General features: G+C 33.9%; 3 protein-coding genes across 3 annotated transcripts; all 3 read left to right on the forward strand.

The window, feature by feature from the left end:
* Positions 1-12,743: 12,743 nt before the first annotated feature.
* On the forward strand, positions 12,744-13,733 carry LOC141509748 (olfactory receptor 2AJ1-like). Its single transcript, XM_074219520.1, has one exon. It carries the CDS (start codon positions 12,744-12,746, stop codon positions 13,731-13,733), a length of 990 nt encoding a protein of 329 aa, XP_074075621.1.
* A 16,165-nt stretch (positions 13,734-29,898) lies between these two features.
* LOC141509757 (olfactory receptor 2AJ1-like) lies at positions 29,899-30,888 on the forward strand. Its single transcript, XM_074219530.1, has one exon. The coding sequence runs from the start codon at positions 29,899-29,901 to the stop codon at positions 30,886-30,888; it is 990 nt and encodes a 329-aa protein (XP_074075631.1).
* A 17,416-nt stretch (positions 30,889-48,304) lies between these two features.
* Positions 48,305-49,183, forward strand: LOC141509765 (olfactory receptor 2AJ1-like). The gene has a single exon (XM_074219544.1). The coding sequence runs from the start codon at positions 48,305-48,307 to the stop codon at positions 49,181-49,183; it is 879 nt and encodes a 292-aa protein (XP_074075645.1).
* Positions 49,184-72,089: the final 22,906 nt, after the last annotated feature.

Consider the following 72,089-nt stretch of genomic DNA (forward strand, 5'->3'; position numbering starts at 1 on the left):
AGGCACCTAGGCAAAGTAATCCCTATTATAAAGCAGTAACTTCTCAGGTTTTATAATTTGCTTTTTATTTTGTAGTCCTAAAAAAATCAAATAAGGTTGCACCAAAAACTCTGTTAACAATTTCACAATTATCAAAGCTGTCCAATATTTTTGTCGATTTCCTTCAATTACAGACTTCACAGAGTTGCAGCACATGGTTAATCCATACCTGACCAATTAGATTAATTAGTTGCCAATCAAGTGAGTTGAATTTTGTTAAATGTCCATTCAGAAAATTACCTCAAAAAACGCAGGATTTACTAATAAAAAATCATGTTGAAGTATGAAGAAATTGAATATCATTAAAGGAGCAACAATAAGGATATAAGTCTTATAGGAAGTGTTACCTTATGCCTAGTGATCTTCATTAAGACCAGGGGAATGATTCCTCTTATTTCTTTTTTCCAAATTTGAAAATTTTACTGAAAAGGATTTAAAAAATCAACAATTTTCTGAATATAGTCAAAATACTAAATGGTATTTAACCTAAGACCAAATTAAATTTTGTTTCAATTTCCCAGATGCTACAGCAATCCAATTTACAATTTTGATTAGGTAGTATTATTTCACTGATGATAGCAATGGAAACTTTAAAATTTGGTGACTTTTTTTCTGATTCATTAAAACGTTAATATCTTGTCTCCAAATGAGACTTGCTATTTTGATTCTTTAAAATACTCCTTTACTTTAACTATCTTTTTTATGTATATTTTCCAATATTCTTTACTCCAAAATAAATTGAGATTCTTATAAAGTTTTCATTTCCACAAAACAATGGAAGAAATCCACAATCTACTTTTATAGGCGATGTACTGGGTCACATAAATTCTGAATTACTACAGGGGAGGCACTGTTATGTGCCTGTCAATGACGCAGCATAATATTTGTCACACGGCAAAGACTTCTTGAATCAATGTCAATGTATATTGAAATCTGTGATTTCACTAAGTTCTGAGATATACTTCTTTCTCATAAAGACATCATTATCCAAATATTCAGTCCAAAATTTGAGTCCATTCTCTCCAAGAACCCAGGTTATCTTCGGAAGAGACCCAAGTGTGAAGAAGTGTGTCTTCAAGTGTTTATACTTCTATCCTTATTGCATTTTGTCACTTAAAATGTATCTAAGGATGGATCCTTTAAACCATTTATAAACACAGGGATGATGAAAATGGAGTTTTTCCATGACAATGGTCCTTACTTTCCTCTCTAACTATTAATCTGACCTTGTTGGGAATGAATTTAGTTACAAAGAAAATAAAAGCATGTATTTAAGCAATCCTTTGGATATACCAACTATCTGTTACACAATTGTCACTTTTCCTAACTTGTCCCATAAAGGGCATGCTTTTTAGATCATCTACTGCTAGGTTTGGTGATGAGTTCCAGATTACATTGCAAACATTGTGCTTGTAGACCACTAATCAATAAAAGCATTTCCTATCTAAGCACAGTGGATCACTATTCACAACATCTGGAGGACTCATCTTCATGAGGTGAAATCTAACCTCAGATAGCTAATGGCTCTGAAACATTGGATAAATAATGTAAACCTTCATTCCTCAATTCTTCAGTTACGAAGTGAAGTGGAGAAGGAAATATCATTTCAGTATGCTCACTATGAAAAACAAAAATTGGATAGAAAAGAAACAAACTTGACTGAAACAAAATCCAGAAGGGCTTGGGAAAATCAATTGAATTTATATTTGTATATATATATATGATTTATATAAATGTTATAGTGTAAAGGAATGAACATTTGAGTTGCCCTGCATCCCAGTTCCATTGGGCAGACCTAACATGGACTGAACACAAGGTCCTTGACCATTTTCTTTGTCTTCTAGTCATTCTCTACAAAGGTATTTAGTGAATTATTCATCCATGGATCTGCAGAAAATATCCAATTTGTCCAGAAAATCAGAAGGGGACAGCCAGGAAAAATGGATTTAATGAAGGCCCATAATAAATCCCAAATGGGACTTTTTCCACTAATTAGGAGTAACAAAGAAATGGCAACTGCTACAGTAGCACTTTATGTCACACACATCCTTAGGCTTTATATTTCTGGTTGAAAGCAATAAAGAATCAGAGCCACCACGCATTTTCTTCATTCTTAGCTTGCTATTCTCCCAGACCATTTGGATCAGGCAAGTTCCTGAAATCGTTGGTTGAGACTATAAATTTTTATTTAATTGTGTAAGTTTTTTTTCTTAGTTGAGTTAATCTCATGTGAACAAGAATTTCTTAGATTACAGGGGGATCTCTGGGTGGACTGTCGTCTATACGGATGCTTGTAAGGAAGAGGGCATCTTAGCAGTTAGGATAATAGTTTGGCCAATATCTGGGTTCCATTCTAGCATTTTCATAAAAGTTGAATCACAGAGTAAAAATTAATTTTAGCAGCAACAATAACAGGCATTTCATTAGTGCCTTACAATTTGCAATGCTTTCAATAACGGATATTTAATGTCATTGGAAAAATAATGTTTCTTTAGTGACTGGTTACATTCCTATCTGAATTTATCGCCACAGCAAATGTTGAGTAGTTATATTATTATGCCTATTTTAAAGATGAAAACAATGGAACTTAGAGAGCTTAAGTGGCTCACAGAATCAGGGAGCTCCTTTAACCTGACTTGAACCTTGGTCTTCAAGATTCTCATTCCCATATACCATGATGTTTCCTACTAAATCCAAGGATCATTGGTTTGGAGATGGGTTGGATCTTAGAATTCACCTACCCCAACTGAACCTTTGTTTTTATATACAAAGAAATTAAGTCACTGCAAAGTAAGTTTAATTGCTGAAGTTCATGGAAGTAGTAAATAGCAGGAGAATTAGAACTCAGATACTCATTCTAAATCCAACACTGTTTATATTATAGTCTTCTAATTATACTGTTATAATTTAAGGGGAAGGCACCTATTACATAAACAATATGAAAATGAAGGTGATGTCTAAAACTATTTGGAATGAAGCTAAGTGATTGGGGATCTAATTAAGCAAACAATTCATCTTCCTTGGTTGTTGAATGCTTCATGTTAGTTAATCTGGAATCCCCCAGGTAAGAATTGAGACAGACCTTTGGGGTCAACTGGTTCAACTCTAACAATACCAGGAGACGATTTGGTATATTTTCTCTTTTTGGAGCCAGAAAACTCTCTATTCTCAATCAGCAATTATTCCACAGGTATTTCGTTTGACAGTTCTTCAATCATTTATTTTTTTTTTTATTTCTTAGGGTTTTTTTGCAAGGCAAATGGGGTTAAGTGGCTTGCCCAAGGCCACACATCTAGGTAATTATTAAGTGTCTGAGACAGGATTTGAACCCAGGTACTCCTGACTCCAGGGCTTGTGCTTTATCCACTGTGCCACCTAGCTGCCCCGACATTTCTTCATTCTTTTAAATGAATATTCTTTCCCTAAAATGTTTATGATTCACTCTAGCACCATCTCTAATTTCTAGTACACCAAAGTTGGGAAGAATGCTATAGAGTCCCTTAAAGTAATGTTTCACATGGATTATATGTTTACAAACTTTAGATTCTGTTTTGTGAAAGGGTCAGAGATAGGTGTGCAGAAGAACATATAGATCAAGAGATGAGTGATGAATGGTAAAATAAGGGCACATTTATATATTACCTTCTCATGGCTTCTGAGCCAGGAGACAGCAAAATAAATGCATGCTCCTTCTGGCAGATCTCCATCAGCTTGAATGATTTTCTTCGTTATTCGTTTCCTCTTCAATTAATTCTTTTTATTGATGATGGAGGGAATGGTTTCTTTATCCCTGTTAGAGGTCATATACTATTTCATGCAGAAAAAAATAATTAAGCCTCAGTGTTGATGAATATCTTTCATTTTGGACCAAGTACCATTGGAGACTGAGGATAGAGTCTATTTTCCAGTAAAGTCAGTAAGATAACACTGCTGATTGCATTTGGATTAACATCTTCATGGCATAGGATGTTCTGGAAATGGGAAATGGGGAAATGAAGTGGAAAGTTATTCTTCTTTGGTTCTGACCAACTGGAGCCAGGCTGTGCTATACCCACCATAATTGACTCAATGAGCACCATCAGCGAATAATGAAATTCCACATACTTGCAATACGTGCATTTTCTAAGTGAGACTTCATGCTCACAGGTGGGTGAGGGTAGACTCTCAGCTGTATTTCTTCATGTTCCCACTGCTTAGTACAACACATTACATTTATAATGTATGCATCTTGATTGGATATTGCATTTATCAATGTAATAAAAATATAAGGAACTTTCTCTTAAATGTGGGTAACAAAATATGCAGCTAGGTGTGTAGAATGTGAGCAAAGCAGAAGAAATATCTAGGCAGGGTGCTAATAGTTGTTATTTGACAGATGTAAAGAATTTCCAATTACAGAGAATCAGCATTGAATGGTCTCTGAATTCATGCACAGAGAGGGGGGAAAGGAAATCCATGGTCACCAGGCGAGGTTCACTTTGTCCATTTTCTGCATATCCCTTTTCAAAGTTCAGTATATTGCATAATTCAAACTTTTAAGAAATACTTCAAGATTTGATCATTGTGATAATGTAGAGGGCATTGAGAAGAGTGAAATGAGACTGTGTTAAGAAATTAGAAACCCAGTGTTAGTGACCTTAAATGCCCCACCAAGAAGTCTCTGTTTTATTCTATCAACTCTGGAAAATCACAGGTCTTGAATTTGGTGAAATAATAAAACTAGAAATAATTTACTGCTTAATTCTATCAACTGATCAAGTCAATTATCTATTTTAGAATTCTTTAGATCCAACCAAATCGATCTAAACTATTGTCAAATGGCAATAAGCAGAAATGGACTTACCAGGATGAATTAGGAGAAAAAGCTGTTATGTCAATCAACCAAGTCCTTTGAGCACATACTCATTCTACTCAGATGCAGGCCAGCTCAATGTAAGGGATGAACTCAAGCTCATCTTCATAGAGTACTTAGAACCCAGGAATATTTCTGGCAGTTCTGGGTACTAAAATTGTCTATTCTGAATTAAACATTTTGGAATTTATAGCCATTTCCACAGGATGAAATTTTAACTTGACATTAGATCCAGGTAAAAATTTAAAGTGCATGCTTGTATATATGTGAGTATTATGTATTATGTACAGACGTATGAATTTGTGTCTGTAGGTGTATATGGATTCCTAAACGAACATCTAGAAAAGAAAGCAAAAATCACAAATAACCAGCATGACACTATCCCAAATTCTAGAACAACATTTTGGTATCATTACTTTGCTATCTTCGTTTAATGCTTTCATTAGATAGATCAAACAAACACTGTAAATACAATTGATCATCATTATTGACCAGTTTGTCAAAACCCACTATGAACTCCCCTCATTTCTTTACCTTCATTTTATTATTCATTATTGCCTGTCATTCAAAGGTGGCAAATATAACAAAGGGGACATATCTTAAATTAAAATATCACTCACTAATTATTCAATAAACAGAACTCCGAAACCATATTATTATTTATAAACCAGAGAAAACTTTTCTAATCATATCCAACTCACCCTTCTCTCTTTATGTATCTATGAATTTGTATCTGTTTCTATGTTTGTCTGTGTGTGTTTGCGTGTTAATGTTGCTAAATATATCTACTGACCATTTCAAGAAAACTGTCTAGGGAGATCTTATGTCCAAAAATGAGAAGTTACCAATTATGGATATAAGGAGGGTGGATGTAGGTTATTATATAAGTAAACTATTTCACCATTTATACTTTGATAATAATAATTTATGTCTGCTTCATTAATTTTACACTATTTATATATGTACACTAGGCTATCTAAAACCTGGGATTTCAAGAAGTCTAGGAGTTTTGGGAGCCTGAGAATTCTATGGATCTATCTATCTATCTATCTATCTATCTATCTATCTATCTATCTATTAATGTCTCTCTACTATCTATCTATCTCTATGAAATGGGTGGATTCAGAGAAAGGTTGAATGAATTCAATTCACTGTTAGAAAGTATTGAGTCTAAATATGGGAAATATGTATAGATGACTAGGACATTGTAAGAACAATTTTGAAAAGCTTAAAAACCATAATCAATACTATAAACTAATCTACAGTAAATATTTATCAAGTACCTGTCATATATCACAGATATTCCTAAGTGCTTCGAATCCAATGTAGGGCAAAATAAACACCTAACCCTCAAGGAGTTTACAGACTAGTTGGGGGAGCTAACACGGAAATGATAGGGACTAGTCAGCCAGGGAAAGCATTAAAATAAAATAATAGAAAATGTTTCCTGTAGAAGATAGGGTTTCTTTTGACATTTGAAGGCAGACAAGGAAATGAAGAGTCAGAGAAAAGAGAATTTTCAGATATGGCACACAATGCCAGAGTTGGCAGATGGAGTTTCTACTTTGATGAATAGTGATGGTGGTCAGCATCCCTGGAACAGAGTCCATTGTAGAGAAGTGGCATATAAAAATTCAGTTCTCTTTAAGAAGGTTTTTTAAAACACTTGCTTTGTTAACAAGAACTGATGTATGGAACCCTTCTTTCATGGATTTTGCCATATAGAAAAGATAAAAAATATCAGGGTAGAGAGGGAGTTTATGAAAAGCTTCAGATGTTAAACATGCAATTTCAATTTGTCATTGGAAGTGATAGGGAATTAGTTGAATTTCTTGTTGACATTGACAACACCTAATCTTTAAGAAAATCACTCAGGCAACTCCTTAGAGAGTGCTCAGAGCTTAGAAAAATGTCATAAGGCAGAGACACCAACCATCAGGAAATTTACATAGTCCACTCATTAAATGATGACAGTCTTCCCCAATGTAGTGGCAATAGCAGACTTGAAAAGAGGGACAGAATCAAAAGGTGCTGTGAAGTTTAGGGTTTGGGCTGAGAGAGAATGAAAATGACACCTAGTTTCTCAGCGTGGAAGTCAGCAATCTGAAAATAAAGTACCATATACTGTAATACTCTGCCCATTCCATGCAAAAGTAAATATGTGAGAATACATTAAAAATAGAGAATAAATTTTCAGGAAATATGGTTAATGAAAAAAGAATAAGAAGGTCAAAGAACTGTTGATTGGGTCAAAAGACTATGCCAATATTCCATGAATAATTCAAATGAGAAGAGAATTGGTAGATGTAAGATATGTTGGATAACAAATTGATTTACCAAAACAAAATGAAAAGAGCTATAGGCAGAATGGTTTAAATGAGTGACTATCAAATGAATATTTATTTCCTTTTAATTATTTATTCATCTATATTCACATGAAGATTTTTTTAAGTTACAAAATTTCTTCCCTCCCTCCATCCCTATTTTGATAAATATGTTTAGACTTAATTTTTGGTGTGAGGAAATAGAATTAAAGGAAAGAAATATATAAGAGATACATGTTATAAAGTGTTCCAGATTCTGAAGGGTTCTTTTTGTTTTGTTTTGTTCTGCTTTTCTTCCTCTGAATGGGGATAACATTGTTCATAGTCATTCTAATATGGTTGTCATAGCTCTTTGCACTGCTGAGAGGAGCTGCTTCCATCAAGATTGTTCACCTAGCAATGTTGTCATTAATGTGGACATTGTTGTCTTGGTTCTGCTCCCTTCTCTCAGTATCAGATTGTATAAATTATTCCATACTTCTCTAGAGACCAAACATTTATGATATCTTCTAGAAAAATATTATTCTGTAGTATTTATGTACCATTACTGTTTTTAGTCATTTGACAATTTACAGGCATCCATACAATTTCCAATTGTTTGCCACTACAAAAAGTGCTGCTATGAGTATTTTGGAACATGTAAGAATTTTCCCACTTTTTATAATTGCTTCTGGATGCAGACCTAGAATTGGATTTATTTGGCCAATGTGTATGAACAGATTTATTGCTCTTTGGTCATAGTTTGATATTGCTCTCCAGAATGGTTGGATCTGATCACAATTCTACCAGCAATGCATCAATGTCCCAATCCTCCCACAACCTCGTAACATTGATCATTTTCCTTTTCTCTCATCTTGACCAATCTTATAGGTGTGAGATAGTCCCACATTGTTGTTTTAATTTCCATGTCTTTAATCAATAATGATTTGGAGTGGCGTCTAGATGGTGTAATGGATAGAGCAGAAGCCCTACTCAAGAGTCTGTGAGTTCAAATCCAAATTCAGACACTTTATAATTATCTACCTGTGTGGCCTTGGACAAGTCATTTAACCCCATTGCCTTGAAAAATCTAAAAAATGGAAAAAAATGATTTTGAGCATTTTTTCATATGATTATAGAGATCTTAAATTTCTTCATCTGAAAACTATTCATATCCTTTAAAAATTTATCAATTAGGGAATGTCTTATAACCTTGTAAATTTGATGTGATTCTCTATATATATTAGAAATGAGACTTTATTACGAATTCCTAGTTGTGAAGATTGTTTCTCTTTCTGCTTTCCTTCTAATTTTGGCAGCACTGATTTATTAGTACAAAATCTTTTTAATTTAACATGATCAAAAATCATTCATTATTTGATCATAAATTTAATCCACTTTACATATGTCTGATAGATAATTTCTTGGTCTATTAATTTAACTATGGATTCAACCTTTATATCTTAATCTCATACCCATTGCCTTATTTGGGTATAGTATTTGAGAGTTGGGTCTATGCCGACTTTTGCCATATTATTTTCCATTTTTCTGAACAACTTTTGTCAAATGGTGAGTTCTTCTCTCAGTTGCTGATGTCTTTGGTTTTGTCAGAAAGTAGATTGCTGCAGTCATTTAATGAGGGTTCTTTTCCCTTTTTTATTTAAAGGAATAGGATTAAGAGCAACTGTCCCAAGGTCACACATTTAGTCAATCACCAGGTGGCTAAGGCTGGATTTGAACTCAGGTCCTCCTGAATCCAGGGTCAGTACTCTATCCACTGCACGACCTAGTTGTGCCCCTAATGCAGCTTCTTTTTAACCTATTCTAATTCACTGATCCATTACTCTATTAGCTACTTAGTACCAGGCAATTTTGATGACTGTGGCTTCATACTATACTTTTAGATCTGATAAAGCTAGGCCACCTTCCTTTACATCTTTGTCATCAGTTCTCCTGCTATTCATGACCTTTTCTTGCTCCAGATGAATCTTTTACTATTTTTTTTTCCTAGCTCAGAAAAGTGGTTCTATGGTAGTTTGATTAGTATGCACTGAATAAGTAATTTAATTTGGGAAGAATTGTCATTTTTGTTATATTAGCTAGACCTAACAGGATTAATAGCTCTTTTTCCAATTATTTAGATCAGATTTTATTTGCATTAGAAGTGTTATATAGGGGTGATTACTCTACACATTGGAAAGAGCATCTACCCTGGAGTCAGGAATTCCTGAGTTTAAATCCAACCACAGTCACTTAAGAATTACCTAGATGTGTGGCCTGGGGCAAGCCACTTAAATTCATTTGCCTTGCAAAAACCTTAAAAAGGAAGCATTATATAATTGTGTTTATACAGTTTCTGGGTTTGTCTAGGGAGGTAGATTCCCAAGCATTTAATGTTATCTATTGTTATTTTAAATAGAATTTTTCTTTCTATCTCTTTCTCTTGGACTTTCTTCTTCATATACAGAAATGCTGTTGATACATGTGGGTTTATTTTATATCCTTCTACTTTGCTGGATTTGTTAAGTGTTTCCAGGAGTGTTTTAAATGATTTTCTCAGCTTCTCTAAGCATACCATTGGATCATTTGCAAAGAGTCAATACTTTGCTTCCTCATTGTCTATTTTAATTCCTTCAATTTCTGTTTCTTCTCATTGCTACAGCTGTCATTTCTAATGGTAAATTGAATGGTAATGGTGGTAATGGGTATCCTTGTTTCATCCCTGAATTTACTGGAAATGCTCTGAGTTTATTGCAATTGCATATAATATTTCTTGATGTCATAGATTCTATTTATTACTTTAAGGAAAACTCCCATTATTCCTAACCTTTCTAGTCGTTTTAATAGGAATGGATGCTGTCATTTTATCAAAGGCTTTTTCAGCATCTATTGAGATAATCATATGATTTCAGTTGGCTCTGCTATTAATATGTTCAATTTTGTTGAGTGGTTACCTAATATTGAACCATCCCTTCTTATCTAGCATAAATCCCTCCCGATCATGGTGTGTTATTCTAGTAATAGCTTCCTATAGTCTCATTGCTAAAATTTTATTTAACAGTTTTGGCTTATGGAAGATTCATTTTCTTTTCTTTCTTTTTAGGTTTTTGCAAGGCAAATAGGGTTAAGTGGCTTGCCCAAGGCCACACAGCTAGATAATTATTAAGTGTCTGAGACTGAATTTGAACTCAGGTCCTTCTGACTCCAGGGCACGTCCTCTATCCACTGCATCACCTAGTGGCCCAGGAAGATTCATTTTCAAAAGGACTTGTAGAAGAAAGAATTAGAATGAAAATAAATATCCAATGCAAATAACACTTAATAAGGTGAATTTCAGAAGAGGGGCCAGAAAAGACTAAAGACATTTGGGAGCAAATTTTTTCCCAAGGTGCTAATAGCAAAACAGGTGTGATTTCTTAATAGAAAGAAGCCAAATGAGAAGAAATTTCCACTGCAAATATCACTCAATATGTTGAATTTGTGAAAAGATGTCAGAAAAGACTAATGACATCTTGGGAGCAAAAATGGCGATGCAGCATTGTCCTTTTTGATTTCCTTTTAATCTTGAAGCATAATTATGGCCCTTACAATAAGATGGTTAAGGGTTGTAATAGATAGGGGTAGGCCTAGAATCAAGATGATGTGTCTTCAAATCCAGCCGCAGATATATACATATATACATATATATATATAAATATATATATAAATATATATATATATATATATATATATATATATATATATATATATATATATATGTTAGCTGTGTGAACCTAAACAGTTCATTCAGACTCTGTCTTCTTTAGTTTTTCTCATGTTTAAATTGAGGGTAATAGTAATCCTCCCTCTAAGAATTATTGTGAGGATGAAGAGATTATAACTGTACATCAATTAGCTCAGCTCCCAGAAAAGATTTGAGGAATTTGGAGATTAGAGGAATAGAATTGGGGAGGGACTTTTTGGAGGGTTGTAGAGATCAGAATTAGGAGGGCGAGTGGAGGATGGGCACCATATTATTAGAGGGTGAATGGATAAAGGAGTGAGAGGACTGGGAGCAAAAAAGAAATTGAGAGGGAGAGGGTAAAAAGACACTGAGAAAGGAAATAGTGAGCAAAATGAAGGTAGAGGACAATTCAATAATATTTATAGCTTTAAATGTGAATGGGATGTTTATAACTGCCCTCTATCTTGGTAAAGAAATGGAAATTGCTGTGATCTACATCAGTTAGGGAATGGCTTCAAAATCTATGCTCTACATTTGTGTAGGAATACTAAGTTTCTGTAAGAAATGATGAGCTCATTGATGTTAAAAAAAGCATGGAAGATATGCACAAAAAAGAAGAAAGAGAGAAATGCCGTATGACGTTATAGCAATATTGTTTTAAGATTGACTTTGTGTGATTATTATTTTGAATTTTATGAATACATAGATTAAAAATAGATATATGAGCAAAGAATCATCCTGATTCCAAGAACTAAAAAAGAAGTTTGTATAAAATAATTTTGCATGTCTATGTGTGTGTACAAACATTTATTTTAGATAGAAAAACATACATTTTGTATATATGTATAAAATAATATGTATATGAAAATATATATGTATAAGCATAAACCATTTATGTATCTGTGCATCCTCTATCAGGCTTATTCAGTGCAAATCTTGACTGTTATACCTTTCTCACCTCAACCGTAAGGCAAGCCACCACCATTCACTGATATATACCTATGTGAGAAATATTGATATATATATATATATGTATATATATATATATATATATGTTTCTGTGTGTGTTTGTGTGTGTGTGTGTGTGTGTGTGTGTGTGTGTGCTGTGATGCTGTGTGATCCTAAAGAATTCATTTAAAGCCTGTCTCCCTTAGCAGACATTTATAGGACAGGTTTATCAGAGGATATAAAATAATAAAAAAAAAAGACTATATATTTGAAAGGAAAATCAAGTTAGACATAACTGATTTGCAACTTTCTTTTCAATATATTATATTATGGAAATGTTTGTTTTGTTTTACAAAGTAAAAATAAAAAGCATTTTCAAGAAAGGATAGTGCTTATGATATGAACCCATCAATCTTTCATTGGATCAGAGAATTTTATTTTTCCTACTGAATGAAGTGTATACATATTTTGCAAATATTTTTCATCAAATTTCCATTAATTTCTGCTCACTGTATGGCATTAGGAAATATTTTTTTTTTGCTAAACAGGCAGAAGGAAAGGTCAGGCTTTTTGAGACTGATCAGCTTCCTGATTGTATAGTAAGCTAAAAATATCAACTAAGAAAGGTACCTGAAGGTACCACTGTACTCAGAAGCCATTATAATATTTCCATCCTCTCAGTCAATGAATGGAATATCACAAGGACTCAGTTAATTCAGGTAATTTATTTGACTTCCTTGAATCGGAACTTGATGACCCAATTACTTTTTTTGCCAGTTTTCATTTTATTGCTATGGATTTTATCTAGGGCTTTGTATTGATCCAATTTGCTTCCTATTCTACAATATGTCTTTTGCACTTTAGGTGAAAAAGTGAAATGATACTCCTGGGGAAGGAAAAAAATCAAACTCTGGCTAGTGATTTCATCCTATTAGGATTATTGGATCCAAACCAGGATGGATTGCTCCTCTTAACACTTATTCTCATCATGTATATGGTGGCAACTATAGGAAACACAGTATTGATTCTTCTTATTCGCATTGACATCCGCCTCCACACTCCAATGTACTTCTTTCTCAGCCATCTCTCCTTCATGGATATCTTGCACATCTCCAATATCATTCCCAAGATGGCCAGTAACTACATTTCTGGAAGGAAATCCATCACATTTGCAGGTTGTGGGTTCCAAATCTTCTTCTATGTCATCTTCATGGGTGCTGAATGCCTTATTCTCACAGTGATGTCCTATGATCGCTATGTAGCCATCTGCCACCCATTGCGGTACCCCATCCTCATGAGTCACCGAATTAGTGTCATTCTGGCTGCTGGCTGCTGGCTTGGGGGAACAGTCAACTCTACAATTCATACCATTTATGTACTACTTCTCCCTTTCTGTGGCACCAGAGCCATTGACCACTTTTTCTGTGAAGTTCCAGCCTTGTTGAAACTCGCCTGTACTGACACATCACACTATGAAAGCGGACTCAATGTGACTGGTATACTCTTCCTACTAATTCCCATTTCCATCATCCTGGCCTCTTATGGTCAGATTCTCCGAACTGTGCTTCATATTAAATCCATGGAGGCCCAGAAAAAAGCCTTCTCCACTTGTTCCTCCCACCTGGCTGTGGTTACCATTTACTATGGGTCAATTATTTTCACATACATGAGACCAAGGTCCTATCATACTCCTGGTCAGGACAAGATTTTAGCCATCACATATACCGTTCTCACTCCTGTGCTCAATCCTATTATCTACAGCTTCAGAAATAAAGATGTCTTATGTGCTCTGAAGAAAGTTTTAGGAAAGACTCTTATTCACAAGAATGAAAATTTACTTAAAATTAGACTGAATGCTCATGAATGACAAATCATAAAAGTTTGCAAAATATTCCAAGAAGCATTCAGGAATTTCTAGGAGAAGGGGAGATTGATACTGATAGTACTGCTATTCATTATCTTTAAATATACACCTAAATCAACACAAGGCATTCAAATATTTGCCTCTTCAAGGAAAATATATTTGCCATTGCAGTGATTTGTAGAATTTATTTCATGAATTCTGGTCTAATTTATATCAAGTATAATGTTATTTATTGGCCTTTCATTTTCTTCATTAGACAGCCATCTTCTATGTACAGGACAGTAAGTAAATCTTTAGATAACATTTCAGATGATTCGAAAATTTTCTGATTCATGCCCAAATCTTTCATTTTCATGGAAACATACTAGATAACATCCAACTGCAGTTCTTGGTAGCACACTTTATCTTTAGCAATGAATTCCTCACTGCCCCACCCTGTGGAATCCAATTTCTCCATCTTTTGCAGGTCTTACTCTAAGATAGCAAGCAGCTCAACAAACACACCTATACACACAAGCACATAAACACATGCAGATTTATGCTCATGACTCACCAAAGAAATAAGTTCTATCATGAATATATAGAAAGATCACTTTTATTGGTGCATTGCTGATGATCATTGGTTTCCCTTTGTAGGACTGAAACAAATTAACTAGCATTTTGAATTAGTGATGGCTACACGAGTACTCTCCCTAATGAAACAGAATAGAATGCTTCCAAATTTTTTCACCCAGCAAATATGTTTGTTCATGTACATCATTAATATTTCATAATCTATCCAATGCAGTAAATCTATTCATAACAAATATATTTACATATACATGATTACAAATAAATATTATACAGACATATATATATATGTATATGTTTATCATATTAATTTATCCTTCAACTACCCAACTTCTACTTCTTTTTCCATATTATCAACCAACCTCTTGTTCAGTTGTCTATCAATTAGAACATGAAATCCTTGGCCATATGGACTGTGCTACCATTTCAATATTTATTCTTACTGCATTTGTACAAAATAAACACAATATTATTGAGTCTTTCTCCCCTTATCATTTCAGTATTTGCATTTGCCTTGCATCATTTCTGTCACTGACCACCATCACTACTACTCACATTCTAGAGAACAGAAATGAAGATAATCATGTAACTGTACTGAATGGTTTACTACACATTCAATAACCTCAACTGGGTTCTCACTGCTACAAAGAAAATCTTACACCTGCCCTTTTGAATCAGTATTCACCCCACACACAAACATTGCCTCGATGACGGAACTCTCCCTAACTAGCAGGTCCAGTTTGAGGGGGAGTCCCAGGTACAGCCAAGATTCATCTCACTCAGTATCCAAGGGGCTCAGGTCAGATACAGCATGGTATCTGATTGAGTCCTGAGACTGAGATTTATCACTTGTAATCTTGAAAAAATAAACCTCAGAAGAAAGATTAAAATATGGCTCTCAGGTTCAGATAAGGAACAGTTAGAAGAAAAGCCAGGAGCTACAAGAAGGAATCCTGGGAATAAAATACCAATTCATGAATACAGCATGTCCAATCTAGGTTTTTTTTTTCTCAGACAGAGATTTTCTGATTTTCAGTATAATTGGAGAGATAATCGTTATTAGGGGAAAAAAAGAGACTTCAAAGCAAATTTTTCCTTGAAAAATATTAGAATTTTGAGAATTATAGGTTAAATGGCATGTTATCTACCTGATATGTTAAAGTAAATTGCTATGAAGAATAAGATTGGTCCTAATGAGATGATCCCATGCATACAGAAACATGTGATCAAGGCAGAGGTCATATAAACAGTTCTTATTGTTATTAGAATTAAATCCTAAAAATGTAAGCGTATCAAATTCAAATTGATGCATCATACAAAAACTCCCAAAAAGCCTTAGAAAGGCAAAGTTTTTGTAAATAAAAGACAGTACCAAAAGGTAAAGGATTTTTTTTGTTTTAGAACACAATATACATTTAATATAACAAAATTTAAAACACCTTTAAACATATACTAAGTATATTTTTAAATTTAACTGTATCACTAGAAATAAATTGACATAGATAGTTCCTTTGAATAGTACTGCTTAGTTAGCTATATATCTTCTAATTAAAATTATATAAATACATCCTTAGACAACGTTGGCTTATAGATAAAGACCCTTTGAAGAATTAATCCAGAATATCCTTGAGGAGTATTTCAAAGGAGATGATTTTAAAAATCCCTTTTAAGAATTAAAATATTATCATTGTCCTTCAGTTAATAATTTTAAGAACTTTATAAACCATAACTAAAATAACCTTAATTATACTTCCTTTTGTTTAGTAATATAGATTTTGTCTTGACCAGGGTAATAACTTTTATACATTTCTCCAAATGAGAGGAGAAATGTACTGGGACCTGGTCATTATATAAATAGTAAATTAAAGTTAATTTCGATGCCCACATACGAAATGTCACTGATTATTACTTAGGGATAAATAGAATTATTATTTTAATTACACTGGAATTACTGTCATCAATAAAGCATAATGATTACATAAGGCATTTATTTCACTTAACATTTTTTTATTCTTTCATTCTGTTTGTGGTGCACAACACGATTACATTTCCAAATGTTTTGGGTTTCTATCCTTACAAATAAAAATTTCTGGGGCAACTAACTTTTTTGTACAAGGAGGTGCAGCTAAGTAAGCATTAAGTGTCTACAGGTGGATTTGAACTTGGCTTCTCCTGACTCCAGGACTGTTGTTCTATCCACTGTAAGGCCTCACTCCACCCTATTTTGCATTCTGAAAACAATGCTTCATTATTCCCTGAGAGATCTTCAAACCAACCCTGTCCTTACTTCCCTTATGCTGGGGATCAATCTACTTCAAAAGTGAGCACATCCTAAATTACTTCTAATTTGTTTACCGCTAGAAGAAGGATTTCATAATTTATAATTTGAATTAAAGTCCTGTTAATGTGTTTTGAGGGCCAGTACTATATCCACTAGGCCACCTACATGCCCTATAGTTCTAATGCACATACACCAACACACACACACACACATACACAGAAACATACAGACACACATACACACAAAAGCGCTACCTTAAATTTCAATTTTAAAAACTTTAAATAAAAAATTATTCACAAAAGTAGTAACAACCTTTTAAAGTATATTCCTAACTTATTTCATTCACTTATTTTTTTAGGTGGCTCAGTTGTCTAAACTAAAGAGGAAAGGCACCTAGGCAAAGTAATCCCTATTATAAAGCAGTAACTTGTCAGGTCTTTATAATTTGCTTTTTATTTTGTAGTCCTAAAAAAATCAAATAAGGTTGCACCAAAAACTCTGTTAACAATTTCACAATTATCAAAGCAGTCCAATATTGTTGTCAATTTCCTTCAATTACAGACTTCACAGAGTTGCAGCACATGGTTAATCCATACCTGACCAATTAGATTAATTAGTTGCCAATCAAGTGAGTTGAATTTTGTTAAATGCCCATTCAGAAAATTACCTCAAAAAACGCAGGATTTACTAATAAAAAATCATATTGAAGTATGAAGAAATTGAATCTCATTAAAGGAGCAACAATAAGGATATAAGTCTTATAGGAAGTGTGACCTTATAACAAGTGATGTTCATTAAGACCAGGGGAATGATTCCTCTTATTTCTTTTGCCAAATCTGAAAACTTTACTGAAAAGGATTTAAAAAATCAACAATTTTCTGAATATAGTCAAAATACTAAATGGTATTTAACCTAAGACCAAATTAAGTTTTATTTCAATTTCCCAGATGCTACAGCAATCCAATTTACAATTTTGATTAGGTAGTATTATTTCACTGATGATAGCAATGGAAACTTTAAAATTTGGTGAATTTTTTTCTGATTCATTAAAACTTTAATATCTTGTCTCCAAATGAGACTTGCTATTTTGATTCTTTAAAATACGCCTTTTCTTTAACTATCCTCTTATGTATATTTTCCAATATGTTTTACTCCAAAATAAATTGAGATTCTTATAAAGTTTTCATTTCCACAAAACAATGGAAGAAATTCACAATCTACTTTTATAGGCGATGTACTGGGTCACATAAATTCTGAATTACTACAGGGGAGGCACTGTTATGTGCCTGTCAATGACACAGCATAATGTTTGTCACACAGCAAAGACTTCTTGAATCAATGTGAATGTATATTGAAATCTGTGATTTCAGTAAGTTCTGAGATATACTTCTTCCTCATAAAGACATCATTATCCAAATATTCAGTACAAAATTTGAGTCCATTCTCTCCAAGGACCCAGGTTATCTTCGGAAGAGACCCAGGGGTGAATAAGTGTGTCTTCAAGTGTTTATACTTCTATCCTTATTGCATTTTGTCACTTAAAATGTATCTAAGGATGGAACCTTTAAACCATTTATAAACACAGGGATGATGAAAATGGAGTTTTTCCATGACAATGGTCCTTACTTTCCTCTCTAACTATTAATCTGACCTTGTTGGGAATGAATTTAGTTACAAAGAAAGTAAAAGCATGTATTTAAGCAATCCTTTGGACATACCAACTATCTGTTACACAATTGTCACTTTTCCTAACTTGTCCCATAAAGGGCATGCTTTTTAGATTATCTACTGCTAGGTTTGGTGATGAGTTCCAGATTATATTGCAAACATTGTGCTTGCAGATCACTAATCAATAAAAGCGTTTACTATCTAAGCACAGTGGATGACTATTAACAGAATCTGGAGGACTCATCTTCATGAAGTGAAATCTGACCTCAGATAGCTACTGGCTCTGAAACATAGGGTAAATAATGTAAACCTTCATTCCTCAATTCTTCAATTACGAAGTGAAGTGGAGAAGGAAATATCATTTCAGTATGCTCACTATGAAAAACAAAAATTGGATAGAAAAGAAACAAAACAAGTTTGTTCAGTCAAGAAACAAAAATCCAGAAGGGCTTGGGAAAATCAATTGAATTTATATTTATATATATATATATATATATATATACGATTTATATAAATGTTATAGTGTAAAGGAATGAACATTTGAGTTGCCCTGCATCCCAGTTCCATTGGGCAGTCCTAACATGGACTGAACACAAGGTCCTTGACCATTTTCTTTGTCTTCTACTCATTCTCTACAAAGGTATTTAGTGAATTATTCACCCATGGGTCTGCAGAAAATGTCCAATTGGTCCAGAAAATCAGAAGGGGACAGCCAGGAAAAATGGATTTTCTGAAGGCCCATAATAAATCCCAAATGGGACTTTTTCCACTAATTAGGAGGAACAAAGAAATGGCAACTGCTACAGTAGCACTTTATGTCACACACATCCTTAGGCTTCATATTTCTGCTTGAAAGCAATAAAGAATCAGCACCACCACGCATTTTCTTCATTCTTAGCTTGCTAGTCTCCCAGACCATTTGGATCAGGCAAGTTCCTAAAAACGTTGGTTGAGACTATAAAATTTTTTTTAATTGTGTAAGTGTTTTTTCTTAGTTGAGTTAATCTCATGTGAACAAGAATTTCTTAGATTACAAGGGGATCTCTGGGTGGACTGTCGTCTATACGGATGCTTGTAAGGAAGAGGGCATCTTAGCAGTTAGCATAATAGTTTGGCCAATATCTGGGTTCCATTCTAGCATTTTCATAAAAGTTGAATCACAGAGTAAAAATTAATTTTAGCACTAACAATAACAGACATTTCATTAGTGCCTTACAATTTGCAATGCTTTCAATAACGGATATTTAATATCATTGGAAAAATAATGTTTCTTTAGTGACTGGTTACATTCCTATCTGAATTTATCGCCACAGCAAATGTTGAGTAGTTATATTATTATACCTATTTTAGAGATGAAAACAATGGAACTTAGAGAGCTTAAGTGGCTCACAGAATCAGGGAGTTCCTTTAACCTGACTTGAACCTTGGTCTTCAAGATTCTCATTCCCATATACCATGATGTTTCCTACTAAATCCAAGGATCATTGGTTTGGAGACGGGTTGGATCTTAGAATTCACCTACCCCAACTTAACCTTTGTTTTCATATACTAAGAAATTAAGTCACTGCAAAGTAAGTTTAATTGCTGAAGTTCAAGGAAGTAGTAAATAGCAGGAGAATTAGAACTCAGATACTCATGCTAAATCCAACACTGTTTATATTATAGTCTTCTAATTGTAATGTTATAATTTAATGGAAGGCACCTATTACATAAACAATATGAAAATGAAGGTGATGTCTAAAACTTTTTGGAATGAAGCTAAGTGATTGGGGATCTAATTAAGCAACCAATTCGTCTTCCTTGGTTGTTGAATGCTTCATGTTAGTTAATCTGGAATCCCCCAGGTAAGAATTGAGACAGACCTTTGGGGTCAACTGGTTCAACTCTACCCATACCAGGAGAAGTTTTGGTATATTTTCTCTTTTTGGAGCCAGAAAACTCTCTATTCTCAATCAGCAATTATTCCACAGGTATTTCATTTGACAGTTCTTCATTCATTTATTTTTTTTATTTTTTAGGGTTTTTTTGCAAGGCAAATGGGGTTAAGTGGCTTGCCCAAGGCCACACATCTAGGTAATTATTAAGTGTCTGAGACAGGATTTGAACCCAGGTACTCCTGACTCCAGGGCTTGTGCTTTATCCACTGTGCCACCTAGCTGCCCCGACATTTCTTCATTCTTTTAAATGAATATTCTTTCCCTAAAATGTTTATGTTTCCCTCTAGCACCATCTCTAATTTCTAGTACACCAGAGTTGGGAAGAATGCTATAGAGTCCCTTAAGGTAATGTTTCACATGGATTATATGTTTACAAACTTTAGATTCTGTTTTGTGAAAGGGTCAGAGATAGGTGTGCAGAAGAACATATAGATCAAGAGATGAGTGATGAATGGCAAAATAAGGGCACATTTATATATTACCTTCTCATGGCTTCTCAGCCAGGAGACAGCAAAATAAATGCATGCTCCTTCTGGCAGATCTCCATCAACTTGAATGATTTTCTTCATTATTCGTTTCCTCTTCAATTAATTCTTTTTATTGATGATGGAGGGAATGGTTTCTTTATCCCTGTTAGAGGTCATATACTATTTCATGCAGAAAAAAATAATTAAGCCTCAGTGTTGATGAATATCTTTCATTTTGGACCAAGTACCATTGGAGACTGAGGATAGAGTCTATTTTCCAGTAAAGTCAGTAAGATAACACTGCTGATTGCATTTGGATTAACATCTTCATGGCATAGGATGTTCTGGAAATGGGAAATGGGGAAATGAAGTGGAAAGTTATTCTTCTTTGGTTCTGACCAACTGGAGCCAGGCTGTGCTATACCCACAATAATTGACTCAATGAGCACCATTAGCGAATAATGAAATTCCACATACTTGCAATATGTGCATTTTCTGAGTGAGACCTCATGCTCACAGGTGGGTGAGGGTAGACTCTCAGCTGTATTTCTTCATGTTCCCAGTGCTTAGTACAACACATTACATTTATAATGTATGCATCTTGATTGGATATTGCATTTATCAATGTAATAAAAATATAAGGAACTGACTCTTAAATGTGGGTAACAAAACAAGCAGCTAGGTGAGTAGAATGTGAGCAAAGCAGAAGAAATATCTAGGTAGGGTGCTAATAGTTGGAATTTGACAGATGTAAAGAATTTCCAATTACAGAGAATCAGCATTGAATGGTCTCTGAATTCATGCACAGAGAGGGGGGAAAGGAAATCCATGGTCACCAGGCGAGGTTCACTTTGTCCATTTTCTGCATATCCCTTTTCAAAGTTCAGTATATTGCATAATTCAACCTTTTAAGAAATACTTCAAGATTTGATCATTGTGATAATGTAGAGGGCATTGAGAAGAGTGAAATGAGACTGTGTTAAGAAATTAGAAACCCAGTGTTAGTGACCTTAAATGCCCCACCAAGAAGTCTCTGTTTTATTCTATCAACTCTGGAAAATCACAGGTCTTGAATTTGGTGAAATAATAAAACTAGAAATAATTTACTGCTTAATTCTATCAACTGATCAAGTCAATTATCTATTTTAGAATTCTTTAGATCCAACCAAATCGATCTAAACTATTGTCAAATGGCAATAAGCAGAAATGGACTTACCAGGATGAATTAGGAGAAAAAGCTGTTATGTCAATCAACCAAGTCCTTTGAGCACATACTCATTCTACTCAGATGCAGGCCAGCTCAATGTAAGGGATGAACTCAAGCTCATCTTCATAGAGTACTTAGAACCCAGGAATATCTCTCGCAGTTCTGGGTACTAAAATTGTCTATTCTGAATTAAACATTTTGGAATTTATAGCCATTTCCACAGGATGAAATTTTAAGCTTGACATTAGATCCAGGTAAAAATTTAAAGTGCATGCTTGTATATATGTGAGTATTATGTATTATGTACAGACGTATGAATTTGTGTCTGTAGGTGTATATGGATTCCTAAACGAACATCTAGAAAAGAAAGCAAAAATCACAAATAACCAGCATGACACTATCCCAAATTACAAGAATCGCAGAAGGGCATAAAGGGCATAAATACATTTGGAGCTTTCATTCAAGTTAGACCTTTTGCTATCAATATGAAATCAAACAACAGTATATATTTAAGTTGCATTGTCTTACATTGTGGTACCTTATTAGAGACTTTATCAAATGCAAAATAACCATAATAATGTTCATAGTACAACATTACAGAGAGTTTGAGAGTATTTCACTACTCATTGACTCTCAATGACTCCCAGCTAAAAAACTGTAGATTGTTGTGGTAAAGCCAATGATTTGAATTTAGGGGTATCAAGATAGGAAGCGTGTAGGAAATCAAACAAGAAATGATGACCTTTATTAGCTTACATATCCGTACTTAGGCATCTTGTTTAGTGTATTTTTTTCATTAATTTTCGATGTATATATCCTAATGCATCTAAAAAAAGCAATCATACAGGGACACTATCTTAAATTAAAATATCACTCTCTAATTATTCAATAAACAGAACTCCCAAACCATATTATTATTATAAAGTAAACCAGAAAAATCTTTTCTCATCATATCCAACTCACCCTTCTTTCTTTATGTATCTATGAATTTCTGTCTGTTTCTATGTTTGTCTGTGTGTGTGTGTGTGTGTGTGTGTGTGTGTGTGTGTGTGTGTTAATGTTGCTAAATATATCTACTGACCATTTCAAGAAAACTGTCTAAGGAGATCTTGTGTCCAAAAATGAGAAGTCACCAATTATGGATATAAGGAGGGTGGATGTAGGTTATTATGTAAGTAAACTATTTCACCATTTATACTTTGATAATAATAATTTATGTCTGCTTCATTATTTTTACACTATTTATATATGTACACTAGGCTATCTAAAACCTGGGATTTCAAAAAGTCTAGGAGTTTTGGGACCCTGCGATATCTATTGATCTATCTATCTATCTATCTTTATATGAATATGTCTCTACTATCTATCTATCTCTATGAAATGGGTGGATTCAGAGAAAAGTTGAATGAATTTTATTCACTGTTAGAAAGTATTGAGTCTAAATATGGGAAATATGTATAGATGACTAGGACATTGTAAGAACAATTTTGAAAAGCTTAAAAACCATAATCAATACTATAAACTAATCTACAGTAAATATTTATCAAGTACCTGTCATATATCGCAGATATTCCAAAGTGCTTGGAATCCAATGTAGGGCAAAGGATAGTCCTAACCCTCAAGGAGTTTACAGACTAGTTGGGGAAGCTAACATGGAAATGATAGGGACTAGTCAGCCAGGGAAAGCATTAAAATAAAATAATAGAAAATGTTTCCTGTAGAAGATAGGGTTTCTTTTGACATTTGAAGGCAGACAAGGAAATGAAGAGTCAGAGAAAAGAGAATTTTCAGATATGGCACACAATGCCAGAGTTGGCAGATGGAGTTTCTACTTTGATGAATAGTGATGGTGGTCAGCATCCCTGGAACAGAGTCCATTGTAGAGAAGTGGCATATAAAAATTCAGTTCTCTTTGAGAAGGTTTTTTAAAACACTTCTTTGTTAAGAAGAACTGATTTATGGAACCCTTTTTTCATGGATTTTACCATATGGAAAAGATAAAAAATATCAGGGTAGAGAAGGAGTTTATGAAAAGCTTCAGATGTTAAACATGCAATTTCAATTTGTCATTGGAAGTGATAGGGAATTAGTTGAATTTCTTGTTGACATTGACAACACCTAATCTTTAAGAAAATCACTCAGGCAACTCCTTAGAGAGTGCTCAGAGCTTAGAAAAATGTCATAAGGCAGAGACACCAACCATCAGGAAATTTACATAGTCCACTCATTAAATGATGACAGTCTTCCCCAATGTAGTGGCAATAGCAGACTTGAAAAGAGGGACAGAATCAAAAGGTGCTGTGAAGTTTAGGGTTTGGGCTGAGAGAGAATGAGAATGACACCTAGTTTCTCAGCCTGGAAGTCAGCAATCTGAAAATAAAGTACCATATACTGTAATACTCTGCCCATTCCATGCAAAAGTAAATATGTGAGAATACATTAAAAATAGAGAATAAATTTTCAGGAAATATGGTTAATGAAAAAAGAATAACAAGGTCAAAGAACTGTTGATTGGGTCAAAAGACTATGCCAATATTCCATGAATAATTCAAATGAGAAGAGAATTGGTAGATGTAAGATATGTTGGATAACAAATTGATTTACCAAAACAAAATGAAAAGAGCTATAGGCAGAATGGTTTAAATGAGTGACTATCAAATGAATATTTATTTCCTTTTAATTATTTATTCATCTATATTCACATGAAGATTTTTTAAGTTACAAAATTTCTTCCCTCCCTCCATCCCTATTTTGATAAACATGTTTAGACTATTAATTTTTGGTGTGAGGAAATAGAATTAAAGGAAAGAAATATATAAGAGATACTTTTTATAAAGTGTTCCAGATTCCAAAGGGGTCTTTTTGTTTTGTTTTGTTCTGCTTTCCTTCCTCTGAATGGGGATAACATTGTTCATAGTCATTCTTATATGGTTGTCATGCTCTTTGAACTGCTGAGAGGAGCTGCTTCCATCAAGATTGTTCACCTAGCAATGTTGTCATTAATGTGTACATTGTTCTCTTGGTTCTGCTCCCTTCTCTCAGTATCAGATTCTATAAATTATTCCATACTTCTCTAGAGACCAAACATTTATGATATCTTCTAGAAAAATATTATTCTGTAGTATTTATGTACCATTACTGTTTTTAGTCATTTGACAATTTACAGGCATCCATACAATTTCCAATTGTTTGCCACTACAAAAAGTGCTGCTATGAGTATTTTGGAACATGTAAGAATTTTCCCACTTTTTATAATTGCTTCTGGATGCAGACCTAGAATTGGATTTACTTGGCCAATGTGTATGAACAGATTTATTGCTCTTTGGTCATAGTTTGATATTGCTCTCCAGAATGGTTGGATCTGATCACAATTCTACCAGCAATGCATCAATGTCCCAATCCTCCCACAACCTCGTAACATTGATCATTTTCCTTTTCTCTCATCTTGACCAATGTGATAGGTGTGAGATACTCCCATATTGTTGTTTTAATTTCCACATCTTTAATCAATAATGATTTGGAGTGGCGTCTAGATGACATAATGGATAAAGCACAGGCCCTACTCAAGAGTCTGTGAGTTCAAATCCAAATTCAGACACTTTATAATTATCTACCTGTGTGGCCTTGGACAAGTCATTTAGCCCCATTGCCTTGAAAAATCTAAAAAATGAACAAAAATGATTTTGACCATTTTTTCATATGCTTATAGATACCTTAAATCTTTTCATTTGAAAACTATTCATATCCTTTGAAAATTATCAATTAAGGAATGTCTTATAACCTTGTAAATTTGATGCGATCCTCCATACATATTAGAAATGAGACTTTATAAGAATTCCTAGTTGTGAAGATTGTTTCTCTTTCTGCTTTCCTTCTAATTTTGGCAGCACTGATTTTATTAGGACAAAATCTTTTTAATTTAACATGATCAAAATCATTCTTTCTTTGATCATAAATTTAATCTTCTTTACATATGTCTAATAGATAATTTCTTGGTCTATTAATTTAACTATGGATTCAACCTTTATATCTTAATCTCATACCCATTGCCTTATTTGGGTATAGTATTTGAGAGTTGGGTCTATGCCGACTTTTGCCATATTATTTTCCATTTTTCTGAACAACTTTTGTCAAATGGTGAGTTCTTCTCTCAGTTGCTGATGTCTTTGGTTTTGTCAGAAAGTAGATTGCTGCAGTCATTTAATGAGGGTTCTTTTTCCTTTTTTATTTAAAGGAATAGGATTAAGAGCAACTGGCCCAAGGTCACACATTTAGTCAATCAATAGGTGGCTGAGGCTGGATTTGAACTCAGGTCCTCCTGAACCCAGGGTCAGTACTCTCTCCACTGCATGACCTAGCTGTGCCCCTAATGCACTTTCTTTTTAACCTATTCTAATTCACTGATCCATTACTCTATTAGCTACTTAGTCCCAGGCAATTTTGATGACTGTGGCTTCATACTATAATTTTAGATCTGATAAAGCTAGGCCACCTTCCTTTACATCTTTGTCATCAGTTCTCCTGCTATTCATGACCTTTTCTTGCTCCAGATGAATCTTTTACTATTTTTTTTCTAGCTCAGAAAAGTTGTTCTATGGTAGTTTGATTGGTATGCACTGAATAAGTAATTTAATTTGGGAAGAATTGTCATTTTTGTTATATTAGCTAGACCTAACAGGATTAATAGCTCTTTTTCCAATTATTTAGATCAGATTTTATTTGCATTAGAAGTGTTATATAGGGGTGATTAAGCTCCACTTTGGATAGAGTATCTACCCTGGAGTCAGGAATTCCTGAGTTTAAATCCAACCACAGACACTTAAGAATTACCTAGATGTGTGGCCTGGGGCAAGCCACTTAAATTCATTTGCCTTGCAAAAACCTTAAAAAGGAAGCATTATATAATTGTGTTTATACAGTTTCTGGGTTTGTCTAGGGAGGTAGATTCCCAAGCATTTAATGTTATCTATTGTTATTTTAAACGGAATTTTTCTTTCTATCTCTTTCTCTTGGACTTTCTTCTTCATATACAGAAATGCTGTTGATACATGTGGGTTTATTTTATATCCTTCTACTTTGCTGGATTTGTTAAGTGTTTCCAGGAGTGTTTTAAATGATTTTCTCAGCTTCTCTAAGCATACCATTGTATCATTTGCAAAGAGTCAATACTTTGCTTCCTCATTGTCTATTTTAATTCCTTCAATTTCTGTTTCTTCTCATTGCTACAGCTGTCATTTCTAATGGTAAATTGAATGGTAATGGTGGTAACGGGTATCATTGTTTCATCCCTGAATTTACTGGAAATGCTCTGAGTTTATTGCAATTGCATATAATATTTGTTGATGTCATAGATTCTATTTATTACTTTAAGGAAAACTCCAATTATTCCTAACCTTTCTAGTCGTTTTAATAGGAATGGATGCTGTCATTTTATCAAAGGCTTTTTCAGCATATATTGAGATAATCATATGAGTTCAGTTGGCTTTGCTATTAATATGTTCAATTTTGTTGAGTGGTTACCTAATATTGAACCATCCCTTCCTATCTAGCATAAATCCCTCCTGATCATGGTGTGTTATTCTAGTAATAGCTTCCTATAGTCTCATTGCTAAAATTTTATTTAACATTTTTGGCTTATGGAAGATTCATTTTCTTTTCTTTTTTTTAGGTTTTTGCAAGGCAAATAGGGTTAAGTGCCTTGCCCCAGGCCACACAGCTAGATAATTATTAAGTGTCTGAGACTGAATTTGAACTCAGGTCCTTCTGAGTCCAGGGCAAGTCCTCTATCCACTGCATCACCTAGTGGCCCAGGAAGATTCATTTTCAAATGGACTTGTAGAAGAAAGAATTAGAATGAAAATAAATATCCAATGCAAATAACACTTAATGAGGTGAATTTCAGAAGAGGGGCCAGAAAAGACTAAAGACATTTGGGAGCAACTTTTTTCCCAAGGTGTTAATAGCAAAACAAGTGTGATTTCTTAATAGAAAGAAGCCAAATGAGAAGAAATTTCCACTGCAAATATCACTCAATATGTTGAATTTGTGAAAAGATGTCAGAAAAGACTAATGACATCTTGGGAGCAAAAATGGCGATGCAGCATTGTCCTTGTTGATTTCCTTTTAATCTTGAAGCATAATTATGGCCCTTACAATAAGATGGTTAAGTGTTGTAATAGATAGGGGTAGGCCTAGAATCAAGATGATCTGTCTTCAAATCCAGCCGCAGATATATATATATTAGCTGTGTGAACCTAAACAGTTCATTCAGACTCTGTCTTCCTTAGTTTTTCTCATGTTTAAATTGAGGGTAATAGTAATCCTCCCTCTAAGAATTATTGTGAGGATGAAGAGATTATAACTGTACATCAATTAGCTCAGCTCCCAGAAAAGATTTGAGGAATTTGGAGATTAGAGGAATAGAATTGGGGAGGGACTTTTTGGAGGGTTGTAGAGATTAGAATTAGAATTAGCAGAGCTAGTGGAGGATGGGCACCATATTATTAGAGGTTTAATGGATAAAGGAGTGAGAGGACTGGGAGCAAAAAAGAAATTGAGAGGGAGAGGGTAAAAAGACACTGAGAAAGGAAATAATGAGCAAAATGAAGGTAGAGGACAATTCAATAATATTTATAACTTTAAATGTGAATGGGATGTTTATAACTGCCCTCTGTCTTGGTAAAGAAATGGAAATTGCTGTGATCTACATCAGTTAGGGAATGGCTTCAAAATCTGTGCTCTACATTTGTGTAGGAATACTACAATTCTATAAGAAATGATGAGCTCATTGATGTTAAAAAAGCATGGAAGATATGCACAAAAAAGAAGAAAGAGAGAAATGCCGTATGACGTTATAGCAATATTGTTTTAAGATTGACTTTGTGTGATTATTATTTTGAATTTTATGAATACATAGATTAAAAATAGATATATGAGCAAAGAATCATCCTGATTCCAAGAACAAAAAAAAAGAAGTTTGTATAAAATAATTTTGCATGTCTATGTGTGTGTACACACATTTATTTTAGATAGAAAAACACACATTTTGTATATGTATAAAATAATATATATATGAAAATATATATGTATACACATAAACCATTTATGTATCTGTGCATCCTCTATCAGGCTTATTCAGTGCAAATCTTGACTGTTATACCTTTCTCACCTCAACTGTACGGCAAGCCACCACCATTCACTGATATATACCTTTGTGAGAAATATATATATATATATATATATATATATATATATATATATATGTTTCTGTGTGTGTTTGTGTGTGTGTGTGTGTGTGTGTGTGTGTGTGTGTATGCACTGTGATGCTGTGTGATCCTAAACAATTCATTAAAGCCTGTCTCCCTTAGCAGACATCTATAGAACAGGTTTATCACAGGATATAAAATAATAAAAAAAAAGACTATATATTTGAAAGGAAAATCAAGTTAGACATAACTGATTTGCAACTTTCTTTTCAATATATTATATTATGGAAATGTTTGTTTTGGTTTACAAAGTAAAAATAAAAAGCATTTTCAAGAAAGGATAGTGCTTATGATATGAACCCATCAATCTTTCATTGGATCAGAGAATTTTATTTTTCCTACTGAATGAAGTGTATACATATTTTGCAAATTTTTTTTCATCAAATTTCCATTAGTTTCTGCTCACTGTATGGCATTAGGAAATATTTTTTTTTTGCTAAACAGGCAGAAGGAAAGGTCAGGCTTTTTGAGACTGATCAGCTTCCTGATTGTATAGTAAGCTAAAAATATCAACTAAGAAAGGTACCTGAAGGTACCACTGTACTCAGAAGCCATTATAATATTTCCATCCTCTCAGTCAATGAATGGAATATCACAAGGACTCAGTTAATTCAGGTAATTTATTTGATTTCCTTGAATCGGAACTTGATGACCCAATTACATTTTTGGCCCGTTTTCATTTTATTGCTACGGATTTTATCTAGTGCTTTGTATTGATCCAATTTGCTTCCTATTCTACAATATGTCTTTTGCACTTTAGGTGAAAAAGTGAAATGATACTCCTGGGGAAGGAAAAAAATCAAACTTTTGTTAGTGATTTCATCCTATTAGGATTATTGGATCGAAACCAGGATGGATTGCTCCTCTTAACACTTATTCTCATCATGTATATGGTGGCAACTATGGGAAACACAGTATTGATTCTTCTTATTCGCATTGACATCCGCCTCCACACTCCAATGTACTTCTTTCTCAGCCATCTCTCCTTCATGGATATCTTGCACATCTCCAATATCATTCCCAAGATGGCCAGTAACTACATTTCTGGAAGGAAATCCATCACATTTGCAGGTTGTGGGTTCCAAATGTTCTTCTATGTCATCTTCGTGAGTGCTGAATGCCTTATTCTCACAGTGATGTCCTATGATCGCTATGTAGCCATCTGCCACCCATTGCGGTACCCCATCCTCATGAGTCACCGAATTAGTGTCATTCTGGCTGCTGGCTGCTGGCTTGGGGGAACAGTCAACTCTACAGTTCATACCATTTATGTACTACTTCTCCCTTTCTGTGGCACCAGAGCCATTGACCACTTTTTCTGTGAAGTTCCAGCCTTGTTGAAACTCGCCTGTACTGACACATCACACTATGAAAGCGGACTCAATGTGACTGGTATACTCTTCCTACTAATTCCAATTTCCATCATCCTTGCCTCTTATGGTCAGATTCTCCGAACTGTGCTTCATATTAAATCCATGGAGGCCCAGAAAAAAGCCTTCTCCACTTGTTCCTCCCACCTGGCTGTGGTTACCATTTACTATGGGTCAATTATTTTCACATACATGAGACCAAGGTCCTATCATACTCCTGGTCAGGACAAGATTTTAGCCATCACATATACCGTTCTCACTCCTGTGCTCAATCCTATTATCTACAGCTTCAGAAATAAAGATGTCTTATGTGCTCTGAAGAAAGTTTTAGGAAAGACTCTTATTCACAAGAATGAAAATTTACTTAAAATTAGACTGAATGCTCATGAATGACAAATCATAAAAGTTTGCAAAATATTCCAAGAAGCATTCAGGAATTTCTAGGAGAAGGGGAGATTGATACCGATAGTACTGTTTTTCATTATCTTTAAATATACACCTAAATCAACACAAGGCATTCAAATATTTGCCTCTTCAAGGAAAATATATTTGCCATTGCAGTGATTTGTAGAATTTATTTCATGAATTCTGGTTTAATTTATATCAAGTATAATATTATTTATTCGACTTTCAGTTTCTTCATTAGACAGCCATCTTCTATGTAGAGGACAGTAAGTAAATCTTTAGATAACATTTCAGATGATTCGAAAATTTTCTGATTCATGCCCAAATCTTTCATTTTCTTGGAAACATATTAGATAACATCCAACTGCATGTTCTTGGTAGCACACTTTATCTTTAGCAATGAATTCCTCACTGCCCCACCCTGTGGAATCCAATTTCTCCATCTTTTGCAGGTCTTACTCTAAGATAGCAAGCAGCTCAACAAACACACCTATACACACAAGCACATAAACACATGCAGATTTATGCTCACAACTCACCAAAGAAATTAGTTCTATCATGAATATATAGAAAGATCACTTTTATTGTTGCATTGCTGATGATCATTAGTTTCCCTTTGGAGTACTGAAACAAATTAACTAGCATTTCGAATTAATGATTGCTACACGAGTACTCTCTCTAGTGAAACCGAATAGAATGCTTCCAAATTTTTTCACCCAGTAAATATGTTTGTTCATGTACATCAGTAAAATTTCATACTCTATCCAATGCAGTAAATCTCTTCAGAACAAATATATTTACATATACATGATTACAAATAAATATTATATAGATATATAGATATATATCTTTATCATATTAATTTATCCTTCAACTACCCAACTTCTACTTCTTTTTCCATATTATCAACCTAACTCTTGTTAAGTTCTCTATCAATTAGAACATGAAATCCTTGGCCATATGGACTGTGCTACCATTTCAATATTTATTCTTACTGCATTTGTACAAAATAAACACAATATTATTGAGTCTTTCTCCCCTTATCATTTCAGTAATTGCATTTGCCTTGCATCATTTCCATCACTGACCACCATCACTACTACTCACATTCTAGAGAACAGAAATGAAGATAATCATGTAACTGTACTGAATGGTTTACTACACATTCAATAACCTCAACTGGGTTCTCACTGCTACAAAGAAAATCTTACACCTGCCCTTTTGATTCATTATTCACCCCACACACAAACATTGCCTCAATGACAGAACTCTCCCTAAATAGCAGGTCCAGTTTGAGGGGGAGTCCCAGGAACAGCCAAGATTCATCTCACTCAGTATCCAAGGGGCTGAGGTCAGATACAGCATGGTATCTGACTGAGTCCTGAGACTGAGATGTATCACTTGTAATCTGGAAGAAATAAACCTCAGAAGAAAGATTAAAATATGGCTCTCAGGTTCAGATAAGGAACAGTTAGAAGAAAAGCCAGGAGCTACAAGAAGGAATCCTGGGAATAAAATACCAATTCATGGATACAGCATATCCAATCTAGGTTTTTTTTTTCTCAGATAGAGATTTTCTGACTTTCAGGATAATTGGAGAAATAATTGTTATTAGGGGAAAAAAAGATACTTCAAAGCAAATTTTTCCTTGAGAAATATTAGAATTTTGAGATTTGTAGGTTAAATGGCATGTTATCTACCTGATATTTTAAAGTAAATTGCTATGAAGAATAAGATTAGTCCTAATGAGATGATCCCCTGCATACAGAAATGTGTGATCAAGGCAGAGGTCATATAAACAATTCTTGTTTTTATTAGAATTAAATCCTAAAAATGTAAGCATATCAAATTCAAATTGATGCATCATTCAAAAACTCCCAAAAAGCCTTAGAAAGGCAAAGTTTTTGTAAATAAAAGACAGTACCAAAAGGTAAAGGATTTTTTTTGTTTTAGAACACAATATACATTTAATATAACAAAATTTAAAACACCTTTAAACATATACTAAGTATATTTTTAAATTTAACTGTATCACTAGAAATAAATTGACATAGATAGTTCCTTTGAATAGTACTGCTTAGTTAGCTATATATCTTCTAATTAAAATTATAGAAATACATCCTTAGACAACATTGGCTTATAGATAAAGACCCTTTGAAGAATTAATCCAGAATATCCTTGAGGAGTATTTCAAAGGAGATGATTTTAAAAATCCCTTTTAAGAATTAAAATATTATCATTGTCCTTCAGTTAATAATTTTAAGAACTTTATAAACCATAAATAAAATAACCTTAATTATGCTTCCTTTTGTTTAGTAATATAGATTTTGTCTTGACCAGGGTAATAACTTTTATACATTTCTCCAAATGAGAGGAGAAATGTACTGGGACCTGGTCATTATATAAATAGTAAATTAAAGTTAATTTCGATGCCCACATACAAAATGTCACTGATTATTACTTAGGGATAAATAGAATTATTATTTTAATTACACTGGAATCACTGTCATCAATAAAGCATAATTATTACATAAGGCATTTATTTCACTTAACATTTTTTAATTCTTTCATTCTGTTTGTGGTGCACAACACGATTACATTTCCAAATGTTTTGGTTTTTCAGAACCTATCCTTACAAATAAAAATTTCTGGGACAACTAACTTTTTTGTACAAGGACGTGCAGCTAAGTAAGCATTAAGTGTCTACAGATGGATTTGAACTCGCCTTCTCCTGACTCCAGGACTGTTGTTCTATCCACTGTAAGGCCTCCCTCCACCCTATTTTGCCTTCTGAAAACAATGCTTGATTATTCCCTCACAGATCTTCAAACCAACCCTGTCCTTACTTCCCTTATGCTGGGGATCAATCTACTTCAAAAGTGAGCACATCCTAAATTACTTCTAATTTGTTTACCGCTAGAAGAAGGATTTCATAATTTATAATTTGAATTAAAGTCCTGTTAATGTGTTTTGATGGCCAGTACTATATCCACTAGGCCACCTACATTCCCTATAGTTCTAATGCACATACACCAACACACACACACACACATACACAGAAACATACAGACACACATACACACAAAAGCGCTACCTTAAATTTCAATTTTAAAAACTTTAAATAAAAAATTATTCACAAAAGTAGTAACAACCTTTTAAAGTATATTCCTAACTTATTTCATTCACTTATTTTTTTAGGTGGCTCAGTTGTCTAAACTAAAGAGGAAAGGCACCTAGGCAAAGTAATCCCTATTATAAAGCAGTAACTTGTCAGGTCTTTATAATTTGCTTTTTATTTTGTAGTCCTAAAAAAATCAAATAAGGTTGCACCAAAAACTCTGTTAACAATTTCACAATTATCAAAGCAGTCCAATATTGTTGTCAATTTCCTTCAATTACAGACTTCACAGAGTTGCAGCACAGGGTTAATCCATACCTGACCAATTAGATTAATTAGTTGCCAATCAAGTGAGTTGAATTTTGTTAAATGCCCATTCAGAAAATTACCTCAAAAAACGCAGGATTTACTAATAAAACATACATATTGAAGTATGAAGAAACTGAATCTCATTAAAGGAACAACAAATAAGGATATAAGTCTTATAGGAAGTGTTACTTTATGACTAGTGATGTTCATTAAGACCAGGGGAATGATTCCTCTTATTTCTTTTGCCAAATCTGAAAATTTTACTGAAAAGGATTTAAAAAATCAACAATTTTCTGAATATAGTCAAAATACTAAATGGTATTTAACCTAAGACCAAATTAAGTTTTATTTCAATTTCCCAGATGCTACAGAAATCCAATTTACAATTTTGATTAGGTAGTATTATTTCACTGATGATAGCAATGGAAACTTTAAAATTTGGTGACATTTTTTTCTGATTCATTAAAACGTTAATATCTTGTCTCCAAATGAGACTTGCTATTTTGATTCTTTAAAATACTCTTTTTCTTTAACTATCCTCTTATGTACATTTTCCAATATGTTTTACCCCAAAATAAATTGAGATTCTTATACAGTTTTAATTTCCACAAAACAATGGAAGAAATCCACAATCTACTTTTATAGGCTATGTACTGGGTCACATAAATTCTGAATTACTACAGGGGAGGCACTGTTAGGTGCCTGTCAATGACGCAGCATAATATTTGTCACACGGCAAAGACTTCTTGAATCAATGTCAATGTGTATTGAAATCTGTGATTTCAATAAGTTCTGAGATATACTTCTTCCTCATAAAGACATCATTATCCAAATATTCAGTCCAAAATTTGAGTCCATTCTCTCCAAAGACCCAGGTTTTCTTCGGAAGAGACCCAAGTGTGAAGAAGTGTGTCTTCAAGTGTTTATACTTCTATCCTTATTGCATTTTGTCGCTTAAAATGTATATAAGGATGGATCCTTTAAACCATTTATAAACACAGGGATGATGAAAATGGAGGTTTTCCATGACAATGGTCCTTACTTTCCTCTCTAACTATTAATCTGACCTTGTTTTGAATGAATTTAGTTACAACGAAAAAAAAAAAGCATGTATTTAAGCAATCCTTTGGACATACCAACTATCAGTTACACAATTGTCACTTGTCCTAACTTGTCCCATAAAGGGCATGCTTTTTAGATTATCTACTGCTAGGTTTGGTGGTGAGTTCCAGATTATATTGCAAACATTGTGCTTGCAGACCACTAATCAATAAAAGTGTTTCCTATCTAAGCACAGTGTATCACTATTCACAGAATCTGGAGGACTCATATTCAGGAGGTAAAATCTGACCTCAGATAGCTACTGGCTCTGGAACATTGGATGAATAATGTAAACCTTCATTCCTCAATTTTTCAGTTACAAAGTGAAGTGGAGAAGGAAATATCATTTCAGTATGCTCACTATGAAAAACAAAAATTGGATAGAAAAGAAACAAACTTGACTGAAACAAAAATCCAGAAGGGCTTGGTAAAATCAATTGAATTTATATTTGTATATACATATGATTTATATAAATGTTATAGTGTAAAGGATTGAACATTTGAGTTGCCCTGCATCCGAGTTCCATTGGGCATTCCTAACATAGACTGAACACAAGGTCCTTGACCATTTTCTTTGTCTTCTAGTCATTCTCTACAAAGGTATTTAGGGAATTATTCATCCATGGATCTGCAGAAAATATCCAATTGGTCCAGAAAATCAGAAGGGGACAGCCAGGAAAAATGGATTTTCTAAAGGCCCATAATAAATCCCAAATGGGACTTTTTCCACTAATTAGGAGTAACAAAGAAATGGCAACTGCAACATTAGCACTTTATGTCACAGGCATCCTTAGGCTTTATATTTCTGGTTGAAAGCAATAAAGAATCAGAGCCACCACGCATTTTCTTCATTCTTAGCTTGCTAGTCTCCCAGGCCATTTGGATCAGGCAAGTTCCTAAAAACGTTGGTTGAGACTATAAATTTTTTTTTAAATTGTGTAAGTGTTTTTTTCTTAGTTTAGTTAATCTTAAGTGAACAAGAATTTCTTAGATTACAAGGGGATCTCTGGGTGGACTGTCATCTATACGGATGCTTGTAAGGAAGAGGGCATCTTAGCAGTTAGGATAAGAGTTTGGCCAATACCTGGGTTCCATTCTAGCATTTTCATAAAAATTGAATCACAGAGTAAAAATTAATTTTAGCACTAACAATAACAGACATTTCATTAGTGCCTTACAATTTGCAATGCTTTCAATAACGGATATTTAATGTCATTGGAAAAATAATGTTTCTTTAGTGACTGGTTACATTCCTATCTGACTTTATCGCCACAGCAAATGTTGAGTAGTTATATTATTATACCTATTTTACAGATGAAAACAATGGAACTTAGAGAGGTTAAGTGGCTCACAGAATCAGGGAGTTCCTTTAACCTGACTTGAACCTTGGTCTTCAAGATTCTCATTCCCATATACCATGATGTTTCCTACTAAATCCAAGGATCATTGGTTGGGAGACGGGTTGGATCTTAGAATTCACCTACCCCAACTTAACCTTTGTTTTCATATACTAAGAAATTAAGTCACTGCAAAGTAAGTTTAATTGCTGAAGTTCAAGGACGTAGTAAATAGCAGGAGAATTAGAACTCAGATACTCATTCGAAATCCAATAATATTTATATTATAGTCTTCTAATTGTACTGTTATAATTTAATGGGAAGGCACCTATTACATAAACAATATGAAAATGAAGGTGTTGTCTAAAACTATTTGGAATGAAGCTAAGTGATTGGGGATCTAATTAAGCAAACAATTCATCTTCCTTGCTTGTTGAATGCTTCATGTTAGTTCATCTGGAATCCCCCAGGTAAGAATTGAGACAGACCTTTGGGGTCAACTGGTTCAACTCTACCCATACCAGGAGATGATTTGGTATATGTTCTCTTTTTGGAGCCAGAAAACTCTCTATTCTCAATCAGCAATTGTTCCACAGGTATTTCGTTTGACATTTCTTCATTCATTTATTTTTTTATTTTTTTAGGGTTTTTTTTGCAAGGCAAATGGGGTTAAGTGGCTTGCCCAAGGCCACACATCTAGGTAATTATTAAGTGTCTGAGACAGGATTTGAACCCAGGTACTCCTGACGCTAGGGCTTGTGCTTTATCCACTGTGCCACCTAGCTGCCCCGACATTTCTTCATTCTTTTAAATGAATATTCTTTCCCTAAAATGTTTATGTTTCACTCTACCACCATCTCTAATTTCTAGTACACCAGAGTTGGGAAGAATGCTATAGAGTCCCTTAAAGTAATGTTTCACATTTATTATATGTTTACAAACTTTAGATTCTGTTTTGTGAAAGGGTCAGAGTTAGGTGTGCAGAAGAACATATAGATCAAGAGATGAGTGATGAATGGTAAAATAAGGGCACATTTATGTATTACCTTCTCTTGCCTTCTGAGCCAGGAGACAGCAAAATAAATGCATGCTCCTTCTGGCAGATCTCCATCAACTTGAATGATTTTCTTCATTATTCGTTTCCTCTTCAATTAATTCTTTTTATTGATGATGGAGGGAATGGTTTCTTTATCCCTGTTAGAGGTCATATACTATTTCATGCAGAAAAAAATAATTAAGCCTCAGTGTTGATGAATATCTTTCATTTTGGACCAAGTACCATTGGAGACTGAGGATAGAGTCTATTTTCCAGTAAAGTCAGTAAGATAACACTGCTGATTGCATTTGGATTAACATCTTCATGGCATAGGATGTGCTGGAAATGGGAAATGGGGAAATGAAGTGGAAACTTATTCTTCTTTGGTTCTGACCAACTGGAGCCAGGCTCTGCTATACCCACAATAATTGACTCAATGAGCACCATCAGCGAATAATGAAATTCCACTTACTTGCAATAAGTGCATTTTCTGAGCGAGACTTCATGCTCACAGTTGGGTGAGGGTAGACTCTCAGCTGTATTTCTTCATGTTCCCAGTGCTTAGTACAACACATTACATTTATAATATATGCATCTTGATTGAATATTGTGTTTATCAATGTAATAAAAATATAAGGAACATACTCTTTAATGTGGGTAACAAAATATGCAGCTAGGTGAGTGGAATGTGAGCAGAGCAGAAGAAATATCTAGGCAGGGTGCTAATAGTTGGAATTTGACAGATGTAAAGAATTTCCAATTACAGAGAATCAGCATTGAATGGTCTCTGAATTCATGCACAGAGAGGGGAGAAAGGAAATCCATGGTCACCAGGAGAAGTTCACTTTGTCCATTTTCTGCATATCCCTTTTCAAAGTTCAGTATATTACATAATGCAACCTTTTAAGAAATACTTCAAGATTTGATCATTATGATAACCTAGAGGGCATTGAGAAGAGTGAAATGAGACTGTGTAAAGAAATTAGAAACCCAGTGTTAGTGACCTTAAATGCCACAGCAAGAAGTCTCTGTTTTATTTTATCAACTCTGGAAAATCAGAGGTCTTGAATTTGGTGAAATATTAAAACTAGAAATAATTTACTGCTTAATTCTATCAACTGATCAAGTCAATTATCTATTTTAGAATTCTTTAGATCCAACCTAATTGATCTAAACTATTGTCAAATGACAATAAGCAGAAATGGACATACTAGGATGAATTAGGAGAAAAAGTTATGTCAATCAACCAAGTCCTTTGAGCACATACGCATTCTACTCAGATGCAGGCCAGCTCAATATAAGGGATGAACTCAGGCTCATCTTCATAGAGTACTTAGAACCCAGGAATATTTCTGGCAGTTCTGGGTACTAAAATGGTCTATTCTGAATTAAACAGTATGGAATTTATAGCCATTTCCACAGGATTTGTAAAATTTATTACCCAAGCAATGTTTGAACTTGAACCGTTATGTCAAACAACAATTAATTTGTTAATTTTAATAATCCAATTGTACTTATTGATATGGATTCCCTGATTATTGTTTTGAATAAGATCAAAAAACTGAGAGAACCTTATAAAAAGTTAGTGTAATACCATAATTTTATTAATTTTTCAACTGAGATTTACCAATTGAATTTTCAACAAAGATAAAGCAGACAGAAATAGTTTCCCAGAGCCACATAGCTAATATGAATTTGATAAGGAAGGTAAAACCACCTCTTCTTGATTCTAAATACAGAGTGCTCTCAAGTCTAATACAATGGTATGACATCATTTTGTCATGAAAAGTATGTCAATATTTAATAAAGAATTATTTTCGTTTTTAATATAATTCAGAACTATACATTCTAGAAAAATAACACTGAGGATTATCCCTCCATTGAAATACATTTTATACCTCTCAAAATTGCTTGGAAAAATACTGAAAGTGATGTTTGAAATAACATTTATGTATACTTTTTTCTTAAATGAATTACAGCTACTCCCATAAAAATAGCTCTTAATAAGGGGTAAGAAGAATGAATCCAAACTGTCCGGTAGCCTCAGAAAGTGGTATCATAGGTGCAGCATGTGAAGAAAGCTATGTTGAAGTATAAATTAAGCTGAGTGCTACAGAACTGATGGATTTGTCTCAGACTTTTGAGAGACCATAGGAGATCAAAGTAGTCAATATTTAGTGAAATTATTTGAGGCTATTCAATGGAAGGTCAAATACTCAAGCTGTAGCTTTGGCCACATAATGAGAAATAGGGCGAATTGGAAAATACCTTGATGTTGGGACATATGAAAGGACAAAGGAAATCTGCATGGCAGAGGGTGGCATAGAAAGATGGTGTCATGGAAGAAATAACCATGAACTTGGACAGACTTTCAGTGATCACAGCTATTAGAAGTGCCTATTGTTGATGGAGCCATAAACATGACCAAAATACTGAGAAATCATATACAAAAACAGTAATATATTTCTAGAAGGTTTGCAAATTGTTTTTCTTACATTTTGTGGGTTGGTCATCCTTACTCTATGAGGAACTTTTTTATTCAATTCATAGTGCACAAAATAATCTCATAGAGGTGAAATGATTTCATCACTGTGACCAACAAGGCGATTACAGAGACAGTGTTTGAGGCAGTATTTCCACTATGCTCTATTGACTCTCCAATGACTTTTATCCCCAGCTAAGAAAAAGCTGGTAGATATGTTTGTTGGGTAAATGCCAATGACTTTGGAAATGTTGTAGTGAATTGGGTGAGTATCAGATGATTAGAAGAAGGCAAGTAGTAAGGAAAATATCAAAAACAAGGGAAGAAAATGGAATATGTAGCCTTTGAAATTTTAAGCTTGACATTAGATCCAGGTAAAAATTTAAAGTGCATGCTTGTATATATGTGACTATTATGTGCTATGTACAGACGTATGAATTTGTGTCTGTAGGTGTATATGGATTCCTAAATGAACATCTAGAAAAGAAAGCAAAAATCACAAATAGCCAGCATGACACTATCCCAAATTCTAGAACAACATTTTGGTATCATTACTTTGCTATCTTCGTTTAATGGTTTCATTTGATAGATCAAACAAATACTGTAAATACAATTTATCATCATTATTGACCAGTTAGTCAAAACCCACTATGAACTCCCCTCATTTCTTTACCTTCAGTTTATTATTCATTATTGCCTGTCATTCAAAGGTGGCAAATATAACAAAGGGGACATATCTTAAATTAAAATATCACTCTCTAATTATTCAATAAACAGAACTCCCAAACCATATTATTATTATAAAGTAAACCAGAAAAATCTTTTCTCATCATATCCAACTCACCCTTCTTTCTTTATGTATCTATGAATTTGTGTCTCTTTCTATGTTTCTCTGTGTGTGTGTGTGTGTGTGTGTGTGTGTTAATGTTGCTAAATACATCTACTGACCATTTCAAGAAAACTGTCTAAGGAGATCTTTTGTCCAAAAATGAGAAGTCACCAATTATGGATATAAGGAGGGTGGATGTAGGTTATTATGTAAGTAAACTATTTCACCATTTATACTTTGATAATAATAATTTATGTCTGCTTCATTATTTTTACACTATTTATATATGTACACTAGGCTATCTAAAACCTGGGATTTCAAGAAGTCTAGGAGTTTTGGGAGCCTGCGATATCTATTGATCTATCTATCTATCTATCTATCTATCTATGAATATCTCTCTACTATGAAATGGGTGAATTCAGAGAAAGGTTGAATGAATTTCATTCACTGTTAGAACGTATTGAGTCTAAATATGGGAAATATGTATAGATGACTATGACATTGTAAGAACAATTTTGAAAAGCTTAAAAACCATAATCAATACTATAAACTAATCTACAGTAAATATTTATCAAGTACCTGTCATATATCACAGATTTTCCTAAGTGCTTGGAATCCAATGTAGGGCAAAGGATAGTCCTAACCCTCAAGGAGTTTACAGACTAGTTGGGGGAGCTAACATGGAAATGATAGGGACTAGTCAGCCAGGGAAAGCATTAAAATAAAATAATAGAAAATGTTTCCTGTAGAAGATAGGGTTTCTTTTGACATTTGAAGGCAGACAAGGAAATGAAGAGTCAGAGAAAAGAGAATTTTCAGATATGGCACACAATGCCAGAGTTGGCAGATGGAGTTTCTACTTTGATGAATAGTGATGGTGGTCAGCATCCCTGGATCAGAGTTCATTGTAGAGAAGTGGCATATAAAAATTCAGTTCTCTTTGAGAAGGTTTTTTAAAACACTTCTTTGTTAACAAGAACTGATTTATGGAACCCTTTTTTCATGGATTTTACCATATGGAAAAGATAAAAAATATCAGGGTAGAGAGGGAGTTTATGAAAAGCTTTAGATGTTAAACATGCAATTTCACTTTTGTCATTGGAAGTGATAGGGAATTAGTTGAATTTATTGTTGACATTGACAACACCTAATCTTTAAGAAAATCACTCAGGCAACTCTTTAGAGAGTGCTCAGAGCTTAGAAAACTGTGGTAAGGCAGAGACCCCAACCATCAAGAAATTTACATAGTCCACTCATTAAATGATGACAGTCTTCCCCAAAGTAGTGGTAATAGCAGAGTTGAGAAGAGGGACAAAATCAAAAGGTGCTGTAAAGTTTTGGGTTTGGGCTGAGAGAGAATGAGAATGACACCTAGTTTCTCAGCCTGGAAGTCAGCAATCTGAAAATAAAGTACCATATACTGTAATACTCTGCCCATTCCATGCAAAAGTAAATTTGTGAGAATACATTAAAAATAGAGAATAAATTTTTGGGAAATATGGTTAATGAAAAAAGAATAACAAGGTCAAAGATTTGGTGATTGGGTCAAAAGACTATGCCAATATTCCATGAATAATTCAAATGAGAAGAGAATTGGTAAATGTGAGATATGTTGGATAACAAATTGATTTACCAAAACAAATGAAAATAGCTATAGGCAGAATGGTTTAAATGAGTGACTATCAAATGAATATTTATTTCCTTTTATTTATTTATTTATTCATCTCTATTCACACGAAGATTTTTTAAGTTACAAAATTTCTTCCCTCCCTCCATCCCTATTTTGATAAACATGTTTACACTATTAATTTTTGGTGTGAGGAAATAGAATTAAAGGAAAGAAATATATAAGATATACTTTTTATAAAGTGTTCCAGATTCTGAAGGGTTCTTTTTCTTTTGTTTCGTTCTGCTTTTCTTCCTCTGAATGGGGATAACATTGTTCATAGTCATTCTAATATGGTTGTCATAGCTCTTTGCACTGCTGAGAGAAGCTGCTTCCATCAAGATTGTTCACCTAGCAATGTTGTCATTAATGTGTACATTGTTCTCTTGGTTCTGCTCCCTTCTCTCAGTATCAGATTCCATAAATTGTTCCATACTTCTCTAGAGACCAAACATTTATGATTACTTCTAGCACAATAATATTCCATAGTATTTATGTACCATTACTGTTTTTAGTCATTTCACAATTTACGGGCATCCATACAATTTCCAATTGTTTGCCACTACAAAAAGTGCTGCTATGAGTATTTTGGAACATGTAAGAATTTTTCCACATTTTATAATTTCTTCAGGATGTAGACCTAGAATTGGATTTACTTGGCCAAAGTGTATGAACAGATTTATTGCTCTTTGGGCATAGTTTGATATTGCTCTCCAGAATGGTTGGATCTGATCACAATTCTACCAGCAATGCATCAATGTCCCAATCCTCCCACAACCTGGTAACATTGATCATTTTCCTTTTCTCTCATCTTGACCAATCTGATAGGTGTGAGAAAGTCCCACATTGTTGTTTTAATTTCCATGTCTGTAATCAATAATGATTTGGAGTGGCGTCTAGATGGCATAATGGATAGAGCACAGGCACTACTCAAGAGTCTGTGAGTTCAAATCCAAATTCAGACACTTTATAATTATCTACCTGTGTCGCCTTGGACAAGTCATTTAACCCCATTGCCTTGAAAAATCTAAAAAATGAACAAAAATGATTTTGAACATTTTTCATATGATTATAGAGCTCTTAAATTTCTTCATTTGAAAACTATTCATATCCTTTGAAAATTTATCAATTAGGGAATGTCTTATAACCTTGTAAATTTCATGTGATTCTCTATATATATTAGAAATGAGACTTTATACGAATTCCTAATTGTGAAGATTCTTTCTCTTTCTGCTTTCTTTCTAATTTTGGCAGCACTGATTTTATTAGTACAAAATCTTTTTAATTTAACATCATCAAAATCATTCATTATTTGATCATAAATTTAATCCTCTTTACATATGTCTGATAGATAATTTCTTGGTCTATTAATTTAACTATGGATTCAACCTCTATATCTTAATCTCATACCCATTGCCTTATTTTGGTATAGTATTTGAGAGTTGGGTCTATGCCGACTTTTCCCATATTATTTTCCATTTTTCTGAACAATTTTTGTCAAATGGTGAGTTCTTCTCTCAGTTGCTGATGTCTTTGGTTTTGTCAGAAAGTAGATTGCTGCAGTCATTTAATGAGGTTTCTTTTTCCTTTTTTATTTGAAGGAATAGGATTAAGAGCAACTGTCCCAAGGTCACACATTTAGTCATTCAATAGGTGGCTGAGGCTGGATTTGAACTCAGGTCCTCCTGAATCCAGGGTCAGTACTCTCTCCAATGCATGACCTAGCTGTGCCCCTAATGCAGTTTCTTTTTAACCTATTCTAATTCACTGAACCATTACTCTATTAGCTACTTAGTCCCAGGCAATTTTGATGACTGTGGCTTCATACTATAATTTTAGATCTGATAAAGCTAGGCCACCTTCCTTTACATCTTTGTCATCAGTTCTCCTGCTATTCATGACCTTTTCTTGCTCCAGATGAATCTTTTACTATTTTTTTTTCTAGCTTAGAAAAGTTGTTCTATGGTAGATTCATTAGTATGCACTGAATAAGTAATTTAATTTGGGAAGAATTGTCATTTTTGTTATATTAGCTAGACCTAACAGGATTAATAGCTCTTTTTCCAATTATTTAGATCAGATTTTATTTGCATTAGAAGTGTTATATAGGGGTGATTAGGCTACACATTGGAAAGAGAATCTACCCTGGAGTCAGGAATTGCTGAGTTTAAATCCACCCACAGACACTTAAGAATTACCTAGATGTGTGGCCTGGGGCAAGCCACTTAAATTCATTTGCCTTGCAAAAACCTTAAAAAGGAAGCATTATATAATTCTGTTTATACAGTTTCTGGGTTTGCCTGGGGAGGTAGATTCCCAAGTATTTAATGTTATCTATTGTTATTTTAAATGGAATTTTTCTTTCTATCTCTTTCTCTTGGACTTTCTTCTTCATATACAGAAATGCTGTTGATACATGTGGGTTTATTTTATATCCTTCTACTTTGCTGGATTTGTTAAGTGTTTCCAGGAGTGTTTTAAATGATTTTCTCAGCTTCTCTAAGCATACCATTGGATCATTTGCAAAGAGTCAATACTTTGCTTCCTCATGGTCTATTTTAATTCGTTCAATTTCTTTTTCTTCTAATTGCTACAGCTGTCATTTCTAATGGTAAATTGAATGGCAATGGTGGTAATGGGTATCCTTGTTTCATCCCTGAATTTAATGGAAATGCTCTGAGTTTATTCAAATTGCATATAATATTTGTTGATGTCATAGATTCTATTTATTCTTTTAAGGAAAACTCCCATTATTCCTAACCTTTCTAGTCGTTTTAATAGGAATGGATGCTGTCATTTTATGAAAGGCTTTTTCAGCATCTATTGAGATAATCATATGATTTCAGTTGGCTTTGCTATTTGTATGTTCAATTTTGTTGATTGGTTTCCTAATATTGAACCATCCCTTCCTATCTAGCATAAATCCCTCCTAATCATGGTGTGTTATTCTAGTAATAGCTTCCTATAGTCTCATTGCTAAAATTTTATTTAACATTTTCCTTATGGAAGATTCTTTTTCTTTTCTTTTTTTTTAGGTTTTTGCAAGGCAAATAGGGTTAAGTGGCTTGCCCCAGGCCACACAGCTAGATAATTATTAAGTGTCTGAGACTGGATTTGAACTCAGGTCCTTCTGACTCCAGGGCAGGTGCTCTATCCACTGCATCACCTAGCTGCCCAGGAAGACTGATTTTCAAATGGACTTGTAGAAGAAAGAATTAGAATGAAAATAAATATCCAATGCAAATAACACTTAATAAGGTGAATTTCAGAAGAGGGGCCAGAAAAGACTAAAGACATTTGGGAGCAACTTTTTTCCCAAGGTGTTAATAGCAAAACAAGTGTGATTTCTTAATAGAAAGAAGCCAGATGAGAAGAAATTTCCACTGCAAATATCACTCAATATGTTGAATTTGTGAAAAGATGTCAGAAAAGACTAATGACATCTTGGGAGCAAAAATGGCGATGCAGCATTGTCCTTGTTGATTTCCTTTTAATCTTGAAGCATAATTATGGCCCTTACAATAAGATGGTTAAGTGTTGTAATAGATAGGGGTAGGCCTAGAATCAAGATGATCTGTCTTCAAATCCAGCCGCAGATATATACACACACATATATATATATATATATGTTAGCTGTGTGAACCTAAACAGTTCATTCAGACTCTGTCTTCTTTAGTTTTTCTCATGTTTAAATTGAGGGTAATAGTAATCCTCCCTCTAAGAATTATTGTGAGGATGAAGAGATTATAACTGTACATCAATTAGCTCAGCTCCCAGAAAAGATTAGAGGAATTTGGAGATTAGAGGAATAGAATTGGGGAGGGACTTTTTGGAAGGTTGTAGAGATTAGAATTAGGAGGGCGAGTGGAGGATGGGCACCATATTATTAGAGGGTGAATGGATAAAGAAGTGAGAGGACTGGGAGCAAAAAAGAAATTAAGAGGGAGAGGGTAAAAAGACACTGAGAAAGGAAATAGTGAGCAAAATGAAGGTAGAGGAAAATTCAATAATATTTATAGCTTTAAATGTGAATGGGATGTTTATAACTGCCCTCTGTCTTGGTAAAGAAATGGAAATTGCTGTGATCTACATCAGTTAGGGAATGGCTTCAAAATCTATGCTCTACATTTGTGTAGGAATACTAAGTTTCTATAAGAAATGATGAGCTCATTGATGTTAAAAAAGCATGGAAGATATGCACAAAAAAGAAGAAAGAGAGAGATGCTTTATGACGTTATAGCAATATTGTTTTAAGATTGACTTTGTGTGATTACTATATTTTGAATATTATAAATACATAAATTAAAAATAGATATATGAGCAAAGAATCATCCTGATTCCAAGAACTAATAAAGACCTTTGTATAAAATAATTTTGCATTTCTATGTGTGTACAAACATTTATTTTAGATAGAAAAACACACATTTTGTATATATGTATATAATAATATATATATGAAATTATGTATGTATACACATAAACCATGTATGTATCTGTGCATCCTCTATTAGGCTTATTCAGTGAAAATCTTGACTATTATACTGTTCTCACCTCAAACGTAAGGCAAACCACCACCATTCATTGATATATACCTATGTGAGAAATATTTATATATACATACATATATATATATATATATATATATTTATATATGTGTGTGTGTGTGTGTCTGTGTGTGTGTGTGTGTGTGTGTGTGTGCTGTGATGCTGTGTGATCCTAAACAATTCATTAAAGCCTGTCTCCCTTAGCAGACATCTATAAAACAGGTTTGTCAGAGGATATAAAATAATAAAAAAAAGACTATATATTTGAAAGGAAAATCAAGTTAGACATAACTGATTTGCAACTTTCTTTTTAATATATTATATTATGGAAATGTTTGTTTTGTTTTACAAAGTAAAAACAAAAAAGATTTTCAAAAAATGATAGTGCTTATGATATGAACCAATTAATCTTTCATTGGATCAGAGAATTTTCTTTTTCCTACTGAATGAAGTGTATACATATTTTGCAAATTTTTTTCATCAAATTTCCATTAGTTTCTGCTCACTGTATGGCATTAGAAAATATTTTTTTGCTAAACAGGCAGGAGGAAAGGTCAGGCTTTTTGAGACTGATCAGCTTCCTGATTGTATAGTAAGCTAAAAAACTCAACTACGAAAGGAACCTGAAGGTACCACTGTACTCATAAGCCATTATAATATTTCCATCATCTCAGTCAATGAATAGAATATCACAAGGACTCAGTTAATTCAGGAAATTTATTTGATTTCCTTGAATCGCAACTTGATGACCCAATGATATTTTTTTGCCAGTTTTCATTTTATTGCTACGGATTCCATCCCGGGCTTTGTATTTATCCAATTTGCTTCCTATTCTACAATATGTCTTTTGCACTTTAGGTGAAAAAGTGAAATGATACTCCTGGGGAAGGAAAAAAATCAAACTTTTGCTAGAGATTTCATCCTATTAGGATTATTAGATCCAAACCATTATGGATTGCTCCTCTTAACACTTATTCTCATCATGTATATGGTGGCAACTATGGGAAACACCGTATTGATTCTTCTTATTCGCATTGACATCCACCTCCACACTCCAATGTACTTCTTTCTCAGCCATCTCTCCTTCATGGATATCTTGCACATCTCCAATATCATTCCCAAGATGGCCAGTAACTACATTTCTGGAAGGAATTCCATCACATTTGCAGCTTGTGGGTTCCAAATTTTATTCTATGTCAGCGTCATGAGTGCTGAATGCCTTATTCTCACAGTCATGTCCTATGATCGCTATGTAGCCATCTGCCACCCACTGCGGTACCCCATCCTCGTGAGTCATCGTATTAGTGTCATTCTGGCTGCTGGCTGCTGGCTTGGGGGAACAGTCAACTCTACAGTTCATACCATTTATGTACTACTTCTCCCTTTCTGTGGCACCAGAGCCATTGACCACTTTTTCTGTGAAGTTCCAGCCTTGTTGAAACTCGCCTGTACTGACATATCACACTATGAAAGCGGACTCAATGTGAGTGGTATAATCTTCCTACTAATTCCCATTTCCATCATCCTGGCCTCTTATGGTCAGATTCTCCGAACTGTGCTTCATATTAAATCCATGGAGGCCCAGAAAAAAGCCTTCTCAACTTGTTCCTCCCACCTGGCTGTGGTTACCATTTACTATGGGTCAATTATTTTTACATACATGAGACCAAGGTCCTATCATACTCCTGGTCAGGACAAGATTTTAGCCATCACATATACCATTCTCACTCCTGTGCTCAATCCTATTATTTACAGCTTCAGAAATAAAGATGTCTTATGTGCTCTGAAGAAGGTTTTAGGAAAGACTCTTATTCACAAGAATGAAAATTTACTTAAAATTAGACTCAATGCTCACGAATGACCTAACATAAAAGTTTGCAAAATATTCCAAGTAGCATTCAGTAATTTCTAGGAGAGGGGGGATTGATACCGATAGTACTGTTTTTCATTATCTTTAAATATACACCTAAATCAACACAACCCATGCAAATATTTGGCTCTTCAAGGAAAATATATTTGCCATTCCAATGATTTGTTGAATTTATTTCATGAATTCTGGTTTAATTTATATTAAGTATAATATTATTTATTCGCCTTTCAGTTTCTTCATTAGACAACCATCTTCTATGTAGAGGACAGTAAGCAAATCTGTAGATAACAGATGATTCAAAATTTCTCTGATTCATGTTCAAATCTTTCATTTTCTTGGAAACATATTAGATAATATCCAACTGCATGTTCTTGGTAGCACACTTTATTTTTAGCAATGAATTCCTCACTGCCCCACCCTGTGGAATCCAATTTCTCCATCTTTTGCAGGTCTTACTCTAAGATAGCAAGCAGCTCAACAAACATACCTATACACAAAAGCACATAAACACATGCAGATTTATGCTCTCGACTGACCAAAGAAATTAATTCTATCATGAATAAGTAGAAAGATCCCTTTGGTTGGTGCATTGCTGTTGATTATTGGTTTTCCCTTTGTAGTACTGAAACAAATTAACTGGTATTCTGAATTAATGATTGCTACATGAGTTCATCTCCCTAATGATACAGAATAGCAGGCTTCCAAAACTTTTCACCTTGTGAATATGTTTGTTCATGCAACATCATCAATATTTCATAATCTATTCAATGTGGTAAAACTCTTCATATCAGATATATATGCATGTACATAAATATAAATATATATATATATTTAACATATTAATTTTCCTTCAACTATCCAACTTCTGCTTCTCCGTTTTCCATATTATCAACTTACCTCTTGTTCAGTATCAGTTAGAACATGAAATCCTTGGCCATACGAACTGTGCTACCATTTCAATATTTATTCTTACTGCATTTGTACAAAATAAACACAATACTTGAGTAATTCTGCTCTTATCATTTCAGTATTTGCATTTGCCTTGAATCATTTCCATCACTGAGCACCTTCACTCCTGCACACATTCTAGAGAACAGAAATGATGTTAATCATCTGTCCTGAATGGTTTACTACACTTTCATAACCTCAACTAGGCTCTCACTGCTACAAAGAAAATCTTACACCTGTCCTTTTGATTCATTATTCTCCCCACACGCAAACATTGCCTCAATGACAGAACTCTCCCTGACTAGGAGGTCCAGTTTGAGGGGGAGTCGTAGGTACAGCCAAGATTCATCTCACTTGATATCATGGGGCTGAGGTAGGTTATAATTGACACTGGTTCCTATGTTCCAGGACAACATGATATCTGATTGAGTCCTGAGACTGAAATGCATCACTTGTAATCTGGAAGAAATAAACCTCGCAAGAAAGAATAATATATGGCTGTCAGGTTCTGATAGGGAACAGTTAGAAGAAAAGCCAGGAACTACAGGAAGGAGTCCTGGGAATAAAGTACCAATTCACCGAAACAGCATGACCAATCTAGATTTTTTTTTCTTAGATAGAGATTTTTCTGCTTTTCAGGTTAATTGGAGATATATTTGTTCTTAGACAAAAAAAGATACTTTGATGCAAATTTTTCCTTGAGAAATATTTGAATTTTGAAAATTGTAGGTTAAATGGCAGGTTATCTACCTGATATATTCTAGTAAATTGCTACAAAGAGTTAGAATGGTCCTTGAGATGATCCCCTGCAACCATTATCCTAATGAGATGACCCCCTGCATAAAGAAATGTGTGATCCAGGCAAAGGTCGTACAGACAGTTCTTGTTTTTATTCAGAACTAAAAGTAGAATTAAATCCTTAAAAATGCAAGCACATCAAATTCACATTGATGCATCATATAAAAACTCCAAAAAGGCCTTAGAAAGACAAAGATTTTTTTTTTAATAAAACATAATAGAAGGTCAAGGATTTCTTTTTTTGTGTTAGATGACTTAATATACACTTCATAGCAAAATTAACCAAACCTTTAAAAATATATGTAATATATTTTTACCTTTAACTATATCACTAGAAATAAACTGACATAGATAGTTCCTTTGAATAGTACTGCTTAGTTAACTATATATCTTCTAAATAAAATTATAGAAAGATTATATAAGGATGTAGAAATACATCCTTAGACAACATTGGCTTATAGATAAAGACCCTTTGAAGAATTAATCCAGAATATCCTTGATGAGTATTTCAAAGTAGATGACCTTAAAAATTCTTTTTAAGAATTAAAATATTATCATTGTCCTTCAGTTAATAATCTTAATAACTTTATAAACCATAACCAAAACAGCCTTCAATACAATTCCACGTGTATAGTAATATAGATATTTTCTTGACCTGGGTAATTATTTTTATGCATTTCTCCAAATGAGAGAAAAAAAAAACTGTGACTTGGTCCTTATATAAATAGTAAATTAAAGTCAGTGTCCATGCCCATATGCAAAATGCCACTGATTATTACTTAGGGACAAATAGAATTATTATTTTAGTTATACTAGAGTTATTGTAATCAATAAAGCATAATTATTACATAAGGGATTTATTTCACTGAATTATTTCATTCAGTTTGTGGTCCTCAACTCACTTTTAAATTTTCTTTTATTTTTTCTTTTAAAGATTTTATTTATTTTGAGTTTTACAATTTTCTCTAATCTTACTTCCGTCCCCTACCCCCCACAGAAGGCAGTTTGCCAGTCTTTACATTGTTTCCATGGTATACATTGATCCAAATTGAATGTGATGAGAGAGAAATCCTATCCTTATGGAAGAAATATAAAGTAACAGAGATAGCAAGGTCAGACAATAAGATATCATTTTTTTTTTTCTAAATAAAAGTTAATAGTCCTTGGTCTTCCTTCAAACACCATGGTTCTTTCTCTGGATACAGATGGTATTCTCCATTGCAGACAGCCCAAAATTATCCCTGAGTGTTGCCCTCATGGAATGAGCAAGTCCATTAAGTTTGATCATCGCTCTCATATTGCTGTTATTGTGTACAATGTTGTTCTGGTTCTGCTCAGCATCACTTCATGTAAATCCCTCCGGGCTTCCCTGAGTCCCCATCCCTCCCGGTTTCTAATAGAACAATAGGTTCCATGACATACACAGACTACAGTTTGTTAAACCATTCCCAAACTAAAGGACATTCACTTGATTTCCCATTCTTTGACACCTCAAACAGGGCTGCTATGAATGTTTGTACAAGTGATGTCTTTACCCTTTTTCATCATCTCTTCTGACCCAGTAGTGGTATTGTTGAATCAAAGGGTATGCACATTTTTGTTGCCCTTTGGGCATGATTCCAAATTGATCTTCAGAAAGGTTGGATGAGTTCACAGTTCCACCAATAATGTAATAGTGTCCCAGATTTCCCACACCCCTGCCAACAATGATCATTATCTTTTGTGGTCATATTGGCCAGTCTGAGAGGTGTGAGGTTATAATTCAGAGAAACTTTAAGTTGCATTTCTTTAATAAGTAAAGATTTAGAACAATTTTTCATATGACTATGGACTGTTTTGATCTCCTCATCTGTAATTGCCTTTGCATATCCTTTGACCATTTGTCAATTGGGGAATGGCTTTTTAAAAAAAAATTGACTCAAATCTCTATATTTTAGAAATGAGTCCTTTGTCAGAAACATTAGTTGTAAAGATTGTTTCCCAGTTTACTACATTTCTTTTTATCTTGGTTACAGTAGTTTTGTCTGTGCAAAAGCTTTTCAATTTAATGTAATCAAAATGTTCTAGTTTGTTTTTAGTGATGTTCTCCATCTCTTCCTTAGTCATAAACTGCTTCCCTTACCACAGATCTGACAGGTAAACTAGAAAGACATATCTTTAATTTGAATATTGTTAATGTTTTCTCTGACTTTTAATCTAGACAATTAAGAAAACAGTAACAGTAAAACAAACCCTTAGATGTACTTTGCCAATTTGTGGGTGCTGAAAAATTGAACTTACAAGTCTCTGGGGAGGCTTGTAAGATGTAACTTCAGGCTAGGGCTGCCTTCAAATCCTACCTTGAATGTCACTTCTTTTTTTTTTTTTAACTCGTTCTATTTTTATTTAAAGGTGTTATTTGAGTTTTACAATTTTCCCCCCAATCTTACTTCCCTCCCCCAACCCCCACCATGGAAAGCAATCTGTCAGTCTTTACTTTGTTTCCATGTTGTACCTTGATCCAAATTGAATCTGATGAGAGAGAAATCAAATCCTTAAAGAAAACACAAGAAGTCTAAGAGGTAACAAAATCAGACAATGAGATATCTGGTATTTTTCTAAATTAAAGGGAATAGTCCTTGAACTTTGTTCAAACTCCACAGCTCCTTATCTGGATACAGATGCCACTCTCCTTTGCAGACAACCCAAAATTGTTCCCAATTGTTGCACTAATGGAATGAGCGAGTCCTTCAAGGTTGATCATCACCCCCATCTTGCTGTTAGGGTGTACAATGTTCTTCTGGTTCTTCTCAACTCACTCAGCATCACTTCATGCAAATCCCTCTAGGCTTCCCTGAAATCCTGTGCCTCCTGGTTTCTAATAGAACAATATTGTTTCATGACATACATAGACCACAGTTTGTTAAACCATTCCCCAATTGAAGGACATTTATTTGATTTCCAATTCTTTGCCACCACAAACAGGGCTGCTATAAATATTTTTATGAAAGTGATGTTTTTACCCTTTTTCATCATCTCTTCAGGGTACAGACCAAGTAGTGGTATTGCTGGGTCAAAGGGTATGCACATTTTTGTTTTCCTTTGGGCTTAGCTCCAAATAGTTCCCCAGAAAGGCTGGATGAGTTCACAGCTCCACCAACAGTGTAATAATGTCCCAGATTTCCCACAACCCTTCCAACAATGATTATTATCCTTTCTTGTCATATTGGCCAATCTGAGAGGTGTGAGGTGGTACCTCAAAGAAGCTTTAATTTGCATTTGTCTAATAATTAATGATTTCAAGCAATTTTTCATATGGCTATGGATTGCTTTGATCTCCTCATCTGTAAATTGCCTTTGCATATCCTTTGACCATTTGTCAATTAGGGAAGGCCTTTTTGTTTTAAAAATATGACTCAGTTCTCTGTATATTTTAGAAATGAGTCCTGTGTCGGAATCATTACTTGTAAAGATTGTTTCCCAATTTGCTACATTTCTTATGATCTTGGTTACATTGGTTTTATCTGTGCAAAAGCTTTTTAATTTAATGTAAGTGAAATCATCTAATTGGTTTTTGGTGATGTTCTCCAACTTTTCCTTAGTCATAAACTGCTCTCCTTTCCATAGATCTGACAGGTAACCTAGTCCTTGATCTTCTAATTTGCTTATAGTATTGTTTTTTATGTCTAAGTCCTGTAACCATTTGGATCTTATCTTGGTAAAGGGTGTGAGGTGTTGGTCTAATCTAAGTTTCTTCCATACTAACTTCCAGTTATCCCAGCAGTTTTTATCAAAGAGGGAGTTTTTATCCCAATAGCTGGATTCTTTGGGTTTATCAAACAGCAGCTTACTATAATCCTCTCCTGCTTTTACACCTAGTCTATTCCACGGGTCTACCACTCTATTTCTTAGCCAATACCAAACAGTTTTGATGACTGATGCTTTATAATATACTTTTAGATCAGGTAGGGCTAAGCCACCTTCTTTTGCACTTTTTTTCATTAAGCTCCTGGCAATTCTTGACTTTTTATTTCTCCATATGAATTTACTTGCAATTTTTTACAACTCATTAAAGTATTTTTTTTGGAATTTTGATCGGGGATAGCATCCAGATTCTTAGAGTAGAAGCTGAAATAACTGCAGGAAGACATAGACAGCAAAACTCTACTAGTGGGAGACCTTAACCTCCCGCTCTCAGATCTAGATAAATCAAATCATAAAATAAACAAGAAAGAAGTTAAGGAGGTAAATAGATTGTTAGAAAAATTAGATATGGTAGACTTATGGAGGAAACTGAATGGGGATAGAAAGGAATATACCTTTTTCTCTGAAGTATATGGAACTTAGACAAAAATTGACCATGTACTAGGACATAAAAACCTAATGATCAACTGCAGAAAGGCAGGCAGAAATAGTGAATACATCTTTCTCATATCACAATGCAATAAAAGTCATATGCAATATTGGGCCAAGGAGATATAGAACCAGAGCAAATTGGAAACTGAATAACCTCAATTTAATAATTGAGTGGGCCAAAAAGCACTTTAAATTTTCAATTTTTTTTATTCCAGCATGTATCCTTACAAATAAAAATTTCTGGGAGAACTAAATGTTTTATACAAGGATATGCAGCTAAGTAAGTATTAAGTGTCTAAATGTGGATTTGAACTCTTCTCCTCCTGACTCCAGGACTGATGTTCTAGCCATTGTATTATCTAGCAGCTCCCTATTCTGCATTCTGAAACTTAAGCCTATAATTCCCTGAGAGTTCTCCAAACCAAGCCTGTCTGTACTTTCCTCATGGTGGAAATCAATCTGCTTCAAAAGTGAACACATCCTAAATTACTGCAAATCTATTTTACCACTACAAGAAGGAGTTCATAATTTATAACTTGAATTAATGTCCTGTTATTGTGTTTTGATAGCCAGCATCCTATCCACTAGGTCACAGTTCTAATGCACACAGACGCACACAAACACACACACACACACACACACACAAACACACAAACACACACACACACACATATGGAAAGCTACCTTAAATTTCAATTTTTAAAAACTTTGTACAAAAAATTATTTGCAAAAGTAGTAACAGAACAATTTTAAGTATATTCCTATCTTATTTCATTCACTTATTTTTTTAGGTGGCTCAGTTGTCTAAACTAAAGAGGAAAGGCACCTAGGCAAAGTAATCCCTATTATAAAGCAGTACCTTGTCAGATCTTTATAATTTACTTTTTACTTTGTAATCTTAAAAACATCAAATAAGGTTGCGCCAATAACTCAGTTACCAATTTAAAATTATCAAAATAGTCAAATATTGTTGTCAATTTTCTTCAATTATATACTTTACAGACTTGCAGCACATGGTTAATCCATACATACATAAACATTTAAATTTAAATTAATTAGTTACCAGTCAAGTGACTTGAATTTTGTTAAATGTCCATTCAGAAAATTGCCTCGAAAAACACAGGATTTACTAATAGAAATCATATTGCATTATGAAGAAATTGAATTTAATTAAAGGAGCCATAATGAACAACATAAGACTTTTAGCAAGTGCTACCTTATAACAAGTGTTGTTCACTAAGAAAAGGGGAATGGTTCCTCTTATTTCTTTTTCCAAATCTGAAAATTTTACTGAAAAGGACTTTAAAAAAATCAACAATTTTCCAAATATAGTCAAAATATTAAACGGTAATTAACCTAAGACCAAATTAAATGTTATATCGATTTCCCAGATGCTTTAGAAATCCAACTTACAATTTTGATTAGTTAGTGACATTTTTTTCCAGGTTTTTGCAAGGCAAGTGGGGCTAAGTGGCTTGCCCAAGGCCACACACCTAGTTAGTATTATTTGACAAACAATAGCAAAGGGAACTTTGAAATATAGTGACATTCTTTCTGATTCATTAAAAAGTTATTATATTGGAGCAGCTAGGTGGCGCAGTGGATAAAGCACTGGCCCTGTTGTCAGAGTACCTGGGCTCAAATATGGTCTCAGACACTTAATAATTACTTAACTGTGTGGCCTTGGGCAAGCCACTTAACCCCATTTGCCTTGCAAAAAAAAAATTATTATCTTGTCTCTAGTTGAGACTTGTCATTTTGATTCTTTAAAATGCTCCTTTACTTTATCATCTTATGTACATTCCCAATATTTTTTTTTATTCCAAAATAAATAGAGATTCTTATAAAGATTTAAATTCCATGAGATGATGGAAGAAATCCACACTATACCTTTAGGGCACTGTATTGACAAAATTAAAAATCCCAGACCAGAGAACTATTGAAGGGATTGGCCTCCTGATTGGCTACTTTTTCCAGGAAGGATGTCAATGCAAAGTAGTTTTCTTGCAGTCAGTACTTTTCGGCTAAGGAACAGGATCGCCAAATTTATTATATGGCTCCAAAAGTCACCAAGACATGGGGAGTTCCTGTTTATCTTGTATAATTATGCATATAGTTGTCAATATATATATATATATATATATATACATATTTAAAAGCTTATGTCTGTATATTTTTGAAAATTCTTTTCAATATTTTCTTAATTAGTTACATTGAATAGTTTTGACTTTGCACATGCCTTTTCATCTAAAATAAAATGCCCATATATGAAAAGAGTGAAATGTTGAGATTTGAGAATTGTAATATTGACACTAGACTGCTAGATAGAACAGTTGAGAGAGAGAGAGAGATGAGCCTGAAATGGCAAACATTAAATCATCAAGAAAATCTCAAATACAATTACAAAAAATACAATTGAAAAATGAATATACGGGGGCGGAGCCAAGAAGGTCGCCTGAAGGCAGTATTTCCTGGAAACTCATTCCCCACAAAACTCTAAATTATGACTCTAGCCAAAATTTAGTGGGTCAGAACCCACAGAAGGACTGAATGAAACATTTTAGCTGTTCATGGTAACTTAGAAGTTCCATAGAAAAGGTGTGTTTCACTGGAACCTGGGGTTTGAAAAAATGATGTTACACAAAGCTTAAACCAAGGCAAATATTATTATGAGGTAATTGGAGAATAAGGTTGAAAAGACATTTTTTGACTTCTACAACTCATCATGGGCTTCCTCCTTAGGTCTACATGAGAGACAGGCTCACTTCCTTCAGGGTGAAGCTCTGGGACTGCATAAACCTTTTGGTATCCCTTAATCTATTCTTTTTCTTTTGGTACATGGGCACAGGCTATGTACTGTATCACCTAAATTGTGAATTCCTACAGGGAAGGCACTGTTATATGGATGGCAATGACCCAACATAATATTTGTCACACAGCAAAGACTTCATGAATCAATGTTAATGTGAGTTGAAATCTCAAATTTCAGTAAGTTCTGAGATCTCCTTCTGCCCCATAAATGCACCATTATCCAAATATCAGTCCAAAATTTGAGTCTATTCTCACCCAGGATCTAGGTGATCTTTGGAAGTGAACTAAGTGTGAAGAAGTGTGTCTCCAAGTGTTTATACATCTGTCCTTATCCTATCAAGGTCATAAAAATACCTGTAAGGATGGATTTTCTTAACCATTTATAAACACATGGATGATGAATGTGGAGTTTTTCCCTGACCATGGTCCTTATTTCCTCTCTAACTATTACTTTGACCTTGCTCGGAATGAATTTAGTTACCAAGAAAAAAGTAAAGGAATTTATTTAACAATCCTTACACAATTGTCACTTTACCTAATTTTTCCCATAAAGGGCTTGCTTTTTAGATTATCTACTGTTAGGTTTGGTGATGAGTTCAAGATTATATTGCAAGCACTGTGCTTGCAGACCACTAATCAATAAAACCCTTTCCTATCTAAGCACAGTGGATCACTGTTCCCAGAATCTGGCGGACTCATCTTCAAGAGATGAAATCTGACCTCAGACACCTACTGGCTCTGAAACATTGGATAAATAATTTAAACCTGAATTCCTCAATTCTTCAGCTGGGAAGTGAACTGGACAAGGAAATATCATTTCAGTCCACTCACTATGAAAAACAAAAATTGGATAGCAAAGAAACAAAGTTGACTGAAACAAAAAGCCAGAGGGCTTGGGAAAATCAATTGAATTTATATTTGTATATATTAAAGATCTATATAAACATTATATTATAAAGTAATGAACATTTGAGTTGCCCCCTATCCTCATTTCCATTGGTCAGTCCTAATTTGGAATGAATACAAGGTCCTTGACCATTTTCATTGTCTTCTTCTAGTCATTCATCAGTCTTCAGAAAATATCCAATTAGTCCAGAATATCAGAAAGGGACAGCCAGGAAAAATGGACTTTCTGAAGGCCCATAATAAATCTCAGAGTTCACTTTTTTCCTCTAATTAGATACTACAAAGAAACGGCAATTTCAACAGTAGCAATAGTTTAAACATGCATCCTTAGGCTTCATAGTTCTGGCTGAAAGCAATAAAGAATCAGCACCACCACTCCTTTTCTTCATTCTTAGGCTGTTATTCTCCCAAACCATTTTGATCAGGCAAATTCCTAAAAGAGCTGGTTGGGACCCGAAATTTTTTTAATTGTGTCAGTGTTTTTTTCTTAGTTTAGTTAATCTTAAGTGAATAAGAATTTCTTAGATTACAAGGGGATGTCTGGGTGGACTGTCGTCTATACGGATGCTTGTAAGGCTGAGGACATCTTAGGAGTTAGGATAATTTTTGGCCAATATCTGGGTTCCAATCTAGCATTTTCACAAAAATTGGATCACAGAGTAAAAATTAAATTTAGCAGCAACAATAAACTGGTATTCCATTAGTGCCTTGAAATTTGCAAAGATTTCAATAACAGGTACATTCAATGTCTTTAAAAAAAATGTTTCTTTAGTGACTGGTTACATCCCTGTGTCACTTGATCTTCACAGCAAATGTTGAGTAGTTATATTATTATACCTATTTTAAAGATGAAAACAATGGAACTTTGGGAGGTTAAGTGGCTCACAGAATCAGGGCATTCCTTTAACCTGACTTGAACCTTGGTCTTCAAGATTCTCATTCCCATATACCATGATGCTTCCTATTAAATCCCAGGATCATTGGTTTGGAGATGGGTTGAATCTTAGAATTCACCAACCCCAACTTAACCTTTGTTTTTATATACAAAGAAATTTAGTCACTGCAAAGTAAGTTAAATTGCTGAAGTTCAAGGAAGTAGGTAATAGCAGGAGAATTAGAACTCAGATCCTCATTCCAAATCCTGTACTCTTTCTATTATAGCCTTCTTATTATACTGTTATAATTTAATGGGAAGGCACTGATTACATAAACAAAATGAAAATGATGCTGTTTTATAAAAACTGTTTGAAATGATTATGGATCTAATTAACTGAGCAATTCATCTTACTTGGTTGTTGAATACTTCATGTTAGTTAATCTGGAAACCCCCAGTTATGACTTGAGAGAGACCTTTGAGGTCAACTGGTTCAAAACTACCCACACCAGGAGGTGTTTTGGTATATTTTCTCTTCTTAGAGCCAGAAAACTATCTATTCACAATCAGCAATTAATCCACAGCTATTTTGTTTGGCATTTATTCGTTCTTTTAAATGAAAATTCTTTCTCTAAAATGTTTATGCTTCACTCTAGCAATATCTCTAATTTCTAGAATACCAGAGTTGGGAAGAATGTTATGGAAGATAATGTTTACATGGATTATATGTTTACAACCTTCAGATTCTGTCTTGTGAAGGGGTCCGAGATAAGTGTGCAGAAGGATATATAGATCAAGGGATGGGTTATGAATAATAAAATAGGGACACATTTATGTAATATCTTCTCAAAGCTTCTGAGACAGGAGACAGCACAATGCATGCTCCTTCTGGCAGATCTCCATCAACTCGAATGAGTTTCTTCATTATTCGATCTCTGTTCAATGAATTCTTTTTATTGACCATGGAGGGAATGATTTCTTTGTCCTGTAAGAGGACAGATCCTATTTCATCTGGGAAAAATAATTAAGTCTCAGTATTGATTAATATTTTTCATTTTTAGTCCAAGTACTATTAGAGATGGAAGATAGTGTCTAATTTCTGCTAAAGTGAGTAAGGTAATGCTGCTCTTTGTATTTGGACTCATATCTTCATGGCATAACATGAATTGGAAAGGGGAAATGGGGAAATGAAGTAGAAACTTACTTTTCTCTAGTGCTATTCAATTGCACCCAGGTTTTGCTCTAACTAATATAACCGACTCAATGAGCACCATCATTGAATAATGAAATTCCTCATACTTGCATTAAATGCATATTCTGGGTGAGACTTCATGCTCACAGTTGTTAGGTTGGTGAGGGTAGACTCTCAGTTGAATTTCTTCATGTTCCCAGTGCTTCGTACAACATATTACATTTATAATGTATGCATCTTGATTGGATATTGGGTTTATCAATGTAATAAAAATATAAGGAATTTACTATTAAATGTGGGTAACACAACAAGCAGCTAGGTGAGTGGAATGTGATCAAAGCAGAAGAAATATCCAGGTAGAGTGCTAATAGTTAGAATTTGACAGAGGTAATAAATTTCCACTTATGGAGAACCAGCTTTGAGTGGTCTCTGAATTCATGCACAGAGAGGGAGGAAAGGAAATTCATGGTGGACAGGAGAGGTGCACTTTGTCCATTTTCTGTGTATCCCTTTCCAAAGTTCAGTATATTGCATAATGTAACCTTTTAAGAAATACTTCATGATTTAATCCTTGTGATAATGTAGAGGGCATTGAGAAGAGTATTGTGAAATGAGACTGTGTAGAGAAATGAGAACCCCAATTTTAGTGACCTTATATGTCACACTAAGAAGTCTTTATTTTATTTTATTAAATTTGAAGAATCACAGATGTTTAATTTGCTGAAATAATAACTCTAGGAACAATTTACTGCTTAATTCCATCAATTGATCAAGTCGACTGTGTATTTTAGAATTCTTTAGATCCAAACTAATTGAACTTAACTATTGCCAAACAGCAATAAGAAGAAATGGACATACCAGGATGAATTAGGAGAAGAAGTTGCTATGTCAATCAACCAAGTCCTTTGAGCACATACGCATTCTAATCAGATGCAGACCAGCTCAATCTAAGGGCTGAACTCAAGCTCATCTTCAAAGAGTATTTAGAAACCAGGAATATCCCTGGAAGTTCTGGGTACTAATATGGCCTATTCTGAATTAGACAGGCTGGACTTTTTATCCATTTCCACAGAATATGTAAAATTTAGTACCTAAGCAACCTTTGAACTTGATCGATTATGTCAAACAACAGTTAATTTGGTAAGTTTTAATAATCCAGTTATACTTATTCATATGGATTATCTGATTATTTTTTGAATAACATCATAAAACTCGGAGAACCTAAGGAAAAAAACCAGTGTAAGACCATAATTTTTATTAATTTTACCACTGAGATTTACAAATTGGATTTGCAACAGTGATAAAGCAGACTGAAATAGTTTTTCCAGAGTCGCATAAGTAATATGAGTTTGATAAGGTAATGTGAAGTCACTCCTTCTTGACCCCAAATACAAAGTCCTCTCAAGTCTAATAGAATGGTATACCATTATTTTGTCATGATATATTATGTCAATATTTCTAAAAAAATCTTTTCATTTTAATATAACTAAGAACATTACATTCTAGAAAAATCAACATTTAGACTGATCCCTGCAATGAATACATTCTATACCTCTCAAAATTTATTCGAAAAGTGCTGAAAGTGACATTTCAACTTATATTTATGTATACTTTTTCATAAATGAATTACAGCTACTCCCATGAAAATGGGTTTTAATAAGGGATAAGAGGGAAGAATCCAAACTGTCTTGTAGCCTAAGAAAGTGCTATCGTAGGAGCAGCATGTGAGGAAAAACAATGATGAAGTGTGATTTTTGCTGAGTGCTGCAGAACTGATGCATTTGACTCAGGGTGCTAGATAAGACTTTTGAGAGACTCCAGGAGATCAAAGTGGTCAATATTTAGTGAAATTAATTCAAGCTATTCACTGGAAGGTCAAATATTCAAGCTGCAGCTTTGACCATATGATGAGAAGATAGGGCTGATAGGAAAATACCCCAATATTGGGACAGATGAAAGGACAAAGGAAATCTGGATGGGAGAGGATGGGATAGAAAGATGGTGTCATGGAAGAAATAAACGTGAACCTGGACAGACTTTCAGTGATAGCAGAATACTGAGCAATCCCTGTAACAAAATACTGAGCAATCCCTATAACAAAATATTAATATAGTTCTAGAAGGATATCAAAGTGTTTTCCTTACATTGTGTGGGTTGCTCATCCCAACTCAGTGAGGTATTTTTTCTTCAATTCGTAGTGCAGAAAATAACCTCATTGAGGTGAAATGATTTCATCTGGTCGCTAATATAAGGATCACTAACAAGGCAATTACAGAGACAGTGTTTGAGGCAGTATTTCCACTATGCTCTCTCTAGTGACTCTCCAATGACTTATATCCCCAGCTAAGAGCAAACTGGAAGTTATGTTTGTTGGGCAAATGCCAATGACATAGGAAATATTGTGGTGAATTGGCTAAGTATTAGATAATTAGAAGAAGGCAAGTACTGAGAAAATTTTCAAAAGCAAGGGAAGAATGTGGAATCTAGAACCTATAAAAGTTTGAGCTTGACATTAAATCCAGGTAAAAATTTAAAATACATACATGCATATATGTGTGTATTATATATTTTGTTCATATATATGGATTTGTGTCTGTATGTATATATGGAGTCCTAAATAAACATCTAGAAAAGAAAGCAAAAATCACAAAGAATCAACATGATGCTATCCAAAATGTTAGAACAGCATTTTGATATCATTACTTTGTTATCTTCATTGACTGGTTTCATTTGATCAAATAAATACTGTAACTACAATTTATCAGCATTACTGAGCAGTTTGTCAAAACCCACTATGAGCTCTCATTTCTCTATCCACATTTTATTATTCATTATTGCCTCTAGTTCAAAGGTGACAAAAGTAACAAAGATGACATATCGTAAATTAAAATATCCCTCATTATTCAATAAACAGAACTCCCAAACCACTTTATTAGAGAAATAAAGTAAAATAGAGAAATCTTTTCTTATCATATCCAACTCACCCTTTTTTCTTTATGTATCTGTGAATTTGTGTGTGTTCGTATGTGTGTCTGTGTGTGATTACGTTGGTAAATATAAGGTTATCTGGTGACCATTTCAAGAAGACTGTCTAGGGTGATCTTGTGTCCAAAACTGAGAAGTTACCAATTATGGATATATGGAGGATAGATGTAGGTTACTTTGTAAGTAAACTATTTCAACATTTATACTTTGAAAATAACAATTAATGACTGCCTGATTAATTTTACACAATTTATATTTGTACACTACTTATGTTATCTATAACCTTGGGATTTCATGAAGTCAAGGAGTTTTGGTAGCCTGAGATATCTATCTATCTATCTATCTATCTATCTATCTATCTATCTTCTATCTATCATCTATCTATCCATCTATCCATCTATCACTCCATCTACCAACATAGCTCAGACTTGTTTTATATATATATATATATATATATATATATATATGTATATATATACATATATATATATATATATGAAGGCACAATAATTTAACAATATTATTTCATCATAAAAAAATGAAAGAGGTGGATTCAGAGAAAGGTAGAATGATTTTCATTAACTGCCAGAAAGAATTGAGTGTAAAGATGGGAAATATGTATAGATTTTTATAACATTGTAAAGAACAATTTTGAAAAGCTTGAGAACCATAATCAATAATATGAACTATATAACACAGATTTTGCTAAGTGCTTGGAATCCAAAGCAGGGCAAAAGCTAATCTTAACCCTCAAGGAGTTTACAGACTAATGCAGTTTCTTTTGAACTTATTCTAATTCACTGATCCATTTCTCTATTACTTAACCAGTAGCAGACAATTTTGACTAACATGCAAATGACAGGGAATGGTCAACCAGGGAAAGCATTAAAATAAAATAATAGAAAATCTGTCCTGTAGAAGATAGGGTTTCATTTGGCATTTGAAGGCAGACAAGGAAATGAAGAGTCAGAGAAAAGAGAATTTTCAAATATGGCACACAATGCCAACAAAACCAAAGGGTGCTATGAAGGAAAAAATGAGATTTTTGGACTGAAAAAGAATGAGAATGTCACCTAGTTTCTAAACCTATAGGTCAGAAATCAGACAATAAATTTATATATATATATATATATATATATATGTGTGTATGTGTGTGTGTGTGTGTGTGTGTGTGTGCCCATTGCATGCAAATTTGTGAGAATCTATAAAAATAGAGAATATATGTTGGAAAAAAGTGGTTAATGAAAAAAGAATAACAAGATCAAAGACATTGATTTGATCATAAGATTATGTCAATATGACATGAATAGTTCAAATGAGAAGAGAATTGGTATATGTCAGATATGTTGGATAACAAATAGAATTAACAAAACAAAATGGAAATAATTATATTGAGGTGGCATGGAATGATTAATTTAATTTGAGAAAAATTGTCTTTTGTATTATATTAGTTCAACCTAACATGAGCAATTGATATTTTTCTAATTCCTTATATCTGACTCTATTTGGGTTAGAAGTGTTATATAGGAGTGGCTAGGTGGCACAGTGGATAGAGCTCCGCATTTAAATCTGCCCTCAGACACTTCATAATTACCTAGCTGTGTGGCCTTGAGCAAGCCACTTAACCCCATTCACCTGGCAAAACACTAAAAAAAAGTGTTATATAATTGTGCTTATACAGTTTCTGGGTTTGTCTTGGGAGGAAGATTCCCAAGTATTTAATGTTATCTGTAGTTATTTTAAATGGAATTTTTCTTTCTATCTCTTTCTCTTGGGCTTACTTGTTCATATATTTAAATGCTGTTGATGTATGTGGGTTTGTTTTATATCCTGCTACTTTGCTGGATTTGTTAAGTGTTTCCAGGAGTGTTTTAAATGATTTTCTCAGGCTCTCTAAGTATACCATTGTATCATTTACAAAGAGTCAATGCTTTGCTTCCTCATTGTCTATTTAAATATTTTTTTAGGTTTTTGCCAGGCAAATGGAGTTAAGTGGCTTGCTCAAGGCCACACAGCTAGGTAATTATGAAGTGTCTGAGACCGGACTTGAACCCAGGTACTCCTGACTCCAGGGCCAGTGCTTTATCCACTGTCCCCTAGCTGCCCCACAGCTATCATTTCTAATACTAAATTGAATGGTAATGGTGGAAATGGGCATCCTTGTTTCATCCCTGAATTTATTGGAAATGCTCCAAGTTCATTCCAATTACATAAAATATTTGTTGATTCTTTTATAGATATTATTTATCATGTTAAGGAAAACTTCATTTATTCCTAAACTTTCCAGTGGTTTTAATAGGAATGGATGCTGTCATTTTATCAAAGCCTTTTTCAACATCTATTGAGATAATCGTATGATTTCTATTGGCTTTACTATTGATATGTTCAGTGTTGCTGAGTGGTTTCCTAATATTGAACCATCCCTTCCTACCTAATATAAATCCCTCCTGATCACGATGTGTTATTCTAGCAATAGCTTGCTGTAGTCTCATTGCTAAAATTTCATTTAACATTTTTGCCTTACAGAAGATTCATTTTTCAAGTGGACTTGTAGAAGAAAGAATTAGAATGAGAATAAATATCCACTGCAAATAACACTTAATAAGGTGAATATGGGAAGAGGGGCCAGAAGACCAAAGACAAGTTCAGGGGCCACCTTTTTTTCCCTATGCAATAATAGCTAAACCAGTGTGATTTCTTAACAGAAAGAATTCAAATGAGAAGAAATTTCCACTGCAAATATCACTCAATACGTTGAATTTGGAAAGAGGGGTCAGAAAAGACTAATGACCTGTTGCGAGCAATAATAGTAATGCAGGAATCTCCTTTGTAATTTCCTTTTAGGGTTTAAGCATGACTGTGGTCCTTTGAATAAGTTGGTTAAGTGTTGTAATAGATAGTGGTAGGCCTAGAATCAGGGTGATCTGAGTTCAAATCCAGTTCACATATCTATTAGTTGTGTGATCCTGAACAGTTCATTTGAACTCTGTCTTCCTTAATTTTTGTCATGTGGAAATTGTGGATAATCATAGCCCTCTAAGGATTACTGTGAGGATCAAAAGTGATTATAACTATACATCAATTAGCTCAGCACCTAGAATAAACTAAGTTTTGTATAAATGGTAGCTATTACTACAGAGTAGGCTGACAGCATAAACATCACTCAAAAAGCGATAATAGCCAAAAGAATATAAAAGATTTTTAAGAATTTACGTAAATATTGAATTCTTAGCATATAAAAAGTAAAAACTTGTGGAACAAATTTGATTTTTCTGAGTTGAAAACTTCAGTCTTGTTTTTGTGAATAGAAATATAGTTATGAACCTAAGTAGTCTTTTCCTCAGGTCTACACAATCTTTGTGAGAATCCATAAAAAAGAGAGTATTCTATATAAATATTTGAGAAGAGAATAAGCAGCCTTCGGTATAAGTATAGGGAAAGTGGCAGTGTCCCCAAAAACCTCTGGTAAAATTTTGAGGAAATGTCAGTGGTCTTTATATATGATGAAAAGTCCTCCCAATTAAGTCAGTCACAAATAAACTAGGTATAAGCAAAACTTAGTTATCTCTATTAAACTTATCCATAAGGGTTTATATTTGATTAAAAAATTGCTTGATCAGTTTGCAAGTCTTTGAAATCCAGTAAATTAAATGGAATAAAGTTGTACAAAAAACATTTGAATTTCTTGCGGCCTTCTTTGTTGATTGGTTAGTTCTCAATCCTGTCTGGCTATTCACGAACCCATTTATCAGTTTCTTTGGCAAAGATATTAGAAAAGCAGGGTGGCTAGGTGATACAGCGGAGAGCGTGCTGACCTTGGAGTCAGAAGGACCTGAGTTCAAATCCAGTCTCAAATAGTTAATAATTACATAGCTGTGTGGCCTTGCACAAGTCACTTAACCACATTGCCTTGTAGAAACCAAAAAAAAAAAAAAAGATATTAACGAGGCTTGCTATTTCCTTCTGTAGTTTATTTCACTTGAAGAAGAAAGCAAGGCAAACATTTAAATGACTTGCCCAGGGTCACTCTGCTAGAAAATGTCTGAAGCCTCTTAACTTTCTGGTATTTTATCTGCCTATCTTCCCCTCTCTACCTAGATGCCAAGGATCAAGTGGGACAAAGATAGGAGTCACCTAATTTGCAATTGGATTGTCTTGATGCCCGTGGCACCACACTCATGAGGCTTATATTGGTTCCTGTACCTGCTCAACACAAGCAACATCAGGGATCTCATCTGGACAGGCCCACCAGGTCTAACTACTGGAAGCCGTAACTGGTCCTTCTATGTTCCTTCCGTCAGCTCCATGTTGTTCATTAGATGAAAGTTGTGAGGTGCAAGTTCCCGAGATTGTGAACTTTGGGAATAATAGATGAAATTCCTCGAAGTCTTATCTGCTTACATTAGGGCCCATTGCTTGTTGACTCATTGGAGTCTGGAGGTATTTAAATTCACGAAGACCAAACCTCAACCCCTGGAGGCTTTTCTGAGGTCTTCTCAAGAAGTCTAAAAAGGCCAAGAGTTTTACCCTTTATTTTTGCAGTTCTACATTTATTTCAAAGTGATTTTCCATACATTTGTGAAGAAAATCTTCAGATTCTGGGAAAATTCTGACATAATCTCCCATCTTCCCAGAATACATCTAACTTTAGTTGTAATAAAATGCAGAATTGCATTCAGGAAAGACAGACAATCAGCTTTTTTCCTTTGACATTAATCTGCCAGTTCTCTCAGCTATAAAAATTAATAATTATAGCTCCTGAAAGATTCTGAGAACAGATATAAAATTATTTTGATAATGAAGATAATGATGACTATAATAACAATGATAATATTGGTGATGATGAAAATAATTATAAGGATATGTAAGGGTCATTATGTGAGGATGGTGAAGAAGATAAGATATTTTCATTCTCTGCAGATTGTCTTGTCAAACCCAGAGAAAATCACCAAGAAATGAATGCAGAGATGCAAAAATGAAGAGATAAAGTAATTGTCCTCCTAGAATAATTTGAGAGGACCTCAGACAAGACAGGAATTGCTGAGTTTGAGTTCTGACTTGAGTAAAGGGTAGCCTCCTCCAGGCCAACTAACAAACAGTAGGACCAAAAGGCATCTCCTCTGGGAAGCAGGTTGAACATCAAGAAATTTCATAATTTACCTCACTCGCAGCCTCAATACCATTCATATCTTAAACTTTCATCTATTAATAGCAGATGATTGAGTGGAAAAAAATCAAAGCTCCCTCCTCCCTGCCCTGCCCTGTATCTAAAAATCAAACCTAGCAGTGCAGACATAAGGGACCCCAGACTGTGGCTGTAAGTGCGGAGGAAAGAGTACATGCCAAGTGACAACAAGAACATTTTGTGGACAGTTTGACTGAGGATTATAATTTTGGTTTAGGGAAGGAGATGGGACCTTGAACTTGAGGCTCTGGATGGAATTCAGAATATAATAATGATGAGAATCAGTAGCTGAAAGAAACATTATTCAAAATTGGTCTTAACACCAGATTATAATATTAGGTATGAAGAAAAAAATTAAAATGAGTAAGTATCAAAGATGGATATTTTGGTGTCAAAGAAGATACGGTCCTAGTGAGAGAAAGATAGAAGTTTTAAAAAATATATTTGCCCCAAAAAGTAATATTAAGTATGTACAGACTCCAAAAGGAATCTTGGAAGAACTTTAAAATGAATTCAGAAATCAAATAAGAGTGGTTGAGAGAAAAAACAGGGGAAGAATAAATTTAAAAAAAATAAAAAATGAATAGAAAGGTAAAAAAAGGAAAATAATTCCTTGAAAACTAGAATTAGGCAAGAGGAATCAAATGGCTTTACAAGACAACATGAAATAATAAACTAAAAAAAAATAGAAGAGAATATGAAAAGATATTATTAGAAAAAATAATTTATCTGAAGAAAAAATCAAATAGAGGTGATATAAAAATTGGGTAATTATCTGATGATATTAAAAAAATTATTAAGAAAAATGACCCAGGTTCTTGAACAGGAATATAAAGAAGAATTAGAAAAAAACCTATCATTCACCATCTGAAAGAGACCCAGTGGGAAAATTTATGCAAATGTTATGACCAAGCTTCAAAGTTACCGGGTTATAGAGAAAACACTGTAAGTGACAGGAAAAAATACAATTTAAATACTGTGGAAATATAGTCTGGTGTTCACAAGACTGAATTTCTTCTTCTCTAAAAGATCCTCATTCTTATAACATTATATTTCAAAGAGCAAAAGAGCCGAATTTCCATCCAAGAAGAGTTGAATATAATCCTGAATGAAGAAAATTGGATATTTGATGAATTTTAAAAAGAGTTCAGTTCTCTGTACAAAAGGGAAAAATTTGGCATAAAAAAACCAGAAGAAATATAAAGAAAACATTAAAGACTTGCTAAAAGATATTTGTTAATATCAAACTGAGAGTTATAGTACATTATACACATTCAAATATCTATGTAAGTGTATATAAGAAAACACATCTATATATCCATGTATATTGAAATATTTATCAATACTCTTTTGTTTTTAGTTTTTTTTTTTGCAAGGCAATGGAGTTAAGTAGCTTGCCCAAGGCCACAAAGCTAGGTAATTATTATGTGACTGAGGTCGTATTTGAACTCATGTACTCCTGACACCAGGGCTGGTGCTCTATCCATTGTGCAACATAGCCACCCCATTTATCAGTATTCTTAAAAGTATACTGATTGCTAAGCTAGTTTGTAAAATAGATTAGAACTGAATTTTGCATGTTGGTATGATCTTTAATACAAAAATTGTACAGGAAAAAGCACAAGGAAGTTATTTTACTATTAAAATGGGGTATTTTATATTATAGTATCATATATTATTATTATGTTTTAATTTTATATTATATATTTAATATTTTATATATATATATATAATATTATATGCTAAAATTGGAGAACTACCACAGAGAAAGTTGGTGGAATTGAAGGACTGGTAACTTTGAAACCTAAGTCACATCCAGGTTGAAGAAGAAACAATGTGTGTATATGGAATTATGAAAGAGATTTCTGAACATGTACGTACAGCTGTGTGAAAACTAGGGGAGAAGATGACAATGGACTTTTGAAGTTCTACAAAAATTAAGATTTTTGGAGATTTGGAGAACAGGATCTGGGAAGGATTTTTGGAGGGTTGTGTAGATTAGAATTTAGAGAGTGGGTAGAGGGTACGACCATATTATTGGAAGGATGGATGGGAAAAGGAGTGAGAGGATTGGGAGCATAAAGAAGGTAAGAGGGAGAGGGTAAAAAGACACTGAGAGAGAAAATAGTGAGTAAAAATACTAAATAAGGAAATTAAATAATAGTTATTACTTTAAATGAGAATGGGATGTTTATAACAGCCTTCAGTGTTGGTAAAGAACTGAAAATTGCTGCAATCCCCATCAATTGGGGAATGGCTTAAAAATCTGTGGTGCATATTTGTGTTGGAATACTATAATTCTGTAAGAAAAGATGAGCTCAATGATGTTAAAAAAGTATGGAAGATACATTCAAATAGAAGAGCAAAGAGAGGAAAGTTGTGTAATGTTACAACAGTATTGTTTTAAGATTGACTTTGAGTGACTAAGACATTTTGATTATTATAAATACACAAATTAAAATAGAAATGTGAACAAAGAACCATCCTGAATCAAAGAACTAATAAAAAAGTTTGTATAAAATAATTTAGTGTTTATATAAAGAAAAACACATATATGTTTTGTGTATATATACACATACACACACATACACACAAATACATGTTTATTCCAGGGATGGTCACTGAGGGCAGGCAGAGGAGCCAGCTCTTTGTTTCAACTTCTATTGCACAATCTCCCACAAACTGTGTTTACTGCTAATAATAAGTTTGGGTCTGTGAATCCTCTGCTAGGTTCATTTAGTGCAAATCTTGACTTTTATACTGTTTTCACCTCAACAGAAAGGGAAGCCACCACCTTTCCTTTCTATATACCTATTTGAATCTAATAATAGCAGACATCTATAAGACAGGTTTGGCAGAGAGA

The sequence above is a fragment of the Macrotis lagotis genome, chromosome 1 (genome assembly GCF_037893015.1).
Source record: "Macrotis lagotis isolate mMagLag1 chromosome 1, bilby.v1.9.chrom.fasta, whole genome shotgun sequence".
NCBI classification, from domain to species: Eukaryota; Metazoa; Chordata; class Mammalia; order Peramelemorphia; family Peramelidae; genus Macrotis; species Macrotis lagotis.

Excerpts from the sequence above, each read along its gene's own strand:
- LOC141509748 (XM_074219520.1), top strand. The coding sequence starts at position 12,744 with ATGATACTCCTGGGGAAGGAAAAAAATCAAACTCTGGCTAGTGATTTC.
- LOC141509757 (XM_074219530.1), top strand. The coding sequence starts at position 29,899 with ATGATACTCCTGGGGAAGGAAAAAAATCAAACTTTTGTTAGTGATTTC.
- LOC141509765 (XM_074219544.1), top strand. The coding sequence starts at position 48,305 with ATGTATATGGTGGCAACTATGGGAAACACCGTATTGATTCTTCTTATT.